Consider the following 71,300-nt stretch of genomic DNA (forward strand, 5'->3'; position numbering starts at 1 on the left):
CTATAGATTATGATATCATGTTGAGAAGAATTAAATATTCCAAAGTTAAAGTAAAATAGTACTTAAGGAAAAATTCATAAAATAAGAAAATTCAAATAATAAAAAACCTTTTTTGTTTAGATTTATTGAGAATGAAAACTTTTCACTTTTCCTTGTGGCAAATATGAACATTTCATAATTCACATTTTTAGTAAAATAAATTCAACATCTCAGTGACTCTAACTTAAAAAAATGCTTGCTGAATTTCGCAATCTTAAGCAAAATTGATGATATGGAAATTTACACGATGGATATGACGCCGTCCTTCTGTCACCATATTCCTGTGTGGTCTCCTCTCTGTGTCACACTTTGGTTCAATAATTCGGCTGCACGTAACTCTGTGAAGCTGAAAACAGCAAAACCATCTGTTTTATCAGCAGTTTGACATAATTACCCATCATCAGCTGAGGGCTGTGAGTCTTTGAAGTGAACAGGTTGAATCATAGACTGGTCGCTCTTGTAGGACTCACAGCTGGGTCCAGGGGAGTCTGGTCTCTCCTGCTGAATCCTGATAAAAACATCATGAACACAGTGAAGGGATCTGTTTCTCTATGAACAACACTGTTTTACTTTCTTAGCAACACTAACACACTCAGATAATAATCACCTACTTATTTTCAGAAGCAACATTATGTGATGGAGAACAGTCATGGACAGTCAGAGATCCTCATCTCACCTCTTAGCTTTGGTCTGGCTGCCATGTTCCCCAGACAGAGTGCTTTCAGAGGCAGGAAGCCCCTCCTCTCTCTCCTCACACACATCCATAGCCGAGCCGACACCTTGACACAAACACAGCGGCTGATTGATGACAACAAGCTTTCCATGACAGGATGTGTGCTGTCTTCCTGTCAGCACCATGTCACATATACAGAGTGGACGTAACACTCAGAGCAGCCGCCCTTTCCATCAAACCCACTGAGCAGCTTCATCTACAGAGGACTTTGAATCCTCTGGGACTCTTCACACATGGACTGGAAACTACTGACCTTTACAAAGCTCTCATTTCAGCCTCTCAGCAACATTCACTGTATTTTTGCTTTTCATTTTCTGCAGAGAATTTGGTGATAACTTAAAGTTTAAATGTGTATTTAACCCTATAAAGCCATTTGTATCATATATGATACACGTTATCGATTCACACATTCTGTTTTCAGTTTAATCAATACTTGACCAAAATACTGTTGTATACCTTTGGACACTTGCCCTGTTCACCCTGGACCATACCATTGGCACTTCAAGTACATATCATATATCATACAACAGAAAGGTCGTGTAATAATATATTTTTTTGATTTTTTATTATTATTTTTTTTTTTTTACATTTTATTATAGGACTAAATAAAGGGTTCAGTTTCAAAAAATTGGAACTTTCTGCCAATTCTTTCATAATTCAGGCTTTATAGGGTTAAATTAGTTATAAATCATGTGAGGAGGGGGACCTCTGGGACACACTGGTTTATTTGAGCAGGACAATTACAGAGTGATAACTCCGGCCACAGAGTCGTTGTAGAGGGGATTTAATGAAGTCAAGGGATTACAGGTCTGTATATGTGTGTGGTTCTGAAAATTAAGGAAACGAAATATCTTAAACATATTTTCCAAAATAAATAAATTTACAGTCTTGGGAATATAATCTCTAATTGTGGAATAATTAAAGTAACCAGCTCCTTATAATTATAATAACAAAGTTACTCAGTGAACTGTAGTTACTAATGTAACTGAAATGACTGTCACTCAGAGCCTAACCAGCGCCTGCTACGTGTCAATGATCTGTGGGCGCGCATAGGGGTTTTTGTACAAATCATGTCTTTTTGTCTTACTAACTACTTTTCTGTTTTTCTGGTAATAATTCTGCAAAGATTCTTTTTTTGTTTGTGTCTTTGTTTTGGAAAGAATCAAGTTAATTTGCACATGTTTGGAAGGGGCAGTATTGAATGTTCGGTGATAGCAGTGTAAAAAAATAAATAAATAAAAGTAAAACAGGTTAAATAAATGATAAACATGTTTTTCTCTCTTGGTGAGTCAACAGCAGAAAAAAGAAAACTTCAGTCAAGCCTGTCCAAGCTGTCAGACTGGCTCTACAACATTTTTGATCCATGAGGTGTGTTCAGATTACAATCTACCTGACACTGACTTTACCATTAAAAAAAGAGTCAAGTAAAACATTTTGGACAAAGTTTGTCTTCAGTCTTAGACATCAGTGCTGAAAATTATAGTACAATAATTAATTAGATCAGTAAAACATATAAATCCCATGTTGACAGACTCTCCCACCACCTTGTGCTCCCAGTCTGCTCTGCAGTCTTCCAGCTGTGAGACACAAACATTTGTACTGATCCCTGGTCGGGTCTTTACCTGCTGAGTCCCATCCACATCCAATCCAAGAGAAACGTCAGAGCCACATCCCAGCTGAGAGCGTAGAAGCTGTCAGAGACATGAAGGGGCTGCTCAGGATGAAGGCCTGGTCCTGAGCTGCAGGGACAGTCCAGTCCAGTGGAGTCCAGCTGCTTCACAGCAGCAACATGGACCATCTCAACTTTCAGCCCAGAGGGAGCAGCACGGCCCCAGGCTCTGCTTTCACTTTCACACTGTGTTTATGGAGCGTGAGCGCCACCGGGTGGACAGGAAGGGAAGTTCTCTCAATGCTTTTCATCCATCCAGAGAATATCAAAGTGAACAGCAGGCTTCTGAACTTTTACAAATGGCTTTGAAATCCACAGTTTGGAGGTGTTCTCAGTCCAGAGCTTCTTGTCCTCCGTGCCAACACTGTAAACAGCTGAGAAATATTTCTCATCAATCACCGTCCATCTGAATCTGAACAGGCCAGCTCCTCAATCTGCTGCCCTCTCCACATTCCCTGTTCAGAAGACAGGAAAACTTGTATGTCTCTGCCTTAAATATAATTGGTTGTTGTTAATATGTCTATATGGAAGACGAAATATCTCATAAACTCAATCCACATTGCAGCAAAATTCTCTCTCTCTCTCTCTCTCTCTCTCTCTCTCTCTCTCACACACACACACACACACACACACACACACACATCAATGGGTTCCATGTTTCCAGCGTCTGCATCTCCAAACAGAGTTCAAACCATTCATGTTCCTTCAGATCAGCCTCTTTCTGTTCAGGTCAGACCTACTTTTTTCATAATATTGTTTATTTCATGTGAATTTGTCTCTTTTTACTGTGAAGTGTCTTTGAGTATCAAGAAAAAACTGAACAAATATAATGTATTATTATTATTATTATTATTATTATTATTATTATTATTATCCAAACTAAAAGCACTTACATAGAAACTTGACTTCCAAAATAAATGTAAAACGTGGGATGCAGCCCCTCACCTGGTGTGGAGGAACTCCTCAAAGATCCCATGAGGTGACTCTAAGGTCCTGTACCAGCATCCACACCGGGACAGGAAGATGTCACTGTTTGACAGGAAGTTCAGGTCATGTGAGGTCATGTCATCGGGACTTTAAAACTCCAGATTTGATGAACATTTGGCTGTTTTTCCATTTCCAGAACAGTGTTATTCCATCCATGTGGAATAAATCATCTATAAATCTAAATAATTTCTCAGTCGGGCTGGGTTGCTGCTCCCTCTGCTGTGAAGCAGGGAGACACACACACACACACACACACACACACACACACACACACACACACACACACACACACACACACACACACACACACACACTCCCCTGCAGCTCCGGGCCTTTATGGGAATGATTTAGCCAAAGAGATGAAGCTTCATGACAGTCTAGGAGCTGTTTCATGATTAAAAAAAAAAAAAAAAAAAAAAAAATTAGAAATAGTAAGAAAAGTACTAGTGAAATTATCCCAACAGTTTTTTTTTTTTTTTTTTCATTTAAAATACATATTTACAATAATACAAATTTTCTTGTGTTATTTTTTCTTGAACTTTTATGAAAACAAATTTTCCAGGTTTTATTCATTTACAGTCGTATGAAAAAGTTTGGGCACCCCTCTGAGATTTCATCATAATTTGCTTTACCTTTGTAAGAGAAGATCACAGCAACAAGATTTGTTTTCCTACAGAGATGTTATTATAAGGAAATAAAATGTAAAAAATGTGATGTACAAAAGTTTGGGCACCCTTTAAATCGCGCTCATTTCAAGACCTGTAGGGATTTATAGCTGACAGGTTGCAGCACAAAATTGCTTTGATTAGCTCGTTAGACCATCTATTACAAAGACAGGTGGAACCAATCATGAAAAAGGCTGTTTAACATAGGTAATATCTGGCTGTGCTTGTCCTAGGTTCTTTCTTAGAGAGTGACAACATGGGGGCCTCTAAACAACCCTCGACTGACCTAAAAACTAAGATAATTCATTCTTATGAATTAGGAGAAGGGTACAAGAAATGATCTGGAAGGTTTGGACTGTCTGTCTCCACAGTCAGAAATGTAGTGCAGAAATGGAAGGCCACAGGAACAGTCCTTGTGAAGGAAAGATGTGGTAGGCTGAAAAAAATCCAGGAAAGGCACAGGCCAAGGATGGTTAGAATGGTCACAGACAAGCCACAGACCACCTCCAGAGAACTACAAGAACATCTGGCTGCTGATGGTGGAGTTGTTCATCGTTCCACAATCCAGCGTACTTTGCACCAGGAAAAGCTCATTGGAAGGGTGATGCACAAAAAGCCTTTCCTGAGTATTCGTCTCAAGAAGAGTCACATGAGGTATGCAAAAGCACATCTGGACAAGCCAGAAGCATTTTGGAAAAAAATACTGTGGTGAGATGAGACTAAGATAGAGTTATTTGGTCAGAACAAGAGGAGGTATGCATGGTGAAAAAAACACACTGAATTCCAGAAGAAGAACTTTTTGCCTACTGTGAAATGTGGTGGAGGGTTCAAGGATTCAAGGATTCAAGGTTTATTCGTCACATGCATGAATGTACAGGTACAGCAGCAGTGAAATGTAATTGCAACAACTCCGGCACTGTGCAAGTAAAAAAAAAAAAAAAAAAAAAAAAAAAAAAAAAATACAAATACAAATACAAATAATAATAATAACGGTAACAATAATAAAAAATAAAATAAAATAAAATAAAAATAAAGATAAAATAGAAAGAATATATGACATTCCTATATACAATAAACGACTATATACAATATGCAACAATATACAAAAAGTACAAAAAGTACAAATAAGTAGAAGGTAAGTAAAAATGAGTAGAAGAACTGAGTTGCAAAACCCTGAAGAACAACACGTTCCGACGGAGGTTCAGGGTTAGTGTGAAACCGTGAGACCAAGTGACATAAACCTGATGCCCGGTACTGGGTTACAGGAGCTGTCAGACTTGATCCAGCCTTGTGGAGTCACCCCTTCCCCTCCAGTCTTTACGTGTTGCAATCTGCCAGTAATGTAGGGTGTAGTGTAGTTGTTGGGGGGGGGGTCACAGTCTATGGTTGGGATGATGAGTGTCTTTTAAAATCCGACTTGCCCTGGACCTGCACCGCTGGGTGTAGATGTCCTGGAGGCAGGGCAGTGCTGTGCGGGTGATGCGCTCAGCACATCGGATCACTCTGTGCAGGGCCTTCCTGTCCTGGTAGCTGCAGCTGCCGTACCAGGCAGTGATGCTCACAGAAAGCACAGACCCCACTGTGGCGGCGTAGAAGGTTTTCAGCAGCGTGGTGGAGATCTTAAATTTCCTCAGCCGCCTGAGGTGGTACAACCGCTGCCGAGCCTTCTTCACCAGGGTGGCGGTGTGTGTAGTCCATGTCAGATCCTCAGAGATGTGAACCCCAAGGTACCTGTAATTGCTTACTCTCTCCACTGGGGTCACATAGATCCTGAGCGGTGCATAATGGATCCTCTGTTTCTCTCGCCTGAAGTCGACCACCACCTCCTTGGTCTTGTCAACATTCAGGTCAAGGTTGTTGTCCTTACACCATGAAGACAGCAGCTCCACCTCCTCCAGATAGGCCGTCTCGTTGTTGTTGGAGATCAGGCCTACCACCACTGTGTCATCCGCGAATTTCACAATGATGTTGGATTGGTGTTATGGTGTTATTGGTGTCATGTTATGGGGCTGCGTGGCTAGCACAGGTACTGGAAACCTTGTTGAAGCTGAGTGCCACATGAATTCCTCTCAGTGTCAGCAGATTATTGACAGGAATGTTCAAGAGTCGGTCACAAAGTTGAAGCTGTGCCGGGATTGGATTTTTCAGCAGGACAATGATCCTAAGCACTGTTCAAAAACCACCAAGGAATTCATGCAGAAGCACAAGTACAATGTTCTGGAATGGACATCCCAGTCCCCAGACCTTAACATCATTGGAAATGTATGGATTGATTTGAAGCAGGCTGTCTACACACAGAAGCCAAGAAGCCTGACTGAACTGGAGGCGTTTTGTATGGAGGAATGGCCCAAAATACCACCTGCCAGACTTCAGGGACTGTCTGTGGCTATAGGAGGCGTCTACAAGCTGTTACTGCAGCAAAAGGAGGCTCTACTAAATATTAATGGAATTATTTCTTTGGGGTGCCCAAATTTATGCATATGCCTATTTTTGTTTAAATGCAAATACAAATGTTTCTGTTAGACCAATAAAAATGATTTCACTATGGAGGTGTTTCTGTTTCCATAAGGTATAACATATTTTAAAATGAAGTTGCTGCTTCAAAAGCTCAGCAAGTGAAAAACTGATGCAGTGATTTTCCTAAGGGGTGCCCAAACTTTTTCATACGACCGTATTTGTAAAATAGTTTGACACAACAGATCCTGGTTCAGTCAGGAGCGCTGCAAAAAAAAAAAAACGCAGCTTTTGCAATCACATGATCGCACTGTCTGGAATCACAATTTCGATCAGAAAATTATAAATCGTTCAGCCCTATATGGAACCAAACCTGTTAGAACAGAAGCCTTTATTGTCATTGTGTAAGACAATGAAATTGCAGGTGCCCTTCACAGTGCCATATCCAAACCCTGAGCTATACAAATGAATGAACAACATGGAGACAAATGACAATAATCCAGAAGAATTAAACGTGGAAATACATGGAACTACTTTCTTTGTCGTACATTTCTCTGTGTGTAATTAATCCAGACCTATTTGATGTTATTAGAGGAGAAGTTTTAAAGAGCTTTTATTGTGGAAGCTGCCGCCTCACTGGCCCTATTGTGGGTCCTCACGTCCACTCTCTGCTGTCCCTCGGCTCCAGGCCTCACCAGTTTGGTTTAACAGGGCTGCTCCTCTGGACTCCCACGTTAAACATCCAAATCACAAACCACTGCAGCCTTCACTTGGCTGATTTATTCTCACTTTAAACTAAATGAACAAAACATTTCGAAGTCTAACATGAGGTCAAAGACGGTGCCGACGTCCCGTTCTCCACACGTTTCCTACACATTAATCACAAGACATCCAAAATAACTGCTCAGAGGATTCATTTGACATCAGGTCATGTGTCAAAAGAAAAGATTTAACCTTGATCAACCTTGATAAATTAGAGACTGTGAGATAACAATATGTTGTAGGATTAATGTACATATTTTGACATAATGGACATAGTTTTGTTTACAAATTCTAAGGCACATATTTTCCTATTTCTTATAATTGAATTCTTCTCTTAAGAAGTTGAGCAACTGCAACTGACCCAGTTTCCCCTTGGGGATCAATAAAGTATTTCTGATTTTGATTATAATGTTCCTGAGTGTTTTTCTGCTTGTAAATAGTTCAATAGGTTTATAAAAATCCTTTGCAGTGATCTGTCATGTCAGCAGCTGTCTCTGATCAGCAGTGTGAAGACGCGACTCTCACTCCTCAGATCTGACACAGAGACATTGAGGAACCAAACCCAACCTCAAAGCTCGGGTACAGAGTTTCAGTGAAGGTGCTGCTGAAGGTGTGGAGGTGGATCAGTGTGTCAGAGGAGACGCTGTAGAAGGACAGAGAGCCAGCAGGCCAGTCCAGATACACTGCCACTCTGTGAGAGGAGGAGGAGGGGACACGGATGAGTGTTGGTCTGTTATTGTGCCAGGCAGAGAAAACACCATCAGAGCAGAAAAGACTCCAGGAGTTTTTATTACATCCAAGACCACAGTCATAACTGTTTCCTCTCCTGCTGATTCCTCTGTGAGTCACTGCTACATAAACCCGTCCTTCCCACTCGACCTCCCAGTAGCAGCGACCAGTCAGACCATCTCTACACAGGATCTGTTTCCAGTAGTCAAACCTCTCTGGGTGATCAGGATATGGCTGCTCCTCTCTCACTGTCACCTTCCTGCTGTCCTCAGACAGGACGAGGAATCTGTGTGCTGTGTTTGTGTCCAGTTTGAGTTCACAGGAATCTGATGGAGAGAACAAGACACAACAGACCTGCTGTGGTTATTATCTGCTGATTGATTCACAGTTTGATTATTGATTTGTTAACTCTTTGATGATGACACATGGTGTCAGCCGTCCTCTTCATTCACAGCAGGATCTGAATGAATGGACGTCACAAACTGCTGTGGAAATTCACTTCACATCTGGAAGAGCCATTTACACACAAACTAAACTACATTTACACTTCATGTATTGCTTCATAGAGATTTGAAGATTTCCCTATTAGTATTATTTTCAAATTATATTCACTTGATGTAAGCATGCAGCTGAGAAGGTTTTGTGTTGATGAATCAAACTAAATCCACACTTACACTTCCTCACACCTGGTTTCAACCTCTGCTCTCCACCATGGTCCACCCTGGAGGAAGAAACAGAGTCAGAGCAGCAGATTCTCTTTGAGGATGGAAACATGGGCAGTAAATAACCTTCCCTATGAAGGATTTAGCAGACCACGTCACTCATATCCACCATTCAACATGAAACAATACTCCTCAGGCCTCTATAAGACATTGTGTGTGTCTCTCCATACCTGAGAGCCTCCAGTCTCCAGGTTGGATCCTCCAGTCCAGCAGAGAGCAGCTTCACTCCTGAGTCTCCTGGATGATTGTAGCTCAGGTCCAGCTCTCTCAGATGGGAGGGGTTGGAGCTCAGAGCTGAGGCCAGAGAAGCACAGCCTTCCTGTGTGAGCAGACAGCCTGACAGCCTGCACACCATCACAAACACAATCAGTCCACCACATCATCTGCTTTGTGTTTTCACAAAAACCTACACAGCTTAGGAATGTGCTCAGTGACATGAAGCTGCATGGAAATCAGGACTGAACTGGTCATGTGTTGAGCAGGTTGAGGAATCCTGACCTGAGAGCCTCCAGTCTGCAGTGTGGACTCTCCAGTCCAGCAGAGAGACACTTCACTCCTGAATCCTGCAGATCGTTGTTACTCAGGTCCAGCTCTCTCAGACTAGAGGACTGGGAGCTGAGAACTGAGACCAGAGCTGCACAGCTTCTCTCTGACAGATTACAGCCACTCAGCCTGAGGAAAGATATAGGGACATAGAAATGTTACTCTAGCATCGAATGTGATTCATATATGAGATCTGACAGTCAGTGTTTAAATATTCTGTATGTAAAGTTGGGTGAGAAGACGAGAGATTTACAAAAGTTCAGTCATCAGTGATTTCCAGTTGGAATGAAAAGTAAAAAGTCCTATAAATCCTGATATTAAACTCACAAGGTCACCCTTTAAATATTCAACAACACTGACCTGAGAGCCTCCAGTCTGCAGTGTGGACTCTCCAGTCCAGCAGAGAGCAGCTTCACTCCTGAATCCTGCAGATCGTTGTTACTCAGGTCCAGCTCTCTCAGACTAGAGGACTGGGAGCTGAGAACTGAGGCCAGAGCTGCACAGCTTCTCTCTGACAGATTACAGCCACTCAGCCTGAGGAAAGATATAGGGACATAGAAATGTTACTCTAGCATCGAATGTGATTCATATATGAGATCTGACAGTCAGTGTTTAAATATTCTGTATGTAAAGTTGGGTGAGAAGACGAGAGATTTACAAAAGTTCAGTCATCAGTGATTTCCAGTTGGAATGAAAAGTAAAAAGTCCTATAAATCCTGATATTAAACTCACAAGGTCACCCTTTAAATATTCAACAACACTGACCTGAGAGCCTCCAGTCTGCAGTGTGGACTCTCCAGTCCAGCAGAGAGACGCTTCACTCCTGAATCCTGCAGATCGTTGTTACTCAGGTCCAGCTCTCTCAGACTAGAGGACTGGGAGCTGAGAACTGAGGCCAGAGCTGCACAGCTTCTCTCTGACAGGTTACAGCCACTCAGCCTGAGGAGGAGTCAGAGATGAAAACAAATTTAAATCTGTTTCTCTAGTATAGAAAACATCATGTTATGTGTTTAGTATGTCCAGTTTTCTATGGACCTACACAGATTTCCTGGAGGCTTTGACCACTGGCAGCAGCCTCAGAAGAGCCTCCTCTGAAGCAAAGTATTTCTTCAGGTCAAACATGCCCAGATCTTCTTCTGATGACAGTAAGATGAAGACCAGAGCTGACCACTGAGCAGGGGTCAGTTCATCTGGGGAGAGACGTCCTGAACTCAGGTACTGTTGGATCTCCTCCACTAGAGAATGGTCATTCAGCTCATTCAGACAGTGGAACAGGTTGATGCTTCTCTCTGGAGAGGGACTGTCCCTGATCTTCTTCTTGATGAATTCAACTGTTTCCTGATTGGTCTGTGAGCCACTTCCTGTCTGTGTCATCAGGCCTCGTAGGAGAGTCTGATTGGTCGGCAGTGAAAGACCCAGGAGGAAGCGCAGGAACAAGTCCAGGTGTCCATTTGGACTCTGTAAGGCCTTGTCCACAGCACTCTGGAGGAGGTGTTTCAGTTTAGATTTCTTGTTGAACCGTGCAAACCACATGGAGGCTGATTGTTGGGACAGCAGATTGACTCCAGAGTTGCTGAAGGTCAGAAAGACATAAAGAGCAGCCAGAAACTCCTGAAGGCTCAGATGGACGAAGCAGAAAACCTTGTCCTGGTGCAGCCCACGCTCCTCTTTAAAGATCTGTGTGAACACTCCTGAGTACACTGAGGCTGCTCTGATATCAATGCCACACTCTGCCAAGTCTGCTTCATAGAAGATCAGGTTGCCTTTCTCCAGCTGCTCAAAAGCCAGTTTTCCCAGAGACAGGATCATCTCCCTGGTCTCTGGAGTCCATAGTGGATCTGTCTCAGCTCTCTCATGAAACTTGATGTTCTGCACTTTGGACTGAACCAGCAGGAAGTGGATGTACATCTCAGTCAGGGTCTTGGGCAGGTCTCCTCCTTCACTGGTTTTCAACACGTCCTCCAGAACTGTAGCAGTGATCCAGCAGAAGACTGGGATGTGGCACATGATGTGGAGGCTTCGTGACGTCTTGATGTGGGAGATGATTCTGCTGGCCTGCTTCTTGTCTCTGAATCTCTTCCTGAAGTATTCCTCCTTCTGGGGGTCAGTGAAGCCTCTCACCTCTGTCACCATGCCAACGCACTCAGGAGGGATCTCACTGGCAGCTGCAGGTCGTGTGGTTATCCAGAGGTGAGCAGAGGGAAGCAGCTTCCCCTTGATGAGGTTTGTCAGCAGAATGTCCACTGAGGTGGACTCTGTAACATCAGTCAGGATCTGGTTGTTCTTGAAGTCCAGAGGAAGTCGACACTCATCCAGACCGTCAAAGATCAACACAACCTGGAACTGCTCAAACCTGCTGATTCCTGCTTCTTTGGTCTCAGTGAAGAAGTGATGAACAAGTTCCACCAAGCTCAACTTTTTCCCCCTCAGCAGATTCAGCTCTCTGAAAGTGAATGGAAATGTGAAGTGGACATGCTGGTTGGCTTTGTGTTCAGCCCAGTCCAGAGTGAACTTCTGTGTTAAGACTGTTTTCCCAATGCCAGCCACTCCCGTTGTCATCACTGTCCTGATTGGTCCATCTCTTCCAGGTAAAGGTTTAAAGATGTCCTCACATCTGATTGGTGTTTCTGGTGTGGCTGGTTTCCTGGCTGCTGTTTCAATCCATCTGACCTCATGTTCCTCATTGAGCTCTCCACTCCCTCCCTCTGTGATGTACAGCTCTGTGTAGATCTGATTCAGAAGTGTTGGGTTTCCTGCTTTAGCAATCCCCTCAAACACACACTCACACTTCTTCTTCAGCTTAGATCTGAGTTCACATTGGCACGCTGCAGTCGCAGTTTCTGAATGAACAAACAACAAAAACATCAGTAAGTGAATGTCACATTAATGAGAGAAATGTGAATATTTGCTGGTAAATGTATTTGAGTTGTTGCTGCATGGCATCCATTTAGCTCATAGCTGCTGGTGGGAAAACCAGTCCTGACTGTCTGCAGCCAAATGTGAAAGGCAACATTTTCCATGTCAACTTTGTGTTGAGCATTTTACACAAATATGAACAAATCAACACTTCAAGCAGGTTCTTCATGAGGATTGTGCTCATTTCCCTTCCAATCTGGGATTGCTGAGCTCTTGTTTTAGAAATGTCTGTATTTCCAGCAGAGGTTACAAATGCAAACATTCAGTTTTCCCATCATTCCTCCTTTCCATCCTGTTAAAGGAGTTAAAGTCTCTTACTGCTCCTCAGACGCTCAGCCAGCTCCTCCTGCTTCATTCTCCTCAGGAGGTGCAGTGTGATCTGCAGAAAAGCCTCCCTGCTGCTCCTCCTCTGCTCTTCCTCCTCACCGTCCAACACCTCCTCATCCTCCCTCTGCCTCTCTGAGCATTCTGGGTATTCTGGACTCAGAGACCTCTGCAGGTTTTTCAGCTCCTTCTTCACAAAGGTGTTGATGTTCTCCTCCAGCAGCTGCAACAGAAAAATCAAAGAATTCAAGTTCCGTTTTGAAATTTGGGCCCAAAACACAAAATCAGATCCAGGTTGAAGAGCCTGAAAGTCCAAAGTGCAGCATGGAGACGATTATGAGCTGCTGCTCAGTTTGGATGCTGTTGTTCATTATATAACCATGTAGGGCCCTATAAAATCCTTTTGATTTTTTCCCAAATTCTGTTTTTTCTGTTTTAATTTTTGGGAATTCCATTTTTTTACCTTTTACTCTTATTTTACTACAAAAAAGAGCATGTTTTTAATGTTAATGACTAAAATGTTAATGACTAAAATGCACACAAATGAAACAGAAATTACCTTAAATTAATTGAGGTAACAAATAAACACTTTATTTATTTAACAATTACGTTGTTATAGCAATGAAAGGTGAAAATGATATGTTATTAATGATTGAACAAAAATGACAAGAGGATGAGGATCAGTAATTATTTCACCTGAAGGTTGATGTTGGGTCAATGCATGCACACATTTAACTTAAAAGATTGTTAAACGAGTGTTGATCAATAGTTCAAAAAGGTAGATTGCCCTGCACAGCTCAGAACTTCACATTGGTGCTGGTGGTGTCAGGAAGGAAGTCCATAGTAGAAAGAAGGGTTCCACCGCACACAATGTGCTCACTTTGATCTCATTTTAATCAGGCATGCCTGATGAAGCCCATGTGGCGAAACGCGTTGCAACTTTTAACAAATAAATGAGTGTTGACCACTGCACGTACAGGCTATTCACATTAACTTACAAATGATGATGTGTAGGACCCTGCAGTCTCATGCATCAGTGTCTCATCCTCAACGACAGAGTACTTTTTACCACGGATCTTTTGTAGCACAGAGGAGATATGTTGCTCAAACACTCGGTATGTAGTGTTAGTGAATGTTTATGAGTTGTAGAACATAATAAATTATCTTGCAGGAGTAGATGTTTACCAGTAAGCTTGACTCCGATAATTCAACGTATTCTCATGAAACGGTTCGTATGATATTGTACAAAAAATAATGCACGAATTTTCGTGCATATTCCTACGAATTTCCAGCAGCACGAGCGATCAGCGCGCCTGCGCGAGCCCCGAAGCGAGAGCCTTAAGAAAAATGGTGGACATTCCTTTTATTCTCAGTGGAAAATGCAATATTTTAAGAGAGCTTATGCATTCAAATGCGTTTTGATAACATTTCTAGCGGGAAATGTGCATTTTATTTCCAAAATCTTCGTTCAGTTGGTGTATATAATGTTTACTTTGTTAGTTATTACGAAGATTCTTTCAGGTTTCAATCGTTGCTATGGCTGTTGCTATGGACGCTGCTACCACTGTCGCTGATGTAGCTTCCGCTCGGAAGTATTGTCCTCACTGACTGTCACCGTGGAAATCTGGGGAGGGAGGCGTGGGGTTAACCTGCTCTCACAGAAATCCGTGAAATGAGCATGACCTCCTAATAACGCATTGCGTGCTCCTCGCATGTAACCTGTTTTAATCGATTTCTATGGTTTTAATTCCGTGTGGTCACCACACAAACGGTGTTCACTGGAAGTCGGCGAGGATCCGTGACGTCACGCTGTGGGTGGTAGTTCATAGATCCCGGAAGTGCAAATTTAATCGATATTCCGGAAAAAGGTCTGATTATTAGCCATAACGTTGTAACCATCCAAGGCAGACTTACCACGAGCTATGAGGATGTGTAACGATGGCATGTGCTTCAGCCGAGTCCACAAGTCCTGTATAATATCAACTTTATTTTAAGAAAACACGTTTTATTTGCGATGTCATATCACAGAGAAGCACTACATTACCCATAATCCTAGTGTTTATCAGCGACGTGTCTGATTTTACTTTCATCAATAAAGTCAGTGTAATAAAGTGCATGAAAGTTGATAATATGCCGATATGTTACGCCATTGAACACAACCCTTGCAGTCAGCCAAACAGAGCGGGTGGAAAAACCGCGGAAACACGTCAAAATAGCACTAACGATTTATATATATTTTTTTATTTTTCATAACACATCTTTATTCGTGATATAAACATAGGCTACATGTTAAGGTTATAGTTTTGGTGTTGAAAAACTACCGTATGTATGTTTTTTAAACCTAATTTCAAAACTTTTCCCCTAACCCGGAAGAGGCGTACCAGAACTACAATCTGCGCCGAGTTGCAACACACAGAGGTGTCCTGCGCCATAGATTTTGTAGTTCTAATATGTTATGTCTATTATGTGATGTTGTGATCACTAATTTTTCAATCTTTATTATAGTTTTTGGGTGTGGGAAGAACGCCTGTTTGGTGAGATTTTATTTATTTTTTTCTTAAGATAGTGAAATCATGTTTTTTCCATGTTTTGACAATAATCAGTGGCGCCCCCTATTGGTTTGCCATCGGGCATGATAGTAGAGGTCAAGAGCTTTCCAAAAATGTTGACCTCATATATAAATATATATGAGGTCATATGAGGTCTATATATAAATCGTTAGTGCTATTTTGACGTGTTTCCGCGGTTTTTCCACCCGCTCTGTTTGGCTGACTGCAAGGGTTGTGTTCAATGGCGTAACATATCGGCATATTATCAACTTTCATGCACTTTATTACACTGACTTTATTGATGAAAGTAAAATCAGACACGTCGCTGATAAACACTAGGATTATGGGTAATGTAGTGCTTCTCCGTGATATGACATCGCAAATAAAACGTGTTTTCTTAAAATAAAGTTGATATTATACAGGACTTGTGGACTCGGCTGAAGCACATGCCATCGTTACACATCCTCATAGCTCGTGGTAAGTCTGCCTTGTGTGGTTACAACGTTATGGCTAATAATAAGACCTTTTTCCGGAATATCGATTAAATTTGCACTTCCGGGATCTATGAACTACCACCCACAGCATGACGTCACGGATCCTCGCCGACTTCCAGTGAACACTGTTTGTGTGGTGATCACACAGAATTAAAACCATAGAAATCGATTAAAACAGGTTACATGCGAGGAGCACGCAATGCGTTATTAGGAGGTCATGCTCATTTCACGGATTTCTGTGAGAGCAGGTTAACCCCACGCCTAACTCCCCAGATTTCCACGGTGACAGTCAGTGAGGACAATACTTCCGAGCGGAAGCTCCATCAGCGACAGTGGTAGCAGTGTCCATAGCAACAGCCATAGCAACGATAGAAACCTGAAAGAATCTTCGTAATAACTAACAAAGTAAACATTATATACACCAACTGAACGAAGATTTTGGAAATAAAATGCACATTTCCCGCTAGAAATGTTATCAAAACGCATTTGAATGCATAAGCTCTCTTAAAATATTGCATTTTCCGCTGAGAATAAAAGGAATGTCCGCCATTTTTCTTAAGGCTCTCGCTTCGGGGCTCGCGCAGGCGCGCTGATCGCTCGTGCTGCTGGAAATTCGTAGGAATATGCATGAAAATTTGTGCATTATTTTTCGTAGGAATTTGTACGAACGTTGAATGAGAACAGCCTGAATAATTTAATATGTTAAATTATTATTTGTTTTAACAATGTAAAATACTTATCAAATAGACCTAACAATTCAGCTACCAATGAATGAGCAGTAGTGTGCATGTGATAACATAGATTGAAAAATAAGCCGAAGTGATACCTCTTCTCTGAATAGACAAGCTAAGCCAGTGTGCTGCTGTTAGCCAGTGAAAATACAGCGGAGTGGCAACTCTTCACTTTGTTACACAATCTATGTCAGTGCTCTGCTGTAGCTGGAAAGTTTCTCTGCCTTTTGGACTCGTACGGTGCCGGTCCAGCTGTTGGAATGGTTTTTCTTGGTGGTGCAGGTGAAACCACTGGAGGGGTTGTGCCACCCAGATTTGCTTCCCTCCATGTGATTTTCCCCAGACATACGTTCATATTCCACACAAAAACAGCATTTCATTCAAATTATGTCAAATTCCGCGATATTCCATGTTAAAAATAGATTCCGTTTTATTTGGCTAATTCCGCGATTCCGTGAATGCAGAAATTATAGGGCCCTAATACAACAGTTAGTGCCAGTGGAGCAATCTGATTGGACGAGAGGCGCTCCATGAGAGCTGATGTTCAGTAGAACAGCACTCGCTCTGCTGTCATATCGCTGCATTTACACACCTGAAATATGGAGGCCAGGTGTGTTTGATGCTCCTGGGCAGACTGACCACTGGGAACCTGTGAGCTCTGCTGCTGGACTCTGAGGAGGACACACACGGACACACACACACACATATGTGATTGAATCCTGGCAGAAACACAAAATGAACTCCATGCTAGAAGCTGCTCTGATTATTGGATGTGATGTTTTGAAAGAGGAAACTCAGTCAACAGAGTCTGGGTCCATTCTGGATCTTTAAATAATTACCCATCATCAGCTGACGGCTGTGTGTCTTTGAAGTCATCAGGTTGAATCATAGACCGGTCGCTCTTGAAGGACACACAGCTGGGTCCAGGGGAGTCTGGTCTCTCCTGCTGGATCCTGATAGAAACATCATGAACACAGCAGTGGTGTAAAAACTCATCAAATTCATACTTATGGAAAAGCAAAGATACATCGTTCAACAACAACTCAGGTAAAACTGAAGGTCGTTACAGTACTACTGAAGTAAAAATCCTAAAGTATTTGGTAAGAGGTAGTACTAGGTAGTAATTTACTTTTCCAGGTGTCTTGCAGCAAAAGGTGGCCAGCCTGCATGGGCTGCCAGGACACTACAGAACATAACAGACAGCAGCAACAATATCATGAGAGCCAAAGAACAAATATGATCCACCTTCATTGGTGTTAAACAATGTCCAAAGCAAATGTGAATAGCAGCTCCTCAGACATCACTGCTCTAAAACAGAGCTTTGCCACTTCTCAGCCACAGACTGTGCATTTCACTCTGAACCCTTTTAAACAGAAAGCGTCTCCATACACTGTTGATAAGCATTTAACACAAACTGAGCCACATGGAACCCTTTGTACCACAATCTGCATTCATCAGTCAAGGAAAACAAGTAATTTTAAGAAAAGCCTTTATCTATAGATTATGATATCATGTTCAGAAGAATTAAATATTCCAAAGTTAAAATAGTACTTAATGAAAAATTCATAAAATAAGAAAATTCACATAATAAAAAACCTTTTTTGGTTAGATTTATTGAGAATGAAAACTTTTCACTTTTCCTTGTGGCAAATATGAACATTTCATAATTCACATTTTTAGTAAAATAAATTCAACATCTCAGTGACTCTAACTTAAAAAAATGCTTGCTGAATTTCGCAATCTTAAGCAAAATTGATGATATGGAAATTTACACGATGGATATGACGCCGTCCTTCTGTCACCATATTCCTGTGTGGTCTCCTCTCTGTGTCACACTTTGGTTCAATAATTCGGCTGCACGTAACTCTGTGAAGCTGAAAACAGCAAACCATCTGTTTTATCAGGAGTTTGACATAATTACCCATCATCAGCAGAGGGCTGTGTGGCTTTGAAGTCATAAATTCGACCCTTAGACCAGTCGCTCTTGAAGGACACACAGCTGGGTCCAGGGGAGTCTGGTCTCTCCTGCTGGATCCTGATAGAAACATCATGAACACAGTGAAGGGATCTGTGTCTCTATCAACAACACTGTTTTACTTTCTTAGCAACACTAACACACTCAGATAATAATAACCTACTTATTTTCAGAAGCAACATTATGTGATGGAGAACAGTCATGGACAGTCAGAGATCCTCATCTCACCTCTTAGCTTTGGTCTGGCTGTCATGTTCCCCAGACAGAGTGCTTTCAGAGGCAGGGAGCCCCTCCTCTCTCTCCTCACACACATCCATAGCCGAGCCGACACCTTGACACAAACACAGCGGCTGATTGATGACAACAAGCTTTCCATGACAGGATGTGTGCTGTCTTCCTGTCAGCACCATGTCACATATACAGAGTGGACGTAACACTCAGAGCAGCCGCCCTTTCCATCAAACCCACTGAGCAGCTTCATCTACAGAGGACTTTGAATCCTCTGGGACTCTTCACACATGGACTGGAAACTACTGACCTTTACCAAGCTCTCATTTCAGCCTCTCAGCAACATTCACTGTATTTTTGCTTTTCATTTTCTGCAGAGAATTTGGTGATAACTTAAAGTTTAAATGTGTATTTAACCCTATAAAGTCATTTGTATCATATATGATACACGTTATCGATTCACACATTCTGTTTTCAGTTTAATCAATACTTGACCAAAATCCTGTTGTATACCTTTGGACACTTTCCCTGTTCACCCTGGACCATACCATTGGCACTTCAAGTACATATCATATATCATATACTAGAAAGGTCGTGTAATAACATATACACATACATATATACACATATACACACATATATACACACATACATATATACACACACATATATACACACATACATACATATACATATACATACACACACACACACACACACACACACACACACATACATACATTATACATACTTTGCCTAGTATACATAGGGAGTGTACTACGAAGCAGGTTTAGTGGGTTAGCGAGGTATGTTGAGTCTAAAGCCAGGCTGTCCTGTATCAAGAAGGTGGCTCTCTTTTAACCCTGCTAGGTCACCATGGTAACTTATGCTAGATCACCATGGTAACTTATGCTTAGCTATGTTTAACCCCGGCTATAAAAGCGGCGCTATCTCACCCAGGTGAAATCACAAGGTAATTTTTGTCCGGTGTTTGGTGGCACATATGCACAATGCAGGTCTACTATTAGTGGTGCACAGACTTCACGTTTGTTAGAAATATTCCGTTGTATCACAGACTTTGTTATAGTAGCCTACTTTTTTAAAGGAAACCCTTTATATTATAACGGTGACGTCACGGCATCCCAAGGTGCTGATTGGATGGGAGCAGCCCGTGGTGATTCAAACGCACTCCAAACGCCACTTATTCCCATTTAGAAAAAAAGATTTCACAAAAAAGGAGCAAACAAACATCAACAGAAATGGCTCCATAATTCTAGTTCAACTTCAAATGTAACGAACAATTCCCTTTTCAAACCGTGTATTATTTGTATTATTATCTGATCAGTTTATTGTCTTGTTGTCTGTTATGGTGATGTCTTGTCCTGGATTTGTTGTGTTGTAGCCTATGTATAACTGGTCTGGATGGGTTTGAAATAAATAAATAAATAAAAAATAACAATTATCTGAAACTACTGACAAGGAGCTCTAAGCAGCGGAAATAGTGGTCAAAACTGTCATGTAACCATGGTAACCACCGCCTGCTCCGTCACCCACACACACCTTCAGTCACCTGACTTCACCTCAGGCTTTAGCTCCAATTCCTAGGCAACACTCCCATAAAGCTACTGAAGTTACATATTTCTAAACTAAAATTCATAATACTGAATGAATATTGCAGCAGTTATTTAAAATATCTTTAACAGTGACAGACTCCCCCTTTGTGCTTCCTTTGAAATTAATCGCCAGCTCTCCTCTCTCGCCTTATTTGCGGCCACAGTGTTGCTCTTAGTGTTAATTTTATTTTTTAAATGTTCATAACTTTCCACGAGGACAAGCTGCTCCTCTTGTGTGAAATCTGCAGCCCGTGAACGGTCCATTTTTCGCGGAAGTTGAATCACATGACGCCAAAACGCCTTTTCTGTGAAGGCGCACAGAGCACAAAGCTGACAGCCGGACTGAACAAACCTCGATGAGAACCACCGTCGGGATTCCACTTAACTTTGACTGGAGCTTTAGGTTTTGTGGAGCCTGATAGTGAACACAAAGCCTGGGGATGTGGAGCCTCCTTCCTAGTACAGCCCTCTGGTCGGGTCTTTACCTGCTGAGTCCCATCCACATCCAATCCGAGAGAAACGTCAGAGCCACATCCCAGCTGAGAGCGTAGAAGCTGTCAGAGACATGAAGGGGCTGCTCAGGATGAAGGCCTGGTCCTGAGCTGCAGGGACAGTCCAGTCCAGTGCAGTCCAGCTGCTTCACAGCAGCAACATGGACGATCTCAACTTTCAGCCCAGAGGGAGCAGCACGGCCCCAGGCTCTGCTTTCACTTTCACATTGTGTTTATGGAGCGTGAGCGCCACCGGGTGGACAGGAAGGGAAGTTCTCTCAATGCTTTTCATCCATCCAGAGAATATCAAAGTGAACAGCAGGCTGCTGAACTTTTACAAATGGCTTTGAAATCCACAGTTTGGAGGTGTTCTCAGTCCAGAGCTTCTTGTCCTCCATGCCAACACTGTAAACAGCTGAGAAATATTTCTCATGAATCACCGTCCATCTGAATCTGAACAGGCCAGCTCCTAAATCTGCTGCCCTCTCCCCATTCCCTGTTCAGAAGACAGGAAAACTTCTCTCTCTCTGCCTTAAATATAATTGGTTGTTGTTAATATGTCTATATGGAAGAAGAAATATCTCATTAACTCAATCCACATTACAGCAAAACTCTCTCTCTCTCTCTCTCTCTCTCTCTCTCACATACACACACACACACACACACACACCCCAATGGGTTCCATGTTTCCAGCGTCTGCATCTCCAAACAGGGTTCAAACCATTCATGTTCCTTCAGATCAGCCTCTTTCTGTTCAGATCAGACCTACTTTTTTCATAATATTGTTTATTTCATGTGAATTTGTCTCTTTTTTACAGTGAAGTGTCTTTGACTATCAAGAAAATTGGCTCCAGCACCCCCCCGCGACCCTTTTGAGGATAAGCGGTTTAGAAGATGAATGAATGAATGAATGACTTGGGATGCAGCCCCTCACCTGGTGTCGAGGAACTCCTCAAAGTCCAGGTCATGTGAGGTCACGTCATCAGGACTTTAAAACTCCAGTGTTTTCCAGAACAGTGTTATTCCATCCACGTGGAATAAATCCATCTAAATAATAAATAAATAATAAATTTAAATTTCTAAATAATAAATTTTAAATTTCTAAATAATAAATCTAAATAATTTCTCAGTCGGGCTGGTTTGCTACTCCCTCTGCAGTGAAGCAGGGACACACACACACACACACACACACACACAGTCTAGGTGCTGTTTCATGATTTAAAAAAAGAATTGAAAATAGTAAGAAAAGTACCAATGAAATTATCCCTGAAGTCTTGTTTTTTCATTTAAAATACATATTTAGAATAATACAAATTTTCTTGTTATTTTTTCTTGAACTTTAACGAAAACAAATTCTTCAGGATTTATCATTTTTATTTATTTATTTATTTATTTATTTATTAATTTTTAAGTTGGAGGAAATGTTTCTGAGATTTGAGATCCTGAGTTATGATGCAATAAAAAAAAAAAAAAAAAAATCAACATGAGGGTCAGTCAGCCTTCACAATCTGTGACAGTACCAGTTCCAGCTGCTGATGTCACAGCAGCTCCGCCTGTTTGTGTGAGCTCCTCCTGTCTGTGTGTGTGTGTGTGTGTGTGTGTGTGTGTGTGTGTGTGTGCTCAGCAGGCGTGGTGGCTCTGTGGCTCCACACTCTCAGGAACATGGCCCAGGTGGTGCAGTTGAGCGGAGAGGAAGGAGCCGACAGCCGAGAGAACAAACGCAGAGGAAACATGGTTTAACAGACGAGCTGCAGCACAAACCAGCAGGTGAGGCTTTTAAAGGGACATTTCCACCAAAAACTGCTCCTTAACCTTCACCGTGTGAGCTTGGATATGGTCTGGTGTTATGATTTGTTCAGTGGAAATATAAAATGTAAACGTATAGAGGTATATTTCTCAGACATGAACACCAACAGGGACATGGTGGTGTATTTTAACAGTTTTTTTTTTAACAGAAAGTTCCAGGTGGCAGGTGAAACGGGCCTCAGGCTGTTTTAACTGTGTGACTGAGTTTGTTTGCACTTTTATAGCTCTGACGGCTTCATGACAAACTGGAGTTCACTGCAGGAAACAGAGAGGCTTAAGTCAGTTTTTCCTGCTGGTTTGGACTCTGAAGAGATGTCGCTGTGACTTGGGCCGATTCAGAAGAAAACAATCTGCTGATTCTGAGTTTTTTCCTCAGAACATGAACGCCTCCTCCCCTGACTAAGTTTGGGCTCTAATGCGCCGTCATAGTTTTGTGCTCGACTCCATGTCAGAGAACTACGAAGCCGCTGGTTTGGCTCAGGAGAAATCAGCTGACAGAAAAGACGTTTCATGATGAAAATAACCATTTGCATGAAACCAGTACACATTTCAGCTCACCATCCCTGTAAATGACAGGATAAATCCCTTTTTACTGTCACTGAAGCTCATTTTCACAGCAGAATAACCTACGCTGCTGTCCAGGAGGCTGGCATGCTCAAAAAAATAACAAAATAAAGATAAAAACAAGTAAAAAGAGCATGTAGAGGATCTGTGAGAGCTATACACACATCAGACTCACCACCGGATCCACAGGTGCTGAGTTTCACAGGTGTTCTGACTGTGTTTTGAAGCACGCCTTGCATTGTGGGAGCCAGAGTGTGGAGTGAGCTCCCTCGCACGTTCTTGGCAAAAAAATTCAGAATTACATGTTTTTTTTGTTTTTAAGACTTAATTTTGTTCTTTGTGCCGTTAATGTCACCGGATGAGCCAGGAATATTTTTGCGGACTCGTTTTGAAATCATTTTCCCTTTACCATCACTTGGCGTATCTTTTAGACTTTAGTGGACGTCGGGCAGGACGGTGCTGGTCCCAGTTTGTCTCGGCCTCCTGAGGACTGGGAGGTAACGTTCACGGTGGCGTCGGCTCTCTGCTCTCTGGGTTTTGGCTCTGCCGGCCGCTCGGCGAGGTAACAGGCAAACATTATCATGAAGGGTTTGTGTAAATGTCTGATCTGGTTTCCATCACATAAAGTGTGGTCCTGTGCTGAGTGGCTGTAAACAGGATAAACTGAGGATAGAGGATAAACATCTGTGGAGTTTTCTGTTTTCAGGTTGAAGGAAATATCTATCAACTTAACAGAGACAGTACTGGTAATTTTCTGCCAGGAAATATGTTTTATATGGATTTTTTTTTCTTACAGTGAAGACTTAAATCCATTTTCTGGAGCCCTGTAACGCCTACATGCCTAACCCTGACCCTGACCTGAACCACGGACTCCACAGAGCAGCTTTTTCCAAACTGGGAACATGTTTTTGTCCCCAGTTGGACGAGCTGTCCCCAGTAGGGTGGCCCATTTTTACATGTAAATTTTCAGCTTCATATTTTTTAAGCTCCTAACCCCTAAATTGGTTGCAATCCATGAGAAAACTCTGCTGGTGAAATCGGACAACATTTCCCCCTCTCTCATCGAGCGAGAAGTTTAGCCATGGACTCTTTTTTCTTTTTTTAAAGGTTTTATCCTACAGATATCACCATGAAACTTACTAAGATGATTACTTACAATAAGCCAAACAAAAAATGTATTTCAAGTTCTTTGAGATTCTTTTTCACCAGCAGAGTTTTCTCATGTATTGCAACCAGTTTAGGGGTTAGGAGCTTAGACTTTCCAACTTTGGTGTTTTTGGGCCACCCTAGTCCCCTGTCAGCAGGTCCTGGGTCGGTCTGGTGTGCGTCCCTGAAGGCGGTCAGAAACAGAGCGCTGTGTGTTTGGTTCCTGCTGCCTGATTGCAGTGAAAACAGACTGCAGGAGGAGGAGGAGGAGGAGGAGGGAGGGGACGTTTCCTTCGCCTGATCAAACACTTTTAGCAATCTGGGAGAGGTCCAGCCCAGCGGCATTCTGGGAAATGCCACTTCCTTCCCTTGCACTTGTTATCCCATGGAGCTCCTTTCTTTTCCTCTCTGTGAGGTTTGGATCAGAAAAGCTCGGACAGGTTTTCCTTGGCGGTGCGATGCTGCAGGCGGCGTGAAGCTCCTCATCAGTGAGTAAAACTCCTCAGGTCAGACTTTTAATCTGAAAAACTCCTCCTTTTCTTGATTCTGGCGACATCTGTGGTGAGAGCGGTCAGTGCTGTGGTGTTTGGTGACCAACATCCTGCAGACAGAAACGATGTCCGAGCCTCGTTTTCATGGCTCCTGTTGTCGTGGTGCGTCTCGCCTTTCTCTGACAGATCATCTGCTCCTTGGTCTTTGGATTTCCTGCTGATGGAGTTGGAGTTTTCTTCTTTGTCTGTTTTTCTGTTTATTCCAAACAAACCGGAAACGTAAAGCGAATCACTTCCTGTGCAGCAGGAACGAGCGAGCAGACGCTCTGTGTTCAGGTGCCTTCCACCAACAGGTGTTCCTCTCCTGGTTATTACTTTACAAAGAGGATTTGTCACCACAATATAAAGCTTTAGAAAACAAAACCTTACAGGTCGCTTTCCTGAACAGGGATTAAAAACCAGGACTCAGCTTTAATCCAGAGGAGTTCATCATGGCTGAAAAAGTGACTTTCCAAAACAAATCTTACCTTCAGATTAGTGACTAGCCTCCCTGTCCTGTTGGACTGTAGAACAAAATGTTTTTGTAAATGGACTGCAGGTTGAATCAAAACAGACATTTGTAAAAGGGCTGTGGATTATTACTGTAATTTCAAAGCTGTTTTTGTTCTGTTAGGATCTGGGAAAGATCAGGAACCTGAAGTCCAACCTGCTGCCTTGGAGGTTTAATTCAAGCCTTCATTTTACTTCAGAGGACCGACACTGAACTTTGACCTGGAAATCAAATCATTTCAATCTCGATTAGAAGATCAGCTGAGGAATATTTCACTCCATGACCCACAGAGTGAATTTAATTCACTCTTTATAAAGGACATTTTAGTCTAAGATTGGGTTTAATTTTAATCAACGGGTATAAAGTGGTGTCCTGTTGGCAGGGCCGGATCTCGGGCCCCTGAGGCCCCTGAGGCCCCTGAGGCCCCTGAACACATGTTTTTAGGAGCCCACCCACCTGACTCTACTCACACACAGCTGAGCTGAAGCCGAGGTGGTCAGTTTAAACAGCGAGGGGCCCCGGGGTCTAACCCTTCAATAAACCCACGGTTCAGTTTGTACTGCGGTTTCTGGGTCACGGTTTCAGTTCAGTTTGTTTTATACATCAGAAAGAAAAAAAAGTCCATCTCTAATGTAACTTTTGTTCATTCAGTGATTTGAGATAACAAAATCAAATCAGCAAATATTCTTTCAAAGAAAAACAAACAGAAAAGCACTTTGAGTGTGTTCATATCGGCAGCTCAGTGTGTGGTCAGATACTCACACAGCGGAGGGGTGTGTGTGTGTGTGTGTGTGTGTGTGTCTGTGTCATGCTGCACTTTGTAGGCTGCACTGGACTGTGTGTGTTTTTTACAGTTCAGTTTTACAGCCCTATAAGAAGTCTGGGGGCCCTCGCTTCATAAGCACTGAGGAGCCTGGGGGCCCCACTGGAGGCACCCAGGGGCCCGGAGGTCAGTTTGCACCGGGAGAGGACCGTGATGTTCAACCTTCAGTTTAATTTGTACAGCGTCAAATCATAACAGAAGTTCTCTCAAGGCGCTTTACAGAAACCCAACAGATATCGGCCCAATCTGTGGACCAAAAATCTGCCCCAGAGGAGGAAACCCTTTTAACAGAAAAACCTGGAGAACCGCTCTGGGTGGGCAGCCATCTGCCTCGACTGGAGGTTATAATACTAATATTCATAGGAACAACAACATATTCCCTCTTGGACGTCACACTGCCCACGGTCCGAGGCCTGGAAGCCCCTCGGCTGTCCCGGCTGCACTAAATTTCTTGCAAATTTTCGGGTCATTTCTTGTGAAGCTGCTCGTTGCCTTTTCTCCACATCTCTGAACGACATCAGGCGGAGTGGCTCGGGTTTGGAAGGGCGAGCGCTGCTGAAAACATTCACCAAGAACGAGGAAGCTGACGCCGCTGCAGCTTTTAAAGGTTTAATGATAAACCCTGAGTGCCGGGTCAGACCGGCGGCTCCTCCTGGGCTCGGGCCGCTCCTCCTGCCTGGGATGTTTGTTTGCTCCCAGGCTGTTGACTCAGTCAGATGGACTCTGTGCAGGAACGAGGCCCTGCCCTCCTGCTGGGAGCCTCGTCGGGGCCCGCTGTTATCAGAGCATGAATCACACCGGTTTCTTGGAGCTGTCAGCACGCCCTGCTGCTGTTTGTCCATGGCGTCGCCGGCACTCACTCAGCCGGTCGGGGGAACACGGGCCTCCCGCTCTGCCGGGACGTCCCCTCCGTCACTGTGACGCTGACGGCCTCCAAACTGCAGGTCCTGCTGGTCAAACTGGGAGAGAAGCTGCTTTTCTGAGCCGGAAACGTCAAACATCTTGGATCATTTTGGAGATATGAGGTTTCCCGCAGCCTAAACCCTGACAGTCTGTGTGACTTTAAGAGCCTCACAGCAAAGACCAGCCATTAAAAGCAAAATGAAATAAAGGAGAAACTCTGGTATTTTATTGTCTTCAGGTTCCTGTAAAATTTAACTTCCATCAGCAGTTTTACTTTCCTGGCTGTTAGTTTCTAAACATAATTTGTGAACACATGGATGGAACAATCGTGATATAAAGCTTTGGAAAATAAAACATTATGAGGCGGGGTCCCAAACAGGGATTAAATTTAACAACAGGATTCAGCCTTAATCCAAAATATTTAATCATGGCCTAAAAAGTGACTTTCCAAAACAAATCTTAATTTCAGATCAGTCACCTCTGAACTCTGGGCTGCTCAAGTCAATTTAAAGTAATATTTCTATTGAATTATGTGTTTTTAATGTAATTATATTTATGTTCAGTTTTATTTATTTAACAAAAGTTATCTCAAGGCACTTTACAGAAATATGTTATCATCATATTCTATATATTATGTCATTATTATATTTTTAGTACTTTTAATCCACCAGGGCCATGTTTTTTTTTTTTTTTTTTCCTTGTTGTTGGCGCCTCCTCTGGTGAGAGCCGGTCATTGTTTTGTCGTTTTGTGTTTGGTAATTCAGTTTCATAGAAACCTCACAATAAATGCCAGTTGTTAAAGTCATGCTGTAATGAAAACTGATTTTTGCAGCAAGTAATTTTCACTGTGTGAGGGTTAATTTATATATATATATATATATATATTTATATATATATATATATATATTAATGCTTTGACTGGGACAGCAGTGTATTTTTAGTGGCGTCGGAACTGAAAAACTGATTTTTTGAGCAGAGCTTGGATGGAGTTGATCTGTCTTCTGTGGTCATTTGGCAGAATAAATGGTGATTGGTGGTTCGTTGCCATGGTGACCACGCACGTCAGTCATGTCAGTTTACACTGTTGGCCCGGTGCGACCGCAGCTCTTTGCGTTGGCAACGACACATAAAAACAACAGCCGCCCTCTCTCTCGCTGGTCTCCCATTGGCTGATGCTTTTGACTGATCCCGCCCCTCATCAAACCCCGCCCCCAACATCCTGGTTCAACAGGAAATGCTTCAAATTAAGGGTGTGTGACGCTGTCACCTGCTGTTTGATTGTCAGTTTATTTCCCTTTGATCAAGGTGTTGATGAGCCGTGATACCCTGCATCACCACTAGAGGTCAGAGTGAAACAGCAGTGCAGTCCAGTTAACACGCACACACACACACACACACACACACACACACACACACACACACAGATCACTGCAGGGACATTCTATTGACTTCCATTCATTCCACACAGAAGCTCATCCCTCTCTCTCTCTCTCTCTCTCTCTCTCTCTCTCTCTCTCTGTTTGCAGAACTCACCATGCCAGCTAACTCCACCTCCACCCCTGTCCTCACCCCCTCCTCCGTCCTCCCCCACTCCCCCACCCCTCTCCTCTCCAACTCCAGCTTCACTAACTCCACCTCCAGCCCCCCCGACCCCGCCGTCGGCTTCATCAACGACCTACTCGACAAGATCCCCTGTAAGTGGCTCCGCCCGGGGCCGTCCGCCGGGCGTGTGTGTGATGCTCTGGGTGTGTGTGTGTGATGCTCTGGGTGTGTGTGTGTGTGTGTGTGTGTGTCTAACACGAATAAGGGCCCGTGCTACAACCGCCCCGGATCTCCCCTCAACGAAAACCACAGAAATAACAAACAAAAACAAAACAAAACAAAATGACATCGCTCAGTTCAATGAATATGAAACAACACTGAATGCCCTATAAGAATAAGATAAAATAAAACATACTAAAACATATCTACATAAATATAAGGCTGTACCTAAAATATCTCCAAGCCCTCTCAGAATAAAATAATAATAATAAAATGAGGTACACAGAGCTGCAAAAAATAAATAAAAAGTAGGAAGTAAGTCAAAGCTTAAGATAGTAAGATCAAATATAAACCAGAAAAATCTAAAATATAGGAGGAGGGACAAGGGGGCACAATAAAAAAATATACTACTCCAACAAATACTACTATTACAACTACTACAACTACTACTAATGATGATGATGATGATAATAATTGTTATAGACATGTCTAATTAGCCATAACATACCACATCCATGCACAGTTAGTTAATAACAGATAGACAGACAGATAGATAGATATTTAGATAGATAGATAGATAGATAGATAGTTTATTGTTCTTTATTGAGCCCTTAATTATTAATTATTAATGGCTGTCAGTGAGCAGATAACAGCCGTCAGTCAGCGAGCAGCCAGTTTAGCTGTGACGGTGTCTGATGCAGGCTCTTTGTCATGCCTCAGGATTTACTGGTGAAATGACTCCGACCACAGTCATGTCTAACACACACACACACACACACACACACACACACACACACACACTCACGCCCAGCACAGCTGTTCCTGTATCTAATTCCACAGCAGGAGCACATTTCTTGCGTCTCCGTTTCCACTTGTTACCAGTTTATCTCGCCTTAATCCTCCTGGCCGGGCTCGCGCTTCGTGCCTCGCATGAGTGTCGTGGCGAGACTCACCCCGGCCCGGCTGGGACAGCTGGCCCGCCCAGCCCACCCGGCCCGGCTGGGACAGCTGGCCCGCCCGGCCCGCCCGGCCCGGCCCGGCTGGGACAGCTGGCCCGCCCGGCCCGCCCGGCCCGGCTCACACACACACTGCAGAGCGGGACAGCGCTGACGTCCGGCCTCCGTGGCTCCCTGCAGCGCGGCTCGCTCCACGTGGCTGAGGCTGAGACATTTTGAGGCAGGAGCTCCTGAGGTAGAGGTTTCCCAGCAGAGAGGAGTCAAACAGGAAGCAGTGTGATGGTGGAACATGAGGCTGTGACGGGTGTTAGACGTTTTCCACAGGGCCGGACGGTGATCTAGTTTCATATGTTTAATACCAAATACCTTTACTTCAAATCAATTCAGTAATAAAGAAAGAATGAAAACACCTAAGTGAATCCGTTTTTTTTTCTTACCCCAGGAAGTTTGACTTTATTTATCCGGGAGAAAAACTTCACGTGGCGATGAGCGGCGTTCACAGATGCCTCCACGTTTCTTCCACGTTGCTCATCTTCCCCCCGGCTTTAGCTGCTGGGCACAGTGGACAAATACTGAAATGTGGAAGCTTCCCAGCTGTAACCCTAATCTAAACACTGATTTTACAGAATTATTTTAGCTGCCTAAACTGAGGCGTTAGCTGAACATTTCATGTGACCAACAGCTGAAAGTGTTATATTCATCGTGGAGGAGCGGCGGTTTCCCTTTAGACCTCAGCTTCCATGTGGCTGACAGGAACAGTTTGCACTCATTCCACAGACCTTTTGAGACGCTGAAACACGAGGCAGTCTAAACCTTTGAAACTGCTCAAGTGAAATAGAGGCTTTGACCTTTTGTCTCCACAGCAGAGAGCCTCGGTCTGACCTGCTGGTTGCTTTCTGACGTCAACATTTTGGTCCAAAGCAGAGATTCATTCTGTTTTCGACCCTCGCTGACGTTTCTGTCCCTCTGTGTTGCCGTAGTGCCCCGGTGGGCCGTGTACGCCATCTTTGCGGCGGGCGGCCTGCTGCTGCTGCTCTGCTGCCTCTGCATCTGCATCAAGTGCTGCTGCAAAGGCAAGAAGAAGAAGAAGAAGCAGAGGAACGAGCAGGTCAGCCTGAAGGGGCTGAACGGAAACACCAAGGCAGCACTGGTGAGCTGCCACACACACACACACACACACACACACACACACACACACACAGAGGACTGGACTGGATCCATTCATCCTTCAAACATGAAATCAGAAAAGCATTTTTGAACCGTATGCATGTGGGAGCGCTTTAATTATATTAACACATAATCAACACCATCATCAGCATATAATACGCCATACATGGAGTGTATGTGTATAAAGTGTGAAAAATAAAGCCAAAGTCTGATCAGATGAGTGATCAAAATCCACAGTGATGTCTTCCCTACTCTGACCAACAGCAAAAAACCCAAAGTATTGATTTTATGAAGATATGAACGGAGAAAATTAAGATAATTTGAGCATCTGAGTGATTTTAGTGGAGCTGGAATCAGACGTTTGGCACTTTTACCTGAAAAATGATTGACTTTTGAGATTAGAATCAAATCCTCTGTTGCTCGACTGACCTGTTAATCCAGTAAATGAGCTGCTGTTTGGAGGCTGATGAGGTAAAGCCGCTGTGTCTGCTGGTCCAGGTGCAGCCCGACGTGGAGGACGTGGACTACGGCTCGGCCAAAGAGCAGAGAGGACGGCTGCTGTTCTCGCTGGAGTACCGAGCCGCTCAGTCTGAGGTCAGCGCTGCACACACACCTCAACCTTCAACCTTTCACCGACAATCCTGACTTTTGGTCCGTTTGGCTCTTCTTGCTCACTGCAAAAACGCACAATCTTACCAAGATTATTTGTCTTATTTCAAGTCAAAAATGTCTTATTCCTAGTCAAAATATCTCATTACACTTAAAATAAGACATGATCACCTCAGAAGTAACTTGTTTTTAGACAATTGTCTCTTGTTTCAAGTGAAAATTTGCTTGATTTGCTTTCATTGGCAAAATTTGTTTCTTGTTTCTAGCTAATTTTCACTTATTTCAAGTGAATTTTCACTTGTTCCACTGGCAAATTTTGCCATGAAACAAGCAAATTTTCACTTGTTTCAAGTGAATTTTCACTTTGTCTAAAACATCCAAAATTGTCTAAAAAACTGTCTAAAAACAAGTGACTTCTGAGGTGATCATGTCTTATTTTAAGTGTAATGAGATATTTTGACTAGTAATAAGACATTTTTGACTTGAAATAAGACAAATAATCTTGGTAAGATTTTGAGTTTTTGCAGTGCTGTCCGTCAGCTGGCGGCCCGCTGGAAATAATCCCTCAGAAACACTGCCACTGCCACGTCTTTTTATTCACGCTGTGAAGTTTGGAAATATTAGTATTATATTCCACACACAGCCTGTAAACTGCAGAGCGATCTGTGGAAATGTAAACTGCACAGAGAACAGCAGCATTCCCCTTTAAAGCTGCAGTGAGGATTTTTCTGACCACTAGGGGGGGTCGAGAGCTCAGCCTCCAGTGGTAAACACACACACACACACACACACACACACACACTGCCTCCTGGTTCTGGGGCAGAAAAAGACAGTTTATCACAGAGACAGCTGCTGGTGCTGCTACTATTGAAGTCAATGGGACGGGCATTGAAAATCCCACTATGACTCCCTGTAGCTCTGCTGTTTGAGCTGTGACAGGATCAGAATCAGACTCAGGATCAGAAATACTTTATTGATCCGTGAGGGGAACCTGGGTCAGTCGCTCCGTTGTGAGGATTGTGAGAAATAGACAGAAATATAAAAACATGTGCCTTATTAATTTTTTAAAAAGTAGAAAAGTGTTCCAACAACATGGAAAGTGGTCAAACTCCTTCAAACTGCATGTTTATGGAAGAGAGGGTCCATCGATGACGGACATCATGTGTATAGGGTTATTATTATTATACCACAAAGTTAAAAACCAAAAGGCACCACAGGATTAAAGGAAGAAGGACAGAAGGTTAAAAAAATAAAAAAAATAAAACAAAAAAAAAACAACAGAGACTGGAGTTCAGGACGCTCTGTTTGTTGTTGTTGTTGTTGTTGTTGTTGTTTTGCGAGCTCCAGCGGGTTGCAGGGGTTTGAACCTGTGACCTGTGTGTGTGTGCATGTGTGTGTGTGTGCAGCTGGCGGTGGGGATCAAACAGGCGGCCGGCCTCAGAGCCATGGACCTGGGAGGAAGCTCGGACCCGTACGTCAAAGTCTACATCTGCCCCGACAAAACCAAGACCTGCGAGACCAAAGTGTTCAGACACACCCTGGACCCCGTCTTCAACGAGCTCTTCACCTTCCAGGTCGGTGCCGCGCTTCCCCTCTGCTACTCAAATGGGGGCACGCGTACCCCTGGTGGTACATTGGAGTACTGCAGGGGATACAGGAGATTCAAAAGTCAATTTCAAAACCATCAGTGATGCAAAACACCCTGAAATAATCAGCCGATGCTGTAATAAGTTCAATAAAAAATGTACCTGTCAGTTTGATAAACCACATGTCACCTTCAGTTCTCCCTCTGGGTCTCCTGAAGGTGTCACGTGTGTGTGTGTGTGTGTGTGTGTGTGTGTGTGTGTGTGTGTGTGTCTGCTTTAAATCTGCTGCCGTGGTCTTGGAGTGAGGACATTTGTTCATTCTGACTGGGAAGACGAGACAAAACAAATCTCTCTCTCTCTCTCTCTCTCTCTCTCTCTCTCTCTCTTTCTCTCTCTATCTCCCCCTCTCTCAGATGTCCAAGTCGTCCCTCGGTCAGTCCACGGTGGTCATGCAGGTCTTTGACTTCAACAGATTCACCAAACACGACCTGATCGGCGAGCTGCGGGTGCAGCTCAGCACCGTCGACTGGAACCACGTCATCGAGGAGTGGCGGGACCTGGGCGAGCCCGCCAAGTTCGAGGTCACCGCGCCCGCCCTTACCTTACCGTGCTGGTTTCACGAGTGTGCACGTTTACATTTTGCAAGTGATGAAAAAAAGTCCTGCAGACTGTCAGATGGAGAAGAGCCTGAAGCAAAACATCACTGATAAACAAAAAAATCAAAAATATTTTGAGAATCTGGTCATGTTGTCCACGGGCTGCAGACTTCAGGCAGCCAGAGACTGCAAAGGATTTTCCTCCAAATATTGAATATAATCCTCATAATTATTGTGATGTTAGTTTCTCCAATGACTTTTGAGCATAAAACCGGCTCTAGTTCCTAAAAGGTTGATGCCGTGTTTTTGTTCAGCCTCTTAGATTAAAGCTGAAAGTCTGAACTTCAGTCACGTCTTGATTATATTTCAAATCCACTGTGGTGGTGAACAAAGGCAAAAATATGAATATTAACCATAACCATAACCATAACCATAACCACTTTATTTATATAGCACATTTCGAAAACATAAAAAGTTTATCAAAGTGCTGCACAGTAATTAACAATAAAAGACACAAGGGTTAAGAAAATGAGGATTAAAATGAGGATACAGATAAAAACAGGTTTAAAAGAAGATAAGAGTCATACAACAGAAAAAACAAACAAACAGGAACAAACAGGAAACAGAGATCACACAAGAACAGAGGTCACATAACTCTCACGCTGAGTTAAAAGCCAATGAATAAAAGTAAGTTTTAAGACGTGATTTAAAAGTAGGTAGGGGGGGGGGCAACCTTATTTTTAGTGGTAGCTCGTTCCATAATTTAGGGGCCGCCACAGAAAAGGCTCGATCACCTCGTGTTTTTAAATTACGCTTTGGGACAACAAGGAGGAGCTGATCAGCTGACCTAAGACATCTTGAGGGAGTGTAGACAGTTAAGAGGTCTGAAATATATTGTGGAGCTGAATATTGTGTCACTGTCCAAATACTTACGCACCCAACTGGACGTACCTTTTTGATAATAATTTCTGCTAAAAGCTTTGTGTGTTGTGGTGTTTGTGCGGCGCAGGAGGAGAATCTGGGGGAAATCTGCTTTACTCTGCGTTACGTGCCGACTGCCAGCAAGCTGACCGTGGTGATCCTGGAGGCCAAGAACCTGAAGAGCATGGACCCTGGAGGATCATCAGGTCAGAGCCCCAGCGCACCAGCAAGGACAGTCACCTTCATGTCATTTCACCATTTCATGTTAGCTTAGCATAAACACTTGAAGTCTATGGGAGTCGTTAGCCTGGCTCCTTTAAAGTGAAAAAAATAAGCTCTGATTTACACGGTGGATCATGTGGATGTGAAATACACGTCTTGAGATTATTCATTCTTTATGCAGATTCACTATGCAACGACTTCCATAGACTTCAAGTCTTTATGCTAAGCTAACAGGAAATGCTACTCACAGGAACTGAACTGCTGGACGTCCAGAGGTGGAAATGGTGTCCAACATCTGGTCTCAGTCTGGGGAAGTCGGGAAAAGGGGATTTTACCCAAAATGGGGTAATATTCCTTTAATCACAACACAGAAGTCTGTCGTTGAAGAAATCAGATTTGAGACATTTTTGTCCCGGTGATGTTCTTAATTCATCGTGTTTGAAACTTGAGAACGATGACGTGTAGATCTGCAGGCTGTACATGTTATGACCTGTAATCCTGCAGGAATCTAACACTTATTTTCATCCAGTCAAACTAACTGGGATTCATGTGGACAAATATGAGCCGGAGCCACTGGTGGCCGATTTTCCTTTGTTCTCTCAGTTCCAACCTGAGTAATGAGGTCATATTTTACACCGTCTTGTCCAGGTTTGTATCACCTGCATGAGGCAACGCGGTGAGACCAGCCGGGGTCGGGTGTCTGAGAGAATCGCTCTGCACACCTTCTGAACTTTCCTTCACGTCTTTCCTCGACCTCATGATGTTTTCCATAAAGGTCCAGGAAAAGTGGTTAGGAGCGGACATAGGACATGACATCATCTGTTTTCTTGAACGTTCCCACTTCCTGTGTGCAGATCCCTACGTGAAGGTGCAGCTGGCCTTGGACAAGAGGAAGTGGAAGAAGAAGAAGACGTCGGTCAAAAAGAAAACTCTGAATCCTTACTACAACGAGTCCTTCACCTTCGATGTGTCGTTTGATCAAATCCAGGTGAGTCTGATCAGAAAAAATCAGGTGTTGTATGTTTGCGTCCCGGTCGGCTCGTCTCTCAGCCTCTCGCCGCGTCCCTCTCTCTCTCTCTCTCTCTCTCTGCAGCGGGTGAACCTGGTGATCTCCGTGTGGGACCACGACGCCATGACCAGGAACGACGCCATGGGGAAGATCTTCCTGGGCTGCGACGCCTCGGGGAACCAGCTGCGGCACTGGGCCGACATGCTGGCCAACCCGCGGCGGCCCGTCGCCCAGTGGCACAACCTGCTGTCGGCCGAGCAGGTCAACTCCACCCTGACCCTGAAAAACAAGGTGCCCTTCGTGCCCAAAACCCTCCTGGAGAAACCGGGCAGCCTGCTGAGGTCCTGAGCTGCCGGCGGAGACGACGCCCAGGAGCTCCGGCGGTTCTTCAAAACATTTCAAATCGTTTTTACAGCGTCTTTGCTGCTGCGTGTAACGTTTTTATGGCATTTTACATTTGGGACAGAATCTACTGAATCTCTCTGACAACAGACTTTATTATTTTATATTTAAGATGAAAGATTGGCACTTGTATATTGATGAAAAACTGTAAAGAGGCCTGTTATATTTTACTAGCAAATCCTGAATACCAGAGCTTTGACACATTTCCAAAAGATCAAATCCTCTAAAGGGGAAAAAGCTTCCTCTTCATCAGAAAACTGATGGATGTTGTTACTAATAAAGTTTCCTATGTAAATGAAGAGGACAGTGTGTGGAGGCGCTCTTCTTCTTCTCTCTGGACTGCAGTTTTATTATACTCACCTGTCGCTCACATGCAGAAGCTTCACTTTTGTAAAAGACTCCCCTCGGGGTCAAGCAGATATCCTGCAGCCTGCTGTCATTTGTATTAAATATTATGTGATGCTTCATATTTAATCTCAGGTGAGCATCAATCCCCAGAATTCACTGGGATGAAGGTGGACTACAGGCCTGTGATGGAAAGGCCGGTGCCAGGGGCGGATCTACCGTGGTGGCCTGGGCTGGCCTTACCCCCCCTCAGCTGCCACCCCGGTTTTGGGCAGTCTAATAGGAAAAAAAATTAAATGTTGTCTCTGGTTGGAAATTTACAAGACTGAAACTCCACTGTCTGAGTGCAAGTGAAGGTGTCATAAGACGAGACAGCGGCAGGAACGTTCCTCGCGTTTTTCTGTCCATAGAAACAGAACCACTGATCCAACCAGAACTGAGTCCAGCTGGAGGCTCTGGACTCAAATGGATCAGGATGTTTGCAAATTAGCAGAACTGATGATTTCTGTCTTTCTTTCTATCTGCCAGCCGTTAGCGGCGTGAATATTCCTGTAGCTCGGCCCCTGGACTCGGACACGTCGAGCTCTGATCGTCTGGCTGCTCAACACAAAACACAGAAACAGGAGTGAGGATGTCAGGAGGATCAGGGGAGAGAGAGCCGGCGTTCTCCTCAGGAAACGATGATGATGCAGAAATGATGAAGGCGGTGTCACTGGAACACGTTGGTCACGCCTGCTGGACGAAGGCGGGTTATTCTTGGAGAGCGCCGGCTGTCTCTTCGTGTTTCTGCCGCTGTCAGAAGAGAAGAACGGTCAGCGCTCTTTACAGCGTCTCTTAATTCAACCTGCTTCATTTAAACATCCTCCTATTTAATCACATCAGCCTCGGTCAGCACCTCCTGCTCAGCTGCCTGTGAGCCAGGTGAGCCAGGTGAGCCAGGTGTTCAGTCTGTTTTTCCCAGGTGGATGAAGGTTTAAAAATCATTAAGATGAGCTCAGCAGGGTGTGTGTCCCTGGGGTTGGATGGGGGCTCGGAGCAGATCTGCCTCGTCGGCGCTGCAGTGATCCGTCTCGTCCTCGTCGCCTCGTCCCTGCGGCCCGCCGGCTTAACGAGCAGGAAACCCTCAGCTCACCTGCACAGCGTCACTGCAGCTGCTTAATTAGGACCCGGAGCCGAGTCTCCACCTGGTGCCTGAACACCGACGACGGCGTGTTGGAGCGGGTAATATTTAGAGAAAAAACTCAAGATTAAAGTCATAAATTTACAAGAAAAAAAAACAACAACTATATTCTCCAAAGTCTGAAGCGCACCTTTTTGCGATAGGCCATTCCTACTGCCACGCCCCCTTTTGGCCAACTGGCATGAACACACACACTCTCAGCCTCCCAGGGCAAAAATCAGGGAGGGGGAGCGACTGGCCAACAGAGCGAGCTGTAAATCGTGTTTGGATTCGACTTTAATGTCAGAATTCAGACAGAAAACAGTCAGAATTCCAATTTTATTCACATTTTATTCCCATTTTTTTCTTCACATTTGTATTCACATTTTTTTCTTTGCGTGTTTTGTTTGCCTGCGCTGCTCGAGCGGCTCCTGTTAAGCGTTCTGAAGCGCTTCATGCTGCTGTGGTCGCGGCGGCCGCCCTGATCTGCTCCCCGTGACGTCTGTTCACCTGCTGCCTGCGCCGCCGGGGCTGCTGGGAGATCTGAGGTGGGTCACCGCCACGCTGAGCTGACATGGCGGCATCAGGTGGATCCTGGCATGTTGCTGGTATTTTACTTAAAGGTGCAGTATGTAGCTCTGGGAGAAAAACTAAATACATTTAGAAATAAGATTTAAAAAAACAAAAAAGATAATGATAATAGAAAAAATGCTGTTTAACTCAGGCAGCTTCAGAGCTGCTGTGATTTTTTCACTCTGATGGAGCCAGGCTAACGACTCCCATAGACTTCAAGTCTTTATGCTAAGCTAACATGAAATGCTGCCCACAGTGAAAATGGTGTCCGACATCTGGTCTCAGTCTGGGGAAGACAGGGAAAAGGGATTTTTCCCAAAACGTTGCAGTATTCCTTTAATAAATTTGATTGACTAATGACTGTTTAAAGATAATAGTGTGTATAAATATTTTATGAAAGGAGCAACAATTTCATCATAATATCAATATCGAGGTATTCAGTCAAAGATTTTTATTTTTATTTTGTCCGCTTTGCTCAGGCCTGTCAAATGTTTTCTATTCTCCATTTACTGTAACTTCTTCTTCTTTGTGTGTGTGTGTGTGTGTGTGTGTGTGTGTGTGTGTGTGTGTGCCTCTCAGCAGCAGAGGTGGAGGTGGCGGTGACCTGCAGCCTGTCAGTTGCAGATCTTCAGTCTCTTTGAAATGTAAATGTGCGTGTGTATGAGTGTGTGTGAGTGTGTGTGTGAGAGAGAGAGAGAGAGAGAGAGAGAGTGTGTGTGTGTGTGTGTGTGTGTGTGTGCGTGTGTGTGTGTGAGGCGAGCAGCCGACTCTCTGCCTGACCGGAGATGCTTCTGTTTCCTGCTTCTCAAAGCCACTTCCTGTCCGAGTGGTGAAGGTGCACTGAAGCAAACGCAGGTGATCTGACAGGTGATCTGACAGGTGATCTGACAGGTGATCTGACAGGTGATCTGACAGGTGATCACACTGCAAGACGTGATGATGTGGAGCATTTTGCACGGCTGCAGCTGACGTGATCTGGCCTCTTATACATAAAAAAATGACATTATTGTATCAGACAGAAGATGTGACCTTCTCTGTCTTCGCTATCTCTTGTGAATTTCCCTCCCTGCTGTTGACAAAGGTGGGTGGATACACACACACACACACACACACACACACACACACACACACACACACACACACTTCATTATGGAGAGCAGTGACATCAGCAGGCCGCTGCGTTACCAGGATACCTGCCGAGTGGCTGAGCCGTCCAATCAAAAGCCGGCTTGAAATCACCAGCCACATAATTGTTTTCAAGGAGAGTCTGGCTGCTGCCGCATCAGTCCTGCATCAGACGGACACACACCTGAACACGGACACCTGACGGGCCAGAGCGAGCTCAGAGGAGGGAGACAGGCCAGACGGGTGGCATGACATCAGGAGGAGGACGGAGTGTGTGATCAGAGCGAGGGAACCAGGGAGGTGAAGACAGAAACGAGTGGCTCTGATGTTTCTGAGCTTCATTTAACAGGCAAGTCAGACAACAACACCTTCATTTACAGAGTCAAAGAGGCAAAGAGCAGGAACAAGAACAGCATTGACCTTCTCATGATTTTAATTATTTTTAAATATAATGCTATATGAGCCAGACTGTAAGTGCTTGCAATAAAATCCAGTAAGAATCTGTTGGAGCACAAATTTATCTACATGTTGAACTGTGAGTATACATGTCCAGTTATAATGGTTCAGTTTTCTTGTGCTTTGCTGAATTTGTCCTGATCTAACAGTAATGTAGTGCTGTTATAGTTTACAGTAATGTAGATAATATGTTGGCTATGTTCCTCCTGATGTAAAATGATGTAAAATATGAGCAGTCATATACTCGTGGCACTTTCATAAATCCTAGAACACAGTGATTATAGGATATGATATTATTCCCTGCTGTCTTTGCTCTTTCTAGACGGTTAATGAGAGAAGAAAAGCAGAATATCTCATTTCTCTAGGCAAACTTTGCTGGAATACATAAGAAGTGAACATCTGACCAGGTATTAGTATTCTTCCCAGTGTATTTGTAAAGTGCTTTGTAATTGTGTTTTGTAAAGTTTAATAATGACACAGTGATGATAATTCCAGATTTGCAGATTTTACATGTATGATATTGGCTGGCATTATTTAAGGACCGTACTAGTGATTTTTAGTATTTAGTCCAATTTCTACAATCTTCCCCACATTTTCCACGTCAACAAACCGTTTGAAAAATCCTGCAGGGAGCTAAAGATTTCACAGCTCAGAGTCACAATGTGAGTTTGTGGTTGAAGCAGCCGCCTTATAATGTTCTGCTTCTGCTGAGAACAAAGTCCTAAACATTCAGAAACCACACAGCTGATCATTGGCAAAGCGTTTCCCCGCTTAGGGACTATTTTCCCTGGCGGAGGAGGAGGAGGAGGAGGGAGCGTTTCAGTGTGAAAAAGTCCTGAAAAGCCAACAGTGCTGCTGCTTTTAGGAAAACTCATGTGGAGGACTTTATTGGGCTGATGGAAAACTGGAGTGAAGAAAGTGTGAAGGCTCTGAAAGTTCATGTTCATATCGTAGTGGAATGAATGGAGGAAAGGGAGGAGGAGTGATGTGGCAGTTATAAAATTAGACTTCAAGATTTTTTTTAGAAACGTTATAGATAGATAGATAGATAGATAGATAGATAGATAGATAGATATACTTTATTGATCCCAACCAGGGAAATTCTGGTGTTCCAGCAGCAACAGTAGAAACATACAATAAAGTTAAAAAAAAAAAAAAAAAAAAAAAGAATACAGGCTAAATATATACAATAAAGACTATGAAGACTAAAAACTAAAAATATACAATAAGGGCTAACCTAAGGAAAAAAGATACGAGATGTGAAAATATACATATGGAATGAATATAACAATATACAGATGGAACTTAAGTATATACATTATTGTATAGATTATAAGGAGAGTTAGCATGAAACCACGAAACCAAGAACCAAGTGGCAGAGCCCGACGCCCGGTACTGGGATTCAGGAACTAACCGACTTGATTCGGCCTCTTAAGGAATCACCACTTCCCCTCCAGTCTGAAAAACAGTGTGAATGTATATTAACCCAGGATGTAATATATAGATAATAAATAATAAATAAACAGTTAAGGTGCTGGGTGATGTATAATAAATAAACAATTCAACATTGTATATATATATATATACATATATATATATATATATATATATATATATATATATATAGTAGATATTATGTTACAAAACACACGCAAAGCCACTTTGTGGTCCTATAAATGTGCTCGGTGTGCCACAGAAATCAAAATCACGGTTTAATTCCGAGTGTACGGCTGAGTGCATGGAGAACTACGCTGACTCCGCCCGTGTGGCTAACGCCGTGCGGTGAATCGAGCGTGTCCGTGAGTCTGTGTGAACTGCGGGGGGCCGTGCGGGCGCTGCGGGGGGCGCTGGGTCTGATGCTGCTCCGGCTAACGCTCCTGGGCCAGCCTGGCACACCGTTTAACATTTAGATCACAGGTTCCCGCAGGCGTAGCGTTTATTAGGAAATAGTTTTGCATCAAGCGGCAGCCGGAGAGCCGCTGTGTGCTCACCGGGCCGGCCGCTGTGTGCTCACCGGGGCGGCCGCTGCTCCGTGGCGGGGATGCTACGGTAACGTTATGCTAGCTGTAACGGTTAGCACAGCTAGCTAACTCCGCCAGCTAACGCTCCGTGTCTTTATAACGTTGGCCGGTTATCAGTCGTCATGCTGCGGCGGGGTGGCTCTCTAAACTCGGGGTGCTCCGGTGGACACGGAGCCGCTACGGGCAGCTAACTCGCATCATGCCCCGCACCGTGTCAGCTAGCGGGCTGCTCGGTTAGCCCGCTGCTAGCCGAGCTGCTAGCCGAGCTGCTAGCCGAGCTGCTAGCCGAGCTGGGGTCTCGGCCGGCCCGGCTCCGCTGTGTCCGCTCCCCGCTGCGACCCGCCTGAGCTCCCGGCTTAGGGAGAGCCGTCCGCCCGGTTACAGAGCATGATGCAGCCGCTGTGTCGGGTGTGCCTCTGCCCGCAGGAGGCGGAACATGGAAACGGTGGAAAAGTGGAACAAAGCCTCGAGTGCACCCAAGCTGCTGGATAAGAAGGGTTTCAGCAAGCACCATGGCCGGATCGGTAAGACTGACATGTTTTCATTATTTTTATAAGCTGTTCAAACCCCCCATATATCTGCGTGGCTCCACTCAGTGTTTAACACCTCAGTAAACATGGCTTTTTGCTTCATACTTCATGACCTTTCCTAATTTAATGGGGACAAGTGGGGAGACATGAAATTGATGTGATGATGTGTTTTCAGTGTCCTGTAGGGGAGACTGGGGTAAAATGAGCCATTTTTCATATTTAGGATCACTACATCAAGGCAATCATAGTTTTGTCGCTAACTAATATATCTGCATATATTTCAGGATGTTGTGCATCTCTTCAAACAAACAGAATGAGTGTAAACATAACTGTTTCTATAATATAGCATGTCCAAAAAAAGTGGTCTCGTGGCACAACTTACCCCGTGTATGGGGTAAGTTGAGCGTAGGGGTGGGGTAAGTTGAGCCGTATCCCTACTCCCCCCCAACCTTCCTCCCTACCTCCATCCCACCCCTCCCTCACCTTCTCCCTCCCTAAATAACAGTCACTTCTTCACATTCATGTGTATTTTTATTTATTAAACACAATTCAACAGGTACAATAAACAGCTGTTTTAACATGCCTTAAAGTGCGCTTGGGAAGAGAACATTAATAGCTGTGTTTTTGGAAAGAAAACAGTAGAACACTAGTTTCTTGGTGTCCTTGCTGACAGTAAGGTCAGTTATGAACATATGAACGTAACACATTTGGTGGCCATGGCCACGGGCATGGGGGCATGGGGGAGGGTTAATATTTATTTAATATTTTAGACATATAGGCTACAGCCAAAATACACTTACCCCATACACTTAATAAGTAATTAATATTTATTATTTTATTTATTATTTAATGTTTAAGACATAGGCTACAGCCAAAATACACTTATTAAGTGTATGGGGCTCCGGCTCAACTTACCCCTGGCCAAATGGCTCAACTTACCCCAGAGCTACCATTTTGACTTTTTTAGTCCCCACAGCTAAAATGGTGCACTTTTATGCTAGGTTTATGACCTCATGTTGTAGCTCATAGATACCACAATTGATGTATAAAACAAATTTAAAATGATCTGTTTTGGTCTTAACACAATTCTCACGAAACTGATGATAGACTAAATTCACTTTCAAGAGTAAAAAATGTTTTTTTGGAAATAAATGTCTAACCACTTTACCCATGTGGTTCTTACCTTCACAGACTCCATGAAATGATGCCTTCCTCCTAAATATTTGGTCACATGATCAATATTTTTTATCGTTTCCTAGCAACAAGGGGTGGCTCAACTTACCCATTGGCTCAACTTACCCCAGTCTCCCCTACACATCAGTGTTTCTTTGGGGCTTTGACTCTGGACTCATTTTGCTGCCTTAAACATAAGAAATGTCCACATTTTACACACATTTGCTCTAATTGTTTTGGACACCGAGGAGCTATAACATGTCGTGTATGATCTTCAAAAAAACTTGCTTCTGCTTTAGGGCCCTCACCCAACATAACCACACCTGTAGTTTATTACAGTCATTTTCTGGAGGTGTAAGTTACTGAGGCCAAACTGACCCCAGTTGATAAATCATGTGAGTATATTTGAAGGTGACTGGAGGGTTAAGAGTCAACACCAGAAGCAGCTAACGTGGTGATTTGTGGCTCCGCTGTATAACACGACCTCTCATTCACAGGTTTTGCGAGGAATTTCCACAACGTCTTCAAAAGCCACAACACACTGCAGATTCAGTCCGTCACTCGCCCAGAGTGTGCTGGTAGGTGAAACCTGCATGAGGTCTGACATGAACACACACCCTGCTAGTCTGTGGATCTGTTTCCACCTGGCATTGACACGCAGCCCGACACCGGCCAGACCGTCACTTTTCCAGCAGAAAAACTCTCCTGTGTGAGTCTGGCCAGCAGCTGAACTGTCAGCTGATGGAAATCAAACTGAAGTGTAAAGCAGCTGGTTAATCAATAAAAACAAAAACTATCTATCTGCAGGGTAATGTGGAAAGGCAAATGGAAATGTGACATATTTAGCTGCATATGTGACATATTTAGCTGCATATTTAGCAAAGTGGGCAGGAGCTGGAACGTGAGATTCGATCACAAGTGGGCAGGTGAGACGCATTTTAATGCCAGGTGTGAAAGGACGGACTGAGAGCCGTCCTCTTGTGTGTGAATCACAAAAACGGTGTTTTAATGCCAGGTGGAGACAGGGCCTGTGTGTTGTCCTGATGTTTACTGAGCTCAGAGTCCTGGCTCAGAGTTGTATGTGTGCATTTGGAGAGGTAATGAGGGACTTGCCAGGCTGCTGGAGGAGTGACAGCACGAGCAGAGAAACATGATCTGTCCTCCCTGTGGAGCTCAGCCTGGACCTTCTGCACCTCGTGGAGGTGAGATTTGCTTTGGTGAGTCCAGGAGGAGGATGTGAAAATGTTTCAGCTCTCGTCCCGACGCTCCTCCAACACGTTGGCTCGCCTCTCGTCAGTATTTGTTCCCATATTACAAAAAAGTCCCAGGTCTGTATGGATGAATCAGAGAGTTCGTCACGTTCTTGCGGGCTGGACAGCAGCCAACTGGAACTCAACATGAGTTTTCTGGAAATGAAGCAGCTTCCCCTTTGAAATCAGTATTTTACTGCATTTAATGATTATGTAACAGTCCAAGTCCCGTTTGCCACACCGACTCCTTCAAACTGCTAGGTGTTAGCAAACTCGTGTGTGTGTGTGTGTGTGTGTGTGTGTGGTAGTCAGCTATTGTCTTGGTCTGGTTTTAATTGCCAAGCTTCTGCTCTTAAAACACCAGTGAACACTGAACGTCCAACACAAACCTTTAGTTACATCTGCAACCCTTTCTTTGGACTTTTGGACAATTTACACCAATTTAGGAGACAGATATAACTGAAAACTGATGAAAAATAAGCATGGGGACTTTATAACTCTGTTGTTTGATGAAATGGGACTGAACTTAAGAGGATATTTGTTAAAAGATTAGCTGGATGTCTTTTGTTCTGCATTTTAGTTGAAAAGATGAACTCATATCTTTCTTTTTGAGAATCGTATTAGAATCATCTCTACATCCCTAATTTATTCTGTAGTAGAGACGCTGGGGCTAAAATACACCCCTAAGTTATTTGTGACAGATTTGATTGTGTGTCTGGTGCCCAGTTTTGATTTGATTTTGTTTTTTCAAGGCAGTATTGATTAGGATTTGGTTTCCTGCACTTCAGACCTCATCTCCTGTGTCTCACCTCTCCTGTGCTCCAGGCTCCTGTCCAAATTTGATGATGAGCAGGAACGAGCAGGCGGACCCCCGTCCCGTCCCCATGGCCCTCACCCCCCAGCTGCCCCCCCGAGCCCACCGGCCGCTCTGCCTGTCCGTCTCCTCCGACAGCAACGGCCGCTTCAAAGCTCTGGAAACGCAGGAGTGGAAGAACAACCTGAAAGCCCAGGTACGCCTGCACACCTGCTGCTGAGAGTCAGGAGCGAGAAAACAGGACGACAGCAGCCTCAGGCTCTCCTCAGATTATATCCAAAAATTAATAAATAAATAAATAAATAAATGATAACCCGAACAGAAATGACAGATGATTTGATAAAGAGAAGAGAAGAGGTCTGACTGAGCAGGTGGTGGCTGTACGGCCCAGTCTGCAGATCAAAGCTCTGATGAGAAACTTTATTGATCCCAGTGGGAATATTCTCCTCTGTCACCTCTGCACAGGGGGTCAGAGGTCAGAGGTCAGGCTCTGTTGCTGGTAGGGTTTCGGTGTTTTGCTTGCCAACACTGAGGCGTTAACCAGCTCCTCTGGTTGAAGGCTGGTAACGTGCCGCCTGCCGGGGCCACAGGCAGGTTTTACTTCAGCATCTGAATCTGGACTTCATCTGTACTTTTGTTCAAGGTCTAAAAACTCTTCTGCTCAGAATGAGACCTGTTCACACAAACATTTATTTACTTACTACTGTCGAGTTTTATATGATGCCAGTATCTTCTCTCTGACTTTCCAGCAAAATGTTGTTAAAATAAATCTGTGGTTCCCTGGCAGAGTAGCTGCTGTTGCTGCAGCTGAAGGGATCGAAATAAAACCAAATATATACCAGAACCTTAAAAGGAACACACCAACCTACAGTGCTGTATTGGACCATCACTGATGCTGTGATCACACTCCTGTCTACACACACTCCTGACGGTTTGGCCGCTGTGGTGCAGCTGCAGCACCGTGACACAGAAATATAAATCAGCCTTTTACATTTCCATTTCCTGTCTGGCCACTCACACTGAAAAGTGTTTGCACTCATGAAAGCTAAAGCTAAATGTCAGATGTGTCTTCTTTCCAGATGGAGCAGGCTCACAGCGCCGGAGCCGCCAGCAGCACCGGGTCCCTGGAGAGGGCGTCGCTGTTCTGCGCCTCCACGTCCACCACGGCGTCCAGCTCGGGCCTGTCCAGCCCCGTGGAGATCCTCAGCAAGAGCAAATCCTCCAGCCGCTTCTCGCTCTTCTCTCCGCCCTGGAACAGCAGCTCCGAGTCCGACTCCAACCCGCCGTCCCGCTCCGGCTCCAAGAAGCTGCGCAACTACAGCCGGCGAGCCGCCACGGGGCCGGCCGGGGCGGGCGGCAGGGGCCCCGACACCCCCGAACCCAAACCCGGCGGTCCCGAGCATTTCCAGTACTCGGAACCCGTCATCTCCAAGGTGACGGACTACATCTACGTGGGTAACCTGAACGCGGCGTACAGCGGCCGCACGCTGTGCCGCAACAACATCGACAGCATCATCGACATGAGCAGCCTGCCGGGCGAGCCGGGCCGCGGCCTCAGCCTCATCCCCTGCACCTGCTCCCGCGGCGCCCGCCACAGCTGGTCCCGCCTCAAGGTGGACATCGGCGACGTCCCGGCCGCGCTGGGCGACGGCGCGGCGCTGAGGCAGCGCTGCTTCGAGGACATCAACGAGTGCATCAACGCCTCCACAGAGAAGAGGAAGCGCGTCCTGGTGCACTGCCGCGACGGCTTCTCGCTGGCGCCCACCTGCATCATCCAGTACCTGATGGTGAAGCAGAACATGAGGCTGCTCGCCGCCTACGAGCTGCTCAGGGCCAAATACCCCGTCAACATCCGCGAGTGCCACCAGAACGTGCTGGTGAGCCTGGAGAGGGCGCTGCGGCCCGGAGGAAACGTCGACCCCGAGTGCTTCAAACAGGCCATCTCCCGGAAACTGGCCTGGACCTGACTCCGTTACCCAGCATGCTCAGCTGCTGTTGCTGACGCTCTTTATTTTTCTACGCTGTGCAGGTGGTGGATGTTGGGGCGGCTGTGTCCCTGCAGACGGACTGCTCACCTGGATGTTGTTCACTTCAGTGGCTGTAAAAGTTTCTCATGTTATTTTTCTCTCATATCCTTTTAAATGTGACCTGTAACCCCCCCATACACACCCCAGGAAACGCAATAGACTCTTTGATGTACACAGCTTCTTGGTATGAAAATGTAATAGTCTTGGCTGTATAGTTCCTATAGTCATGCTTGAGTCATGTGCCATGCTGGTGTTTTTCTATTTTACTGGGAGATCTCAGGAGATTATTGATTATTGATGTCACTCCAGCACAGGGAGGGAAGCTCAGCCACTTCACTCTGCCAGCCTGAAGAGAAAGCAGCCAGCCAGCATTAGGAGGGTTGTTTCTCTTCCAAAAAAAAAAAATCTATGTATCTATATATCTGTATCTATATCTATATATATAGATATAGATATATAGATATCTATATCTATATAGCTATCTATATATATATAGTTATGTATAGATATATATACATAAATATATATCTGAAATGAAATGGTGAAATGGTTAGAGTAGCTGGTCATTTTTGGGATGTGCTAGATGTTCTGATCCAGGGGCAGGAAGGTTTTCCAGCCCTGCTTCACTGTACCTGGGAATCGTGCTGCTGAAAAGTGAAGGAGGACGAAACGGGACGTCTCACCGGTGGATCTGACTGAGCGCCCCCTGCTGCCACAGGGGGGTCTTTGCACATGGACACGTGTTTTAAAGCAGACTCACTTCTGTTCTGTGGGCCTCAGTACCTGAACTTTTCTCTTTTTAAATGTTTTCCGAGGTTTGTTTTTGCTGGAAGATGCTAACTGTCCTCTGTGAGGAGAGAAGACTCAACTTTAGTGACTTTCCCTCTCTCTGTTTTTTTTTTTTTATTTTATTTTTTTGCCACAGTTCTCTGGTTGAAATCTCCGTGCTGGTGCTCAGACTGTGGCTTGGTGGTTTTTGAGCTCATGTGTATGCAGTGCAGCTGGGTGGTGTGTATCTGTGGATTATCAGTATTAGTGTGTCGGCACCACCGATCTGGGAGAGTTTTTGCACTATCACAGGGTCGTCTAAATGCACAGTATTGCTAGTTAGCTTTAGTACTAAGTTGTGTGGTTTTTTTTTTTTTCTTTTCTTTTTTTAAATGTCTGGTTGAAGTCATTTGTCACCTGCTGGGTGGGAAATGAGCCTCAGCCAGCAGCTGTGAACTCAGTCAGTCTGAGCTCTGCTGCCGCTCCTCTGACAGGTGAAGCTGCATCAAACCACATGGAATCTGATAGATTTTAACCTTTTTTTTTTTTTTGTGGTGACAAATTTCCAGCATGAACTCTGAATATGAAATTGGTGGTTTTGGGCTTTAAAATGTAAAGTCTGATGAACGCTGATCTGACGTGCCCTGTGGTTATACCCACTCCAGCAATCAGGTTGTTCTCCACTTGTGAACCACCGTGTAAACAGAGTCACTTTCCCAAATCAGATTAAGGGATTAAGAGAAAGCAGGTTAGCGCAGGTAGAAACCCTGTCACTGTCGCCGTGGAAACCCTTACCGGCATTTCTGAATGACTGGTTCCATGTGAGCATGTGCAGGAAGAGGAAGCTGACAGTAAACACACACTGTACAACACTTCCTGTTCTGTGTGCATGTCGTAGAACACCCAATATAGTCCAGTAGTTTTAGGCCAAAATTGGGGTCAACCTGGGACAAATTGCAAGAGAAGCAAACTCAACTGATTCTGTATCCTCAGTTTGTCCTGAGTGAGGGGAAAAAAGTCCCAAGAAATCCCATTGGTGGAAAGTTTTGAAAATCACCTATTTATCACCACATATTACCAGAAAACACTGTTAAAAGTTTCTATATATATAGTAACCTTTTAATTCACTGTTTAAATGTCTCTTCTGGCATTTATTCCTTATATTCCTTATTAGCGCATATCAAATCAGATAATGTGTGATATGCATGTGTAAACAGAATAATCCAAAGAACTTGTAATTGACTTTTTTTCTTGTCTTTGTGTGTGTAATCAACTTGTGAATTTTTATAGTGATATCTGACAGTAAAATGTTGAACCCCTTTCCCCTGTGTGTTAAAAACAGTGTTTTTTGGTAATATGTGGTCATAAATAGGTGATTTTCAAAACTTTGCACCAATGGGATTTCTTGGGACTTTTTTCCCCCTCACTCAGGACAAACTGAGGATACAGAATCAGTCGAGTTTGCTTCTCTTGCAATTTGTCCTAGGGTTTTTCATAAAATGACTGGACTAATAGTTTGATGTCAGTGTCGCCTCTGAAAATCTAAGGAAAGGAAAAACACATCTGCCGCCGTCTGCTTCCACTAAATCAGGTCCAAAATTTCCCCAAATTGACGTCACATGTAAAGAGACCAACGTCATGAGTTTTGACATCTTCTGCTCGGCTTTTATCCAAAGCACCTTAAAGCACAATGTGTGCATCTTTTTTTTTTTTTTGTTAATCTGGGTGGTGAACCTGAGCCCACCTGTACCTGTGACCCGCGGCCAGGTGAGCAGTGAACCTGTCAGTGAGCAGTGAACCTGTCAGTGAGCAGTGAACCTGTCAGTGAGCGGCTGTGGTGCGACTGGAAGCTCGAGGTTTGGTGCCTTCGTGTGGACTCGTGTCTCGTGACTGTACGGTGAAATTTGCACACTTTGTATGCAGTTGATGGGCATTGACTTTTGGTATGCTGTAAAAATGTTGCATATTGATGCTGTAAATGTTTTATTTTGGGGAGGGAGGGGTTGCTGAACATGACATTTGTATAAAAAGTGGTTCTTGCTGTAATAATTTTGCTAGTGATCGGTTCGTGTAACAATACCAGTGTTTAACTCATGCAAAATGGTGATGACTGGTGATTTTGTGCACCTCTGCACGCTGTACAGCAAAGGCCACTCCGTGTCCTAAAGGGAGCCTTCCACTGATTCTGCAGGTTTATTAATATCTACAAAATGTTTGATGTCCCAGAGCGAGCAGTGGGCTTTCAGAGCTGCCACATCACTCCTCCTCCCTTTCCTCCATTCATTCCACTACGATATGAACATGAACTTTCAGAGCCTTCACACTTTCTTCACTCCAGTTTTCCATCAGCCCAATAAAGTCCTCCACATGAGTTTTCCTAAAAGCAGCAGCACTGTTGGCTTTTCAGGACTTTTTCACACTGAAACGCTCCCTCCTCCTCTTCCTCCGCCAGGGAAAATAGTCCCTAAGCGGGGAAACATTTTGCTCTCCACAGGTAATGCACATGAGATTATTACACGTGTGATTTGATAAACATTCAAAATCAGTGGAATGCTCCTTCTAACAGTTCCGTAAATGTTTTGACTGCAGTAGACGGTGTATCAGTAGATTCTGATTTCTCTCGTCGTAGATTGGCTTGTTTTTTCTTCTTCTTTGGTTCTTCGCTCTTGAGGTCTCCAAGTCCCAGTCACTTCAACGGACTCGGTTCTCGAACTCGTTCTCTCAGGTGATTTCTCAGTGGCCCAGAATGTTCTCAATGAATATGACGTTCAGAAATGTGAAGCAATTGTATCTCTCGTGTCATGTTTTTAAGTCAGAATATAATTTGTACTGTTAATGAAATATTAAAGAGCAGATGTACTGGATGCCTGTTTGTGGATGACTTACCGACTGGAAATGATGTATTTGAAATAAACACACGTTCTGTCTGATGTGTCTTTCCTCTCAGGTGTTTGGAGGCCGCAGGTCCACCCTTCAGTCTCTGTAAAGCCTCAGGACGTTTTACTCAAATATTCAAATATTTTAAAACAGTGAAATATGGATTCTGTTCACCTACAACATACAACAGATATACATTCATGTTAACACCAGCTATTAATTAAAGTGAATATCCAGTGTAAAATATGCAGTGCATTGATGAGACAAAAAGACACATTTCACCTGGTACAGTCACCTAAAATTAGTAAAATGTGGTTTTTTTTTTTTTTAATCAACCTGTCAGTACAAACATGTTATTTGTCTGCTCTGTAAATAATTTCAGACAATGTAAAATATGTAATGTCTTAGTATTGAGATTGAAGAAGCCTCAGTAGTGTTGATAAAACTTGAAGACATTTTTTTTTGTTTTTTATCAAGTTACATAAAATAAAAAAAACAGGTGTGAAGAAGCACCTCGGATTTTACGTTCCTGCAGTCGGTCCGTGTTCCCAGAGGAGCTTTACCTCGTCCTGAACTCGATCTGGCAGCAGGGGTTCATTATTTGATGGAGTTTGTTTCTCACTCTGCTGTGTTTCTGGTCACAGACGGAGGACGAACCGAGTCTCAGGTCAAAACGTTTCAGCGAGAGAAAACAAACAGTAAACTAGAGCGAGGCCTTTTTGCACCGACGTCCAGCAACCATACAGGAGCACATGGACCAGAATGCACTGCTGCAGCCTCCAAAGACCAGAATGCACTGCTGCAGCCTCCAAAGACCAGAATGCACTGCTGCAGCCCAAACTGGAAAGACTCCACCCGCCCACATGTGAAGCCCACAGCTGGAAACTGCGGGTCTGTCTCAATCGAAGGGCTACACTGCAAAAACGCAAAATCTTACCAAGATTATTTGTCTTATTTCAAGTCAAAAATGCCTTATTCCTAGTCAAAATATCTCATTACACTTAAAATAAGACATGATCACCTCAGAAGTAAATTGTTTTTAGACAATTTTCACTTGTTTCAAGTGAAAATTCGCTTGAAACAAGTGAAAATTTGCTTGTTTCATTGGCAAAATTTGCCAGTGGAAAAAGTGAAAATTCACTTGAAATAAGTGACAATTAGCTAGAAACAAGAAACAAATTTTGCCAATGAAACAAGCAAATTTTCACTTGTTTCAAGCAAATTTTCACTTGAAACAAGAGACAGTTGTCTAAAAACAAGTTACTTCTGAGGTGATCATGTCTTATTTTAAGTGTAATGAGATATTTTGACTAGGAATAAGACATTTTGACTTGAAATAAGACAAATAATCTTGGTAAGATTATGAGTTTTTGCAGTGTAGATGACTTCTAGGTCTCAGCCCACGGTGCCCACGTAGGAGGCGTCCGACGTAGGTGCCGATATCAGGTTTACCGGAACTAAAAGTTTAGTGAACTGGGACGGTGTAGCCTGCGGAGGATTCCTACGTCATTATTATCGAGGCTTCCCGAAGCGCAATCGAGTGATGCAGTGTAAAATACCAAAGTAGGTTTGGGAGGTGTGTCGGTGAACACCTGTGCATGAAACCAAACGATAAGCAGCTTCAACGCTCTCAACATGGACAACATGGATTCTGTAGTTTTATGTATTTTATTTTATTTTGTCTTCGTGAAGATGCAGAAAATTAAGATAATTGTTACACCTCACAAAATGCAACAGACTATCCCAATTAAAGTAATTGTACACATGGCTACATTGTAACGTACCTGATGCGCTGATGGTTGCTATGGAAACATCATGCAAAATGCCTATCTAACTCATCTAACTAAACTTGCATTCACAGGCGTTGTTCAGATACAGTTAACAGCTAAACCGAATCTATGGTGGTAAGTATAGGCATGAAAACTTATCAAAACGTCATGATGTAAACATGAAGACGGTCTGAAACAGGCTTCATAATTCCAGCAATGAGAAATTCAACTGGACCGAAAGGTACCCTGGGAAGTAGGCTGTGATATCGGCTGTGAAGCATCGTGGAGGTGTTTCCTGCAAATGCATTTACAGGACCCCGTGCGGTAAAACTGAATTGAGACAGCACTTGTCGCTCCGCCGTGACGTAAGCAGCCTACAAATACGACCTAGGTAGCGTCCAGCCTTTGAATTGGGACAGAGCCAACAAGTTCAGGCATGTTCTCTGGTTGTTGCTGTGAAAGGCATTCTGGGAATTGTAGGGAGTCAGCAGGCGAGGCAGAAGCAGAGGAGGAAAATAGTAAATTTCAGTAAGTGATCACAAAATAACAGCTGAAAACATAATAAACTGATGGAGTTTCCCTTTAAATTGACTGATTGTACAAACTCTTCACCTCTGAGTCTCTTTCCTCTCATAAAAACATGAACAGAGTTTAAACTCTGAGCCAGAACATTATGAGGCGGCTGTTTGCTCCAAAAACTCAAAATCACTGGTCTGGTCCTTTAACTCTCCATATGAACACGCTGTGGCTAATATTATTATTATTATCATCATCATTATTATATGAATTAATTCTAATTAATGAAAGCATCTTGACTCTGAGATTGTCAGGGAATCTGTCGTCCTCTCACTTATTATTAGCATCTGCAGCTTCACATGCTGCAGCCTGTCTGTCATCAGCATCCAGCGCCCCAGCACACACACACACACACACACACACACACACACACACACACACACACACTTGTGCACACACTGCTTTCACATGTGTTTGTGTCTGTCTCCTCCTTTTTGGATTTTCTTGTTTTATTCAGGAAAACCAAATAAAATTTAACAAATGATGATTTTATATCGATATTTTCTCGCCTCTCAGTCGACCCACTGCTGACCCAGCTACCCACGGCCCATACTGATAATCAGAGGAGATGGAAATGCAATATAATGAAAATAATATGATGGGAATACCTTAATAAGAAACCAGCAAGAGACAGCGAGTGTGAAATACAAAAATATTAGGAAGTAATAAATATAAAATTAAGTCAAATAAATTAATCTTTTGTTTGTACAGGTTTGCTGGCTGTGCTGAGGATTTGTTGGTGAGTTTTTCTGCTTTTGCATCTCAGATTAAACCGTGACAGAGAAACACTTTGGTGTTTTAACTTTCAAATCCGTTATTCTAACAAGACAAAAAAAAAACCCTCCTTATTTTAAACTCCCTTCCTGCCTGGATGTTTGAACTAGTTCTCATTTGTTTGTGTGTTTGTGTGTTTGTCTTTGGAGCAGCGGCCTGGTTTCTCCTCGAGGGTCTGCGAAGACTGTGGAACCTTTCACAATAAAAGCTCAGTCAGCAAAGATGAGAAGAGGAACCTGCTTCTACTTTGTTGCCTCAACTTTGGAAAAAGGAGCTCAGTCACTTTTACTGCCAGGACATTTGAAATGAGACACTTTGGACTTTTACTGCAGGACATTTTTACTGCACTACTTCTACTTCTACTGCAGTCACATACCAGCAGAGGAACAGTACTTCTACTTCTACTGCAGTCACATACCAGCAGAGGAACAGTACTTCTACTTCTACTGCAGTCACATACCAGCAGAGGAACAGTACTTCTACTTCTACTGCAGTCACATACCAGCAGAGGAACAGTACTTCTACTTCTACTGCAGTCACATACCAGCAGAGGAGCAGTACTTCTACTTCTACTGCAGTCACATACCAGCAGAGGAACAGTACTTCTACTGGAGCAGCATTTTGTAGTACACTTTCCATCGTTGCTTTTTTTTTTTTTTTTCTAACTTTGAAGCCACTTCCAGGGAAATTTAAGTGGAAATTAAACTTGTGGGGTTTAAAAATCACATTTTGTTGTGAGGAGGTTTTCAGCAGTGAACTGGCTGTCAGTGCCAGGTGATTCCTGTCTATCCAGGATTTTTTATTAATATTTTTTTTTCTTGTTGAGGTGTATATAAGCTGCAGCCTCCTGAGCAGAAAGAGCCTCCCTGTGCTGCTCTCCACGTCTCACTTTCCCTCCTCGACAGCCAGCACATATTAACAGCTTCCTAATAGCGTCCATTTAGCGAGTCTTAAATGACGGTTTAAAGAGCCGCTGCTGAACTTCTGCACTCCCCCGGCTCTCTCTTCCCCCCACCTGTTGTTCCCTTGACTTTCATCACCGTGCACTGCCAAAAAAAAAAAAAAAGAAAAGAAAAGAAAATCTGCATGTCAACCAGAACCAGAGTCTGGTTTTTATGGCATTTCGTCTACGACCTCATGTTAGGGCCATTATAGAGAAAAAAAATTCCAGAGCTGAAGGAATTCATAGTCATTCAGCAAAAAATTCCCAAAACAAATGCAACTGCACTGGAAACAGGTGGGATTATTTCATCCCACTGGCAGATTCTTTTCCTCATTTGAAGAAAATGAAAATTTGGGCTACAATGACATATTAGGGCCACTGTAGGTAAATAAATTACAGAGCTGGGGGAGGGGATAATATTCTGAGAAATAAAATGAAAATTTCTCATCTTAAAGTCACATATTTACAAGAGAAAAAAAACTTTGATAATCTGAGATTTAAACGGAAAATTTAAAAATTCACAAAAAACTCACAAATCTATGGGAAAAAAACTCAAAAAAACTTTTTTTTTTCTTGTAATATTACCCCCCTCCCTCCCCTTGATCCATTATTTGTTTCTCCCTACAGTGGCCCTAAAACTCTGTCATAGATCAAAACTTATTTTTCTTCAAGCGAGATAAAAAAAAAAAAAAATCCACCAGTGGGATGAGATAATCCCACTTGTGTCCAGTGCAGATTCACTTGTTTGAGGATTTTTTTTTCTTGGAATAAGTATAAATATGTTAAAAGAAAAAAAAAAAAAAAAAAAAGACTGGATCAGGCTCTGGTGTCCAGAAAGTGACGCTCCATTCAGGAAAATTGTGCAAACAAATGGACTGGGAACCAGTGGGATTATCTCATCCCACCAAAGAAAGTTGGAAAGGAGGAAAACTGCTTTATTGGGAAAGAAACTGGGGCTTGTCGAGGTCAAGCTTGGCCTCATTTCTTTTCTTTTTGACTTTGCTGAAGAAAAACAGGATTTTAAGCCTGGAAATGAGAGTGGCTGCTGACTCGCTGAGGTTTTTTTTTGCAGCGCGCTCCTCAGGGTTTTCATGTGATCATGTGGTAATCGTCTCTTAATCGAGTCTGATCTCACTAACGAGCTGCTGTCTTCTCCTCCGGGCCGCCCCACCGAGGCAGACTGCCCCCCCCCCGGGCCTCCCCGGGCCTCCCCCGGCCCGGAGGGGAGGGGCCGCTGGGTAAAATAATGGAATCAGAGGCACAATCTTGAAGGAGGGGGTTATTTATAAAGGGCCTGGGAGGAGGTGGGGGGTCACAGATAGTGTTTCAGGTGCTGCTCTGCCTATTGGTCTGCGGGTCAATCTGCTTCCATAAAGAGGAAGATGGGGTTTCCTGGGCCGTCGGGGAAATCAATATATACCAACGTGTAGTGATGTCAGCGAGCCACTTCCCCAAACCTGACGCCCCCCTCGCGCTCGCTGCTCGGCTCATAGGTGAGGAGTCTTGTTCTGTTTTATTCCACAAATTTCTTTTCTTCTTTCTTTTTTTGGCAACATTTTGATTCTCATTTGAGCTTTTTGGTCGTCTGATGTTTGGCGTTTGCTTGCTGCTGCCCCGTCCTTAAACGAGGGTGAAGATTTGGCTGTTTGTGGTTCTGACTGTGGAGATTTGGTTGTTCAGTGTTCAGAGGATGGAAGGCGACAGAGATGTGACTGTGTGTGTGTGTGTGTGTGTGTGTGTGTGTGTGTGTGTGTGTGTGTGTGTGTGAACGTCGGTGATGCAGTGTTCAGGCTGTAAACGTGGCGGGACACAGCTCAGCAGGAGCCGGGCCGACTCAGGACGTTAATTGATCCTGATGTTGGTTTTGGCCCGGAGGCCGAGGCGGTCTGAGGCGGTCTGAGGCGGTCTGCCAGCCTGACTCACACGCCTGCCTCTGAAGTGCAGAGTGATGAAGTGTGTGTGTGTGTAAGTGGACCCTTGTGTGTGATGTGGCAGGAAAGTGATAGTCCCACTGTTGACCTCCGTGTCACCGCAGATTATTTGAATGGACTTAGTGCCTGATAGTGCAGCACGTCAACCTGCCAACCTGCAGGAAGTTTACTATTTTTTTCCACAAAAAATATTTTTATCGAGCCTCCAGGTGTCTCACCTGGTTGGGCCCGTACCCTTTACCAAGGCCGAGGCCTCCCCTTCACGTCACCCCCCCCTCCTCCTCGACTTTCCTGCAGTCAGACTATCCAATAAAGCAAAAATGACAAGAAAATAAACTTAAAAAAGAAAAGGAGCTGGTTGGGGAAATTGTTATAGTCAGAGCTCAGCTGATCCCTGATGTGTGTGTTCAGGTGGTTTTTATGCTCCATGTCACACCTCATGGTGGATTATCCACAGCTACTTGACAACTAAACAAGTAAATGAATAAGTAACAGTGAGGATTAAGCTAATGGTACTCAGCCTTTTAGAGATTGTGGGTTTACCAGAATGGATTAAATAGGATTCATATCCATGCAAACATGTCTCATCCTGCTCAGTGGTGGTTAGCGCGAAATCAGCACAATCATTTCAAAGCAAACGTGCACTTACACCCTGCGACCAATCAGAAATGAGTATTGACCCAAGATACTATAAAGCACTTTGTAGTTGTTGGTTAATAACACCCAGGTAGCACACCTTGGACCAGATGAAACGTCGCAGGGAGAAGTCGCGGTGGTTAGGGTCAGGGTTAGTCTGTTCCTCAGCATCTACAGGTGGGAGCTCAGCTGCTCTTCCCTCGGCTGATGATGTTTTCTCTTTGCATCACCTTGATAGATATTAGATATTTTATTTAGCATTTATACAGCTTTGTTTACCTCCACACTGCTGGCAACAGATACAGTGTGTGTGTGTTGTGTGTGTGTGTGTGTGTGTGTGTGTGTGTGTGTGTGTGTGTGTGTGTGTGTGTGTGTGTGTGTGTGTGTGTATGGGTCTGTTTTTGGCTATTTTTGGACACACACACCAGACTTGGTGTGGACGGCTTGTCCAACTGGGAACAAAAGCCGTGTCCCTATTTGGACAAAGCTGCTTTTTGGAGTCAGTGGTTCAGGTTAGGATTACATCATGGTTAGGATTAGATTATGGTCAGGATTAGATTATGGTCAGTATTAGATTATGGTTAGGATTAGATTATGGTTAGAATTAGATTACGCTTAGGGTTAGTTTAAGGTTAAGGTTAGGGTTAGGTATGTAGAGGTAAGGGTAAATCTTATGTGTGTGTGTGTGTGTGTGTGTGTGTGTGTGTGTCTGGATGTCACACTGTGGGCTACTTTCAAGTCCGACTGCAGAACATCCCTCCAGTAAATCTGTAACCATGGTGATGAGGTGGTGTTCCCAGGAGAACTTAATGCTCTAAAGAGGAAGAAACTCCTCATTTCCTCCACGGGGAAAAACGAAGGACGAGCCGACACCGTAAACACCGCGTTGGTGAAATTTTTACAGGCGATGCTCTGACGTCCCGCTCCTCTGAAGGCAGCACGGAGAGTGTGATGAGTTGGCCAACAGGGTAGCAATAATTTGGAAAGATGAAATAATAATAACATTAAATAATAATAAAACAAATTCAGTGTATTGACTAGCATGCAGGTAAACCAGTTAAAGGCTGTTTTTGTGTGAACGGGCTGTGATCAGATACAGGACGTCCCGCAGAGAAACAGGGGGGCTTTTATTTTCCTGTTGTGGTGTTGGAGCTGTCCTGTCCCGCCGGGTCTCAGGACGGGGGGACGTCTTGGGGGTGTCGGGGGTGTGAGTGGGGGTGTCGGGGGTGTGAATGGGGGTGTGAGAGGGGGTGTGAGCGGGGGTGTCGGGGGTGAAGTGGGTATCAGCTGCTTTCTGATAATCTCCTCGAAGACAGAGAAGCCCGGGGGGAACAACTGGACGCAGATCCTTGTCCTAATTTAGCCGGAGCTTTTCCTCGGGGCGGATTGTTCCGGCCCGTGTCGGTGTCGTGTTCCCGCTAAGTGGAGTTATTATTCCTGAAACAGCGACGGAGGCTTCCAGGCTGGATCCTGGCAGCTTGACCCCGGCTTCACCTCGCCACTCTCTGTTTGTGTTTGCTGCTCCATCGCTGATAATCATTTTTCATTCTTCCTGCCACAAACTCACTGATCATCACTTTTTAAAATGTGGAAAAGTCCCCGTGTGGAGCATTTACCACGGGACACCAGTGTCCTGTCTCTCTGTCCTGTCTCTCTGTCCTGTCTCTCTGCCCTGTCTGTCCTGTCTCTCTGTCCTGTCTCTCTGTCCTCTCTGTCCTGTCTCTCTGCCCTGTCACCGGCTAATGAGGCTCAAATACCCAAAAATAATCTGAAAAAAAAAAGAAAGAAAGAAACTCCTTATCCGTCTATCCGTCCGTCTGTATGCCTGCGTTCAGACAGCCGGTAGAAAGTGGCCTGGATCTGGTTTTCTAAATGTGAGTGTGAACAGCAAGAAACCACATTTTCAGTTCTGACTTGGGCCACCTTGTCCTTGTTCACACTGCCAACCCAAATCTGTTTGTTTTTTTTTGTTTGTTTTTTTTTAATATATATTCAGATTGTATCCAGATTGATTTTTAGAAAGTCCGAACAGCAAACCAAAAAAAAAAAAAAAAAAAAAACACATTTGAGCATGGTTTGAAATGTCATTCCAATCAGATTTCCACAGGTCAGTCTGAACGCTCTGGACGCTGAAATCGGATTTCAAACTGGTTTGTCGGCAGATCCGGAGGCAGGAGCAGCAAAGCAGCTGCTGAGAGAAATAACTGAAATAGAAACAAGAAATAAAAGAATCTGCGGGTTAGTTTGGGTGGCAGGCTTCCAGACACTGATTTACGAGACTTTTTATCTTTGCTCCTAAATCTGATTTGTATCTGGTTCCTGCTGAGGTGAGGCTGTGCACCTCCGTTACCATGGAAACTATCACAGAAATGAACACCTGCACCACTGTTTATTAATTGTGATGATGGACTGTTGTGCAAATGGTATTTTTTTTTTTTTTTTTTTATTGCTCAGCAGTTGTTTGGTGTAAATGTGGGCTGACGGCACAGATCTGCTGTCAGATATGGATCTTATAAAAAGATGAATGTGAGCCGTCAAGGCAAAAAAAAAAAAAAAAAATTATATTTGAGAAAAAAAATCCAAACGGTGTCTCTCTCAGCCGCTGTGTGAACACAGCCTCACGCTTCACTTCTGGTTTTAATGTGGATTTTTTTCCTTGTGTCTGCAGGAGTGAAGCCAAACAAACGCCAACATGTCAGAGTGAGTCACTTTTCATTTTCACTGTCCGCAGTTTGTTGTCACGTTCAGACACTGAAGCTGAGTTCATTCAAAGTGTTCAGCTCACATGTCCAGCAGTTTACAGTCTGTGTTGTCTAAAGTGGAGCTGAAATGCTCCAAATCAATCCTCACTTACATTTTTCTGCAGCCACAGTGAGATTTGATTAGATCAAATTCTACTTTGTTGGTGTTTTATTCAGTTATTCTAGTTTTATTAATTTCCACCTAACTTATTTTTCAACATCTAATTTTGATTTTACCTTTTATCTCTTCAATGTGTTTTCCGTCTCAGTCTCGTTTTTTGTATATTGCTCTTTTAATCATATTTGTATTACCATTAATTAACCATGATTGTGAAGCACTTTGGGTCAACTCCTGTTGTTTTTTTTTAATGTGCTAAATAAATAAAAGTTTCTTACCCTCACTTGACTACTTATTGCTAAAACAAAATTAACAAAATATTTTCCCAACCCCTTTAGAAAAAAGATGTCGTCGAGTCGGAAGCATCACCTGAAGGTAAAACATTCCTTTCTGTGGAATAAAAACGAGGAAATCCGCTGCGAAGTCCAAGTTTAGATGGAGGAAAATTAACTCTGTTGATCCTACATGGAGTAAAGAACAGAAAAATACAATTAATATTGCAATATATCAAAATTAGTGTGTCTGCATTGCGCATAAATATCTGCCTGAATGAAATGTGTGACTTGATGAGTATTTTATATTCTGTCTAGACATTATTTAAAATAATCCAGTCAGATTATTTTTTAGCGATACCCAGCGCTCTCAGACAGACACAACACAGCTCAGATTGTCCATCGTCCTCCTGCAGAGTCTGATGCTGTCCATCGCCAAAGGCCTGCTGGATGAGGAGGTGAAGGAGCAGGAGGTAGAGAGGAGGAGGTACATGGAGGAGACGTGCCCGCCCCTCCACATGCCCCGCAGCATGCAGGAGCTGCAGGTACGAGGAGGCGCCGCTCCACAAACACAAGCACACAAAGAGCTGCAGTCACTTTGCTGACATTTAACTGCAAAGCTGCTTCAGTGGCAGTGAAAAGTGTCTGATTTCTAAAGCAGCAGCAGGAAAATGTGTTGATTTTCAAAACATAACATGATTGACAAGGTGACAGATGATGAGACGGCAGATTCCTGTAGGAAAAGCACAGCCACTGACCTCAGAGGAGACACAGAAAGCTCATAAAGAAGCTGCACAACCACAGAAATCAGAGTGACTGTATTTACTCTGCTGTGTGTGAGCGTGCACCAACGCCGCCATGCTGCTGCCCCCCTGCAGGAGCTGTGCAGAGAAATCCACCACAAGATCGACGTGATCGATGAGGAGCGATACGACCTGGAGACCAAAGTCAGCAAATGCAACAAAGAGGTGGGCGGAGAGCAGCGGCCTCATGTACACCTGACGGAGGCTCAGCTCCTCTGCACATTCAGAGAAATAAAAACTTTGCTAAGAAAAAAAAGTGACGTACTGCAGCTAGGCTGTTTTCTGTATGATTCAAAATAAATAAAGAAAGATTTTAATACAAAGAAAATGGGAATCACAGTTGTCAGTATTCCAGTTTTAAAGTTATTTTACTGTTTATAAAATCTCATGCTATGAAACTGAATGATTTGGTATATTATAAAAAATGCAAATTATGCAAATTATTAAAAGAACGACAGTAGTCAGTGTTCCAGTTTAATAGTTACTTTGAGAAGCTGGGCTGCCCAGTCAATATCAAACCGCTCTGCAGAAATCTGTAGAGCTTCTGTTGAACAACATGAAGATGTCTTTCCAGCTTCACGCTGCTCATCCTGCGTCTCCGTCTCCGTCCAGATCGACGACCTGACCATCAAAGTTCAGGACCTGAAAGGAAAGTTCAAGAAGCCCGTCCTGAGGAAGGTGCGCATGTCGGCCGACGCCATGCTGAAGGCCCTGCTGGGCTCCAAGCACACGGTCAACCTGGACCTGAGGGCCAACCTGAAGCAGGTCAAGAAGGAGGTGAAGGAGGAGGTGAGCAGACAGTCTGAACCTGAATCTGATGTCACATCCGGTTTGAACAGGAAATATGTCAGTTAAAGAAATAAGAGTCTCTCAAAATGCTGATTCACTGGCACTTTAATACGTATTCTGTGAGACAGCGGCTCTGTTTGAACTGGGCTGCAGCTCTGAAGCTGAGCCCACAGGTGTGCAGGCTCAGGTGTGCAGGCTCAGGTGCGCAGGCTCAGGTGTGCAGGCTCAGGTGCGCAGGCTGAGGTGCGCAGGCTCAGGTGTGCAGGCTCAGGTGTGCAGGCTCAGGTGTGCAGGCTCAGGTGTGCAGGCTCAGGTGCGCAGGCTCAGGTGTGCATGCTCAGGTGCGTGTAGCTCTGATCTTCTCCTGCCTCGGTGTTTCAGGATAAGGACCTGCGAGACGTCGGCGACTGGCGCAAGAACATCGAGGACAAAGCCGGCATGGACGGCAGGAAGAAGATGTTCGAGGCTGAGGCCTAAAGCGGCTCGCTGCCGGCCAGCTGTGTGTCCAGCTGTGCGTCCAGCTGTGCGTCCAGCTGTGCGTCCAGCTGTGCGTCCAGCTGTGGACAGAACAGACTCTGCCGTCCCTCGGCTCAGTTTCACCGCTGCTCTGAGTGTGTTCCTGAAAAACGAACGTGTACGCCACAGAAACTCTGACACAATAAAGCCGTCCAGCTGCAGAGCGAGCCTGTCTGTCTGCTTCCAGCCTCACATCTACATGTTTTTAATGCATCAGAATTTGACTCAGTTTAATGATAAAAATAAACATCAGTGAGTCTTTCAGTGTTCAGAGGTGAGAGAGGATCTAAATCTGTCTTCTTTTTGTGTAAAGAAGTGATGACACAGAAGCAAAGGCAAACCTCAGTTACTTTTTCTTGTATTAAAGGGGCATGCCACCCATTTTAAGAATCAACATATATGCTCAGTGTGTGTGTTGCAGGACAGTTGGGTCAGTGTGTGTGTGTGTGTGAACGTGCACAGCTCCTCTCTAAAGCTGCACACCTCGTTCAGATGTGAAGAGCTCAGAAAAGTCAGTTGAGTCTGCAGAGCCCATTCATTCTCAATGGAGCAGAGCCTGAACCTCCACCCCACTCACACCAGGAGGTCAGAGGTCTCCAGCTGCAGGACATGCAGATGCCTTACTGACTGACTGACTGACTGACTGTCTGACTGACTGACTGTCTGACTGACTGTCTGACTGTCTGACTGACTGTCTGACTGTCTGACTGACTGACTGACTGACTGACTGACTGACTGACTGACTGTCTGACTGTCTGACTGACTGACTGACTGACTGACTGACTGACTGACTGACTGTCTGACTGTCTGACTGACTGACTGTCTGACTGACTGACTGTCTGACTGTCTGACTGACTGACTGACTGACTGACTGACTGACTGACTGTCTGACTGACTGACTGACTGACTGACTGACTGACTGACTGACTGACTGACTGACTGTCTGACTGACTGTCTGACTGTCTGACTGACTGACTGACTGACTGACTGACTGACTGTCTGACTGACTGACTGACTGACTGACTGACTGACTGTCTGACTGTCTGACTGACTGACTGACTGACTGACTGACTGACTGACTGACTGACTGACTGTCTGACTGTCTGACTGACTGACTGACTGACTGACTGACTGACTGACTGACTGACTGACTGACTGACTGACTGTCTGACTGACTGTCTGACTGTCTGACTGACTGTCTGACTGTCTGTCTGACTGACTGACTGACTGTCTGACTGTCTGACTGACTGTCTGACTGTCTGACTGACTGACTGACTGACTGACTGACTGACTGACTGACTGTCTGACTGACTGACTGACTGTCTGACTGACTGACTGACTGACTGTCTGACTGACTGACTGACTGACTGACTGTCTGACTGTCTGACTGACTGACTGTCTGACTGACTGTCTGACTGACTGACTGACTGACTGACTGACTTTGCTTACCATCTGCTTACCTAGTTCATGGAAATAAAAGGAGACTCAGCCTCACAGTCAAACTGTGTGAGATTAGGCTGACTGACTGACTGTCTGACTGTCTGACTGACTGACTGTCTGACTGACTGACTGACACCAAGCAGGTGACCGCAGTTTCTCGATCAGTTTAATTTGTCAAATATCAAACTCATCCTGCAGGTCAGAGCAGACATAAAGATCAGTCTGAACTTTATTACAAATTAAGCTTCAAAAATAAAAAAAATAAAAAACAACTGAAACAATATAACAATTAACAAAAAATAAGGATGATCACATTATCCGTAAACATACTACAAAGTAAATTAGCAGTTATATAAATACAAGCAGAGTTAGAGGTTGATCCTGGTGAACGGAGCCCCCCCGTCCCTCCGCTGGACGATCACCAACACAAATCAGGAGGATTATGATTTATTATAAAACAATAGCAAACACCAACAGGCAGAAATCACAGCTGCTAATGAACATTTCCACAGAGTCTGCCAAGCCCATGTTTGGATTTCAGATTTAATAAAGTCTAAAGGCTCTGTCGTCCTCTGTGGAGTCACCGCGAGGTAAGGAGACATCTGCACACTTTATTGTTCTTATAATATTTCATTTTTTTTATTGATTTTTAACTTTTCTTTGTCTCTCAGATGCTCTCATGCCGTCCGTCGTCATCGAATCGATCAGCTCCAAGTTTCCCAGCATGATGAACGTGAGTATTGACTCATTTCCTGTCAGTATTTTTGTGTTATGTTCTGTTTTTACTTTATCAAAAAGCCACTGTTGATCTTTGAGACGGTGATGTTAAAGAGGAGATGTTGGTTCTATTACAGACATTTTCATTTCCATATTCCATCTTGACTTTTGGCCCTCTTTAATAATGCATGTTCAAATCAGGCTAACAAACACACCACAAACATACAGTACCTCTGCAATTACAAAAAATCATATCAAACGATATCATACACCTGTAGGAGGTAAAACACTGTAACAGCTCCATCACAAACTTTGAAAACCGTTCAGATCATCGAGAAAAACAGAATATTCACCCTCAGTTTTCTGTAACTTGCAATAACTTCAACATTTTAGCCACCCATCACTCTTCATTATGTGGAGGTATTCCTGCGCTTCATTAGTGGAGTGTTTTCCTCGGGGAGCTGAGGTGTGAACACACACTCAGCGACATCACACACAGATATCTGCACATAAACACGAGCGTTGGGTGTCACAGCGACCGCAGACGCTCCCATCAGAGCCGCTGCCCAAAGCGCCGCCTGAGGCTGCAGACAGGAGGGACTTTGTGCTCATATTTATTATCCGCTCTATGTTTGGATGCTGGTTTGTTGGCCTGTTGGTTTGGAGTTTGGACAAAAATCTGCACTTTAATGAAAGCTACAGGGGAACAACGGCCACAGAAATCACCAAATTTACCTCAGCGAGTCAGAGGAATTCAGTTCAGTTCAGTTCTGCTGGTTTCCTGCCTGGAAGCTGCTGTTGTCATGGCTGTTGGTGCAATGCTGTCCACAATCCTCAGCAGAGAAACCCCTGCAGACCTGAACCCTCACTGACGCTGCACGGAGGCTCTTTTCTACGTGGAAGAGAAGAGAAAAGATGTTGTCGAGTGTCGGTTGGTATTCATTAGCAGGAGTCACAGTACAAAGTGTGTTTTGTCTCAGTTTCCTGCTTTCCTCTCTGCAGCTGTTCACGTTGTGTCGTGTCTCAGCAGCAGGTTTGGTTTGGTTTGGTTTGAGCGGCAGACTCTGCTGGTTTTGGGTTCTGCTGCGTTTGAACCTCGGCTGCGTGGCTGGATGAAGCTGCTGAGGTCCAGGATGAGAGTCACTCGACACCGGAGCGCCGCAGACCGGGACCCAGAGCGTCTCGTCTTGCAGAGTTTGCACGCATTAATCTGAGACACTCGACCTCTGATGCATCCAGAAGTTCACACGAGCCAAGTCCAAAAACGTCTGGACGTGGACTCCAGACTGCAGACGCTGCTGGTCCTGCTGGTGTTGCTGGTCTGCTGGTCCCACTGGTCCTGCTAGTTCCTGTTGGTCCTGCTGGTGTTGCTGGATGTGGCCTCTGTGGTCCAGCCGTTTCCACACTTTTACAGTCATAATGTCTGCAGCTCACTGACTTGATCTGTTAAAAAAAAAAAAAAAAAACAAAAAAAAAACATGAAACTACCCACCAAAAAAACAAAAACAAAAACAAAAGACAACCCCAAAACAACAATTGTCACAAAAATACTGAAAAAAGTAAAATAAAATAACAATAATACCAGTAAATAAATAAAAATAAAAAACAGATTTTTTTTTTTTTTTTAAAGGAAACACTAAATATCAGTAAACCATTATTTAAAAAAAATAAAATAAAAAACATGAAAATTACCAGCAAATTTTCAGGAAAATTACACAAAAATTAATTTAAGAAATTAGTGCAACATAATAATAATACTAAAAAAAATCAAGCTTAACAAAACAAACAACTTAAAAAAAAAAAAAAAAAAAAAAAAAAAAGAAACAATGTAAATAAAAGCCCCACTTCTGGGTGTCAGAGGCCTAAAGCTTAAAATTGCCTCAATAGTAGTGGGAAATTTGTGAAGTAAAATAAAATAAAATATAATAATAATAATACTGATACAGGAATTTAAAAAAAAAAACTGCCTGACAAATGTAAACTTTAACCTCACATCACCTTCTTGATTTTAAACCCCAAGAACACCAGGATAAAAATAATAACAATAATATACATATTGCAGACTGGGTCATTCTGTGTTTTAATTTACTCGTCTAATCTGACTTGCACTTAAATGAGGATGCAGATGAAAAACAGTTGCTTGTCTTCTGTGTGTGTGTCGGCTCGGAGACTCTCAGAGACAAAGCGATGCTTCTCCTGTCGTGTGCGGAGCGTCGCTCCATCACTTCCCTGTTTTCTCCGTATTAGCAGCATGATGGCATAAGATAATAAGGATAACAATCTTAAAGGGCGGGTTATTTATAATGAGGCGCGCTGAGGAAGGGGCCAGATGACACTGTACTGTATTTCATGACCTTGCCAGCTCATTGGTTTGACTGGTAATCCACTTCCATAAAGAGAAAGTCAAGGCTTTAGAGGGCAATCAGAGAATGCAATATATACCTTCTTAACACGTCGGAGCGCCTGTGGCTCCAGTCGGCCTCTCCGCCTCCAGCCAGCAGCTTCTCCTCTGCACGGTAGGCGCTTCTCCTCCTCCTCCTCCTGTTCTTCTGCTTTTTCATCCACTTTCCACACATTCAGAGTAAAACTGAGCTGCTGTGTGACGTCTGGCTGCGTCGCCTCAGCTGGGGCGCATTTTCTGGCTGCTTTGGTGAAATGTTATATTTTCAAGTGTGTGTGTGTGAGTGTGTGTGAGTGTGTGTGAGTGTGTGTGATGATCTAAGAGGGTTTAAGGTTTAAAGTTGAAGCAGCGCCGGGTATCAATTCAGTTTCGGAGCTTTTCCATCGGAGCTTTTTACCGGAATATTTGAGGCGTGTGCACGTGGCTCGGAGGCCTGTGATTGGCTGCTGGCTTCCGTCCAGGAGCTTTGAAAAGGTGTGAAGGAGTGCGATCGCTTTCCAGTGACGGCTCCGTCAGGTGGGCAGGGGAAGCCAGACGAGCCTTTTCACACTTTTACAAGATTTACTCTGTGATGCATCGCTGTTAAAGTACATGGACGGCATTATAGTGTTTTTATTTTAGTGCATAATTATAAAGTTCATGTGGAAAGATACAGACTCTTTGTCTTCTTGCGCTATATTTACATTTTTTTTTTTTTTGCATGGCCCTCAAAGTTTGTCAATGCCTCTCGCTCTTGCATGTGTCCTGAGGATTTTGCTGAAGACTCAGTGGTAGTTATTTTTATTTTTTGGTAATGTTTGTCACGGTGTGTGTGGCTGAAGGGGCTGCGAGGCTGTAAAGCTGATGATGTACGGCCTGCTGAGAGAGGCCGGCTGAAAGGAAACACCGCTACAAGCCATGAATCTGAAAACGATCCGCCAGTGTTTATCCTCCTGTCAGCGCCGACGTCTCCAACTCCAACTTTGTCTAACCCGCGCTGTGAAAACGTCTCCTGAACCTCTTCATCCACTCTGCGGCTCGCAAACGCTGCTTTCCTTTTAATAAAGTGATCTAATCTGCCAGCAGGTTGAGATAATCCCACTTGTTTTCAACTTATTCCTTGAATCAAGTGTCATTTTCTGCCTCATTCTGCCTTTTTTCCACACATGAATATTTGTTCCCATAGGCAAAAAAAAAACATCCTGAAATAAGCAAAACTGCATGGAAACAAGTGGGATTTTTTTTTTTTTTTTTTACCTCCTTTGGTGATTTGTTGATTTTCACTCTTAACCCTTTATAGGGCACTCACTGAAATACTTTGAAATTCAAAAAAAACAACCCTAGACTGTTATTAGAGAACATGGCAGGACTTTATTACTTCTATAAAATTTTTCTAAAATTTTCATTTTGTAATAGAAAATCAAAGCCATTGAGATTGGTCAAATGCCACAATCATGTGACCTGGGATGTAGAGCGATCTTTGCTGATTGGCTGGGTGAAGACCAAATGATTATTGAACTAACTGAGACAGGGGATGGGCCTGATATGTAAAATTTCTGAAATTACCAAAAATAGTCACATGCCCTATAAAGGGTTAAAATAATCACTAAATCACTTAACATGGATTTTTTTTTTTTTTTTTACAGTGTCAGTTTTTCTTTACTTTCTGTTGTTGTTTTCCCTCCCAGTCAACACATTTCTGTTTTCTAGGAGGCTGTCAGGGTTCAGATGGTCATGCAACAGCAAAGCTCCATTTTATTTTAATTTTTCCATTCATCTTTTACCAGACAGATCCTTTAGCAGGTAACAGATCCCAGCATGCACCTGCTTGGTTTTTAAATGTTTTCCAGCTCCTTCTTTCCCAAAATATTAACAGCTCCGATGAACCTGAACACACCTTTTATTTGCAATATCCTCTGAATGTAAACTTTATATTTGGATGTATGTGTTTTTAGCTGGAGGGCGGCCCTGTTGTGGAGCAGACGCAGCAGCGGACGTGCATCTGAGATGGTTCGTGGTTATTTTTGCGATGTGCTCTAATGTCTTGGTCGTCTCTGGGATGTTCTCGTGGGCCGAGGCCGGCCGCGGTGTAGGGTTACCCTGAACCTTTCTGTGACAAGCCCGCCATAACACACACTCACACACACACACACACACACACACACTTAAAGACAAAATCTGGGCCCCCCAAATTTAGCCCACAGATGATATTCCCTCTCAGGAGAAGCATCTTGTCAAGTCCCTGCTTAGTGTCTGAAAATACCCCGTCCTCCCTGGCCGTCGCCCGGCCTGCTAGGTTTACAGATGACGTCCGTTTGTTCCTTGCTCAGCTGCGGGTTTTAAGATGCCTTCAGGGGCTGCTGCGGGTTTTAGGATGCCTTCAGGGGCTGCCAGGGCGTCTTGTCTTTTAAGACGAGCCATAGTCTCTCTCTCTTTTTTTTTTTTTTTTTTCCATAATGAAGACGTTGGGAGGGACGAGGGACAGCTGTGGCTCCAGGAATAGAGAGCTAATCCACTGCTGTGAGAGAGCTGGCAGGTTAACAGTGTGTGTGTGTGTGTGTGTGTGTGTGTGTGTGTGTGTGTGTGTGCAGAGCTGACTCCCACAACGCTTTGTGTTCCCTCTAGCCCCGGGGTTTTCTACGTTTTTTCTAAGTTTTAAGTCAGAGGTTCCCAAACTGTTTTCAGTAATGTTCCCCCTGTGCGTTTTTTTTTTTTTTTTTTTTTTAGCCCAGTTCCCCTGATCGGTCCAGCTCCATCAGGGTGAACCAACAACCTGATGCTGAGCAGATTCTCTTGTTTGTGTTTCTGCTTCTTCTTCTCTTCTTCCTCCTTGTTTCCAGCTTCAACCACTGATCCACTTTCTGGATTTGTTTGGTCTCGTCTTCCCGGTCACTGAAAATAAAACGTTCCTCAGGTTCATGGCGGCTCCGTCCGTCCTCCACCAACAAACGACCCCACAGCTCGTCAGATCATTACCACCTGCAGTCAGGTTTTAAAGTGAAACGCCCTCTAGTGGTTGTGTAGATAACAGCAGTGTGGTGAGAGGAGGAGTGAGGTGTAGAAACCAAATCCACCCTTTCGGAGGTGGACGGGCGCGGCTGGGTCACCCCGACACGGGACGCTCAACCCAGAGACCGGATTCCCGTGTGAGCCGAGTCGGGTGGTCAGTTCCAGGTGTTTATTATTGTCACCATGACAACAAAGCTCCTCTAACATTAAGCTCAACCTGACCCTAACTCTAATTAAGTGTAAACTCGGTTTTTGGCGTATCTGCTGCCGCCAGTAGGGGGCGCTAATTGCTCCTGTGGCTGGTGCGTCTGCATCGCTGGATTCTGTTTGAGTGCAGCTTCGGCTTCTGTAAACTCTGGCTGGAATAAATACAGCTGAATATCAGAAACCAGTCAGAAAAAAAATCTGTAAAACGTTTCCTCGCCCATAAAATCCTCTGCACTCGTGTTTCAGGATGCCACTGTCGCTGTTGGACATTTGCAACACTGCTTCACTGCGTCACTGCGTCACTGCGTCACTGTGTCACTGCTTCACAGCTTCACTGCTTCACTGCGTCACTGCTTCACTGCGTCACTGCTTCACAGCTTCACTGCTTCACTGCGTCACTGCGTCACTGCATCACTGTGTCACTG

The 71,300-nt window shown here is 44.0% G+C and overlaps 4 protein-coding genes across 5 annotated transcripts in view; all 4 read left to right on the forward strand.

Moving 5' to 3' along the window:
• The first annotated feature begins 22,251 nt into the window (after nt 1-22,251).
• Nucleotides 22,252-36,314, forward strand: syt8 (synaptotagmin VIII). 2 transcript variants are annotated; one of them, XM_030054442.1, is made up of 9 exons: nt 22,252-22,391; nt 28,434-28,601; nt 30,605-30,774; nt 31,290-31,385; nt 32,807-32,974; nt 33,400-33,567; nt 34,592-34,709; nt 35,580-35,713; nt 35,819-36,314. In XM_030054442.1, the coding sequence occupies exons 2-9, from the start codon at nt 28,442-28,444 to the stop codon at nt 36,080-36,082; spliced, it is 1,278 nt and encodes a 425-aa protein (XP_029910302.1). In that variant the 5' UTR covers nt 22,252-22,391; nt 28,434-28,441; the 3' UTR covers nt 36,083-36,314. The 2 variants fall into 2 exon arrangements, with proteins under 2 accessions (XP_029910302.1, XP_029910301.1); XM_030054441.1 differs by lacking the exon at nt 22,252-22,391 and adding an exon at nt 24,523-24,628.
• A 5,564-nt stretch (nt 36,315-41,878) lies between these two features.
• Nucleotides 41,879-48,073, forward strand: LOC115361133 (uncharacterized). Its single transcript, XM_030054444.1, has 4 exons — nt 41,879-42,339; nt 44,016-44,096; nt 45,594-45,778; nt 46,662-48,073. Exons 1-4 carry the CDS (start codon nt 42,252-42,254, stop codon nt 47,547-47,549), a joined length of 1,242 nt encoding a protein of 413 aa, XP_029910304.1. The 5' UTR covers nt 41,879-42,251; the 3' UTR covers nt 47,550-48,073.
• Nucleotides 48,074-56,744: 8,671 nt separating this feature from the next.
• On the forward strand, nt 56,745-63,269 carry LOC115361139 (troponin I, fast skeletal muscle-like). Its single transcript, XM_030054456.1, has 7 exons — nt 56,745-56,809; nt 60,552-60,583; nt 61,081-61,117; nt 61,431-61,559; nt 61,893-61,982; nt 62,430-62,606; nt 62,988-63,269. The coding sequence occupies exons 2-7, from the start codon at nt 60,576-60,578 to the stop codon at nt 63,081-63,083; spliced, it is 537 nt and encodes a 178-aa protein (XP_029910316.1). The 5' UTR covers nt 56,745-56,809; nt 60,552-60,575; the 3' UTR covers nt 63,084-63,269.
• A 4,491-nt stretch (nt 63,270-67,760) lies between these two features.
• Nucleotides 67,761-71,300, forward strand: part of LOC115361140 (troponin I, fast skeletal muscle-like) — an 8,915-nt gene continuing 5,375 nt past the window's right edge. The window contains exon 1 of the mRNA XM_030054458.1: nt 67,761-67,795. The gene's annotated coding sequence lies outside the window, so the exon portion shown is untranslated. The remainder of the gene's footprint in view (nt 67,796-71,300) is intronic.

This window comes from Myripristis murdjan, chromosome 6, assembly GCF_902150065.1.
Source record: "Myripristis murdjan chromosome 6, fMyrMur1.1, whole genome shotgun sequence".
NCBI lineage: Eukaryota > Metazoa > Chordata > Actinopteri > Holocentriformes > Holocentridae > Myripristis > Myripristis murdjan.

Bases quoted from the DNA above. Each gene is read 5' to 3' on its own strand.
- syt8 (XM_030054441.1), top strand. From the start codon at position 24,526: ATGGAGCTCCTTTCTTTTCCTCTCTGTGAGGTTTGGATCAGAAAAGCT. The intron at 34,710-35,579 runs GTCAGAGCCCCA...TCCTGTGTGCAG, and splicing joins GGACCCTGGAGGATCATCAG to ATCCCTACGTGAAGGTGCAG. The intron at 35,714-35,818 runs GTGAGTCTGATC...CTCTCTCTGCAG, and splicing joins TGTCGTTTGATCAAATCCAG to CGGGTGAACCTGGTGATCTC.
- LOC115361133 (XM_030054444.1), top strand. From the start codon at position 42,252: ATGGAAACGGTGGAAAAGTGGAACAAAGCCTCGAGTGCACCCAAGCTG. The intron at 44,097-45,593 runs GTAGGTGAAACC...CCTGTGCTCCAG, and splicing joins CACTCGCCCAGAGTGTGCTG to GCTCCTGTCCAAATTTGATG. The intron at 45,779-46,661 runs GTACGCCTGCAC...TCTTCTTTCCAG, and splicing joins AGAACAACCTGAAAGCCCAG to ATGGAGCAGGCTCACAGCGC.
- LOC115361139 (XM_030054456.1), top strand. The intron at 61,118-61,430 runs GTAAAACATTCC...GTCCTCCTGCAG, and splicing joins GTCGGAAGCATCACCTGAAG to AGTCTGATGCTGTCCATCGC. The intron at 62,607-62,987 runs GTGAGCAGACAG...TCGGTGTTTCAG, and splicing joins AGAAGGAGGTGAAGGAGGAG to GATAAGGACCTGCGAGACGT.